The sequence below is a fragment of the Terrapene carolina genome, unplaced genomic scaffold (assembly GCF_002925995.2).
Source record: "Terrapene carolina triunguis isolate 2854851 unplaced genomic scaffold, T_m_triunguis-2.0 Scaffold234, whole genome shotgun sequence".
Taxonomy (NCBI): Eukaryota; Metazoa; Chordata; order Testudines; family Emydidae; genus Terrapene; species Terrapene triunguis.
Genome location: NW_020664585.1, coordinates 18558462 through 18629672, shown reverse-complemented (window position 1 = coordinate 18629672; position 71211 = coordinate 18558462). Strand labels below are relative to the sequence as shown.

General features: G+C 50.3%; 2 protein-coding genes across 3 annotated transcripts in view; both read right to left on the bottom strand.

The window, feature by feature from the left end:
* Positions 1 to 14742: 14742 nt before the first annotated feature.
* Positions 14743 to 51908, bottom strand: LOC112120401 (carbonic anhydrase 15-like). Its single transcript, XM_029912623.1, has 8 exons — positions 51851 to 51908; positions 27488 to 27523; positions 23076 to 23246; positions 22419 to 22579; positions 21374 to 21466; positions 17832 to 17898; positions 16988 to 17154; positions 14743 to 14964 (listed from the first exon to the last, which is right to left on the bottom strand). The coding sequence occupies exons 1-8, from the start codon at positions 51906 to 51908 to the stop codon at positions 14743 to 14745; spliced, it is 975 nt and encodes a 324-aa protein (XP_029768483.1).
* A 14939-nt stretch (positions 51909 to 66847) lies between these two features.
* The window catches only part of DGCR2 (DiGeorge syndrome critical region gene 2), a 71944-nt gene continuing 67580 nt past the window's right edge, over positions 66848 to 71211 (bottom strand). For both annotated transcript variants that reach the window (XM_024219458.3, XM_024219459.3), the window contains 2 exons: positions 70113 to 70349; positions 66848 to 68375 (listed from right to left, as the gene is read on the bottom strand). In XM_024219458.3, the coding sequence (XP_024075226.1) occupies positions 68134 to 68375; positions 70113 to 70349 (479 nt within the window). In that variant the 3' untranslated portion in view covers positions 66848 to 68133. The remainder of the gene's footprint in view (positions 68376 to 70112; positions 70350 to 71211) is intronic.

Below are 71211 nucleotides of genomic sequence, written 5' to 3'. Positions count from 1 at the left end.
GTGGGCAGCACAGCGACCCTGCTGGCTACGCCGGGGAGCTCCCTGCAGAGGTGGAGAAGCTGCAGAAGCAGCTAGCGGCACTGAGAGGGGAGGTGACCGCCAGCATCAAGGCCATGAGGAAGGATGTGACCGAGGAGCTGAACAGCCTGCGTGAGACCCTGCAAGCTTACGGCGAGCATCACGCGCCGCTGCCCTCAGAGCTGAGCCCACTGGGAGAGGAGGACGAGGCCACGTTTGGCCAGCTGAAAGGCACTTACCACAGGGCTGGACAGAGAGAAAAGCCGGGGGGGCAGATCCCATCAACCTTGGAGGAGCAGTTCAAGGCTCGCTCCGTGCCCTCCCTCTGCCCACTGCCAGGCCCCACCAGAAACCAAGTCCTGCTCCGAGCCATGACCCTGGTCACAGCCCAAAAAGCCCTGACTGGTAAACTAGGGCCCCGATCCAACTCAGACCCTGTGGAGCCGTTGCAGGGGAAAAGCACCTTTCTACCCCCTGCAAACCTGAAACCCGCTGGCAAGAAGCAGCCTAAAAAGATCATAGCACCTCCAACTGCCAGGGGCCACCAGGAGACAGGAAAGTGTGGCCACAAAATGGCCAGCAGAATGGTGATGCCTCACCCACCATATGACAGCACCGTATGACAGCCCACTGAGCGAGCCAGGCATGGGAGAGGACGCTCAATGGGCTTTTGTTCTGCTAACAGAGCAGCCCCCGCCTCCAATCCTATCTGAATGGAGATGTTAGGAGAGGGAACTAGCCAAGCACCGTGTAAAATACTGAGGCACCAGCATCGAATTCGTGGGCAGCAGAGATCACTGCAGAGCACGGATCCTGTAGCCGGCACAATCGCCAGGAAATGAGCACACCATGGTGCCCTGCAGGGAAGGAGCGCACAGAGCCTGGCCACAGCTGCACTCTCCGCACGGAAGCCTAGGTGTCCTCCAGATGGGTATACTGCAGCCAGCACAGAAATGCTGTCTTTGATTCCTTCCAGGGCTACTCTCCGTGGAGCGGCAGTGAGCAATGACTGGCCATACTGTTGTTCCAAGCCAGAGCAGTGGCTTTTAAGCTCCTTTTTATGGGCAGTCTGATGCATAATCTGTATAGTCTTTAATTTTTTTAATTAGCACCTGGTTGTTAAAGCGATAGACACTTAAAAAAAACCCAACAACCTTGCAGTAAAGAAAGGCTGATGCTATGACAGGTATTTAATGCTAAGTAACAATATGCCGCATTGCTAGGAGATGTTCTGGGGACAGCACAGAGTTGGAACAGCTGCAAATTGCTAAATTACAACAGTAGCTTTCAGTCTTCTCCTTGGGTGGAGATTCCTGAAAGGTGAGGGCTCCCATGTGTCATTTACGATCTACAGAGCAGACTGCACTATGTAATGCAACCAAAAGGCTGCGTAAATGATCTGTAACTTACCTAGTAACTGCTCAAGGCAGCGGCAGTTGAAGGGGAAATGTTATGCTGAAACGAGAGATGGTAAACGTAGAAGTATAATGCTTAAATCACAATGCTTATGGTTCACTGGGGATGTGCTGTTACCACCAAGTGAAAGGTTTGGGGCGAGGGTTGAGATAACCGAACTGGAGGAATATAGAGTACAGGTGGGCTCAGACCAAAACTCTGGAACCTTAACGTATGTTTGAAATCCAGGGCAGGATCCAGAGCCGAACGGGTCATCTTTATAGCTGGCCAAACCAAAACCCTAGATTGGTCAAACTCAATAATGAGCCAAACCAAACCGGTGCTTAGATACTAAGATGACAGGCACCTGAGCAACAGCTAGAAAGACAGCTCTGAATACTCCCCAACTTTGGAATGTTTGAAATCCAGATCTGGATTCAAATCTCGTGGCCTAGCCCATCCCTAGTATATATTGTTATCCGTAGGCATGTGGTGAGGGGGTGGGCAGCTCTGCAGTGCTGCTCATGCATTAATAACCTGCCCAAGGGATAGCTTGATTTAAGAGGTGTTGAGTAAGAGCACCATAGAGTACAAGGTATTTTGGTAGCTACAGATCAGGCTGCAGATGCACCGAGCGCAGAGTTAGAGAGGAGCTCAGTAGATTGCTTTATGTCTCTAGTAACATGCCTGAAAATGAAATGGGGGCACGGACACGTCCATTTCAATTATAGTAGGGGAATCAAACCTTCCTCCTTCCTTAATTCTAAACCACTCCATATGTCCCTTTTGCCCAGACCCTCCAAGGTATGTAAGTGCCCAACTCCCATTGATTCAATGGGAGATAAGCGCCTAAATACCTTTGAGGTTCTGGGCCTTTCGGACCAGCATGTACATCATGCCCTGAAACAATATCACTAAGGGGTTTGCATTGGGTGTGATCTGAGCCTACACACAGGCCTTTCTCTGTACTTATAGCGCGAATTGTGAGTGTAACACACAACTGAGCTGGGTATTTTCCTCTCATTGCAGACGTCATTTTAAACCTACTCCCCTCTGCTATTTTAATGAAATGCTGGGATGATTTTTTTTAATTACTGGACAAAGGGAGCCCTCGTTTGATGCCATTTACAGCTATTGCCCCATAACATGAGATAAACCCCCGGCTTGCCTCAGCAGCTGAGGGTTACCAGCAAGGATCCTAGTTTTCCATGATAAAAAAAAATTCTCGGATTACAAAAATATAAAAATCTGTTTTTCCGCAATTGAAATGAAATGCTGAACTTTACTGTCCCTAGCCATAATATATATATATATAGGGTATCGGTTGAACACAATGTTTTATTGATATACAGTGGAACCCCGTTTATCCAATCTAATTGGGACCAGGACCATATCAGATCATGAAAAATGTGGATAATCTGGAGAATGGGCAAAGGGCAGCAGGCCTCGGGCTGCCAGCCCCGGTTTGGTTAATATGGAGAGCTGGATAATGGAGGCTCTGATAAACAGGGGTCTACTGCAGTTAATATACGGTTTTATTTTTTCCACAAAATGTAAAAAGTAAAGATTCTCTGTAAAAACGCAAACTCTGCATTTTTCTGCCTCTTCCCCTGGCAAACGGATTTCTGGGATCCCTGGGTATCAGTCCAAGTGCAGGGCAGGGAGAGGTAGCAGCTGCCGGAACATTTCACGTTTTTGTTGGGTCTCTCAGATGCTTTAGCACTGGGCAGTGTAGGTGGAGACCAAGCCACCCCGCTGGCTTAGTAGAGGGGGCATGGTCATGAAGTCATCATTGGGCAGGACCAATCTATGTCCAACCCAGATCTAAGGCAGCGGTTCTCAAACACCATTGCACCATGACCAGGGGCGGCTCCAGGCACCAGCGTACCAAGCGCATGCCTGGGGCGGCAAGCCGCGGGGGACGGCCTGCTGGTCGCTGTGGGAGCGGCAGTCAGGGAGCCTTCGGCGGCGTGCCTGCGGGAGGTCCGCCAGTCCCGCGGCTTCGGCGGCGGGTACACCGAAGCCGTGGGACCGGCAGACCTCCCACGGGCATGCCGCCGAATCCGCGTTACCAGCGGACCTCCCGCAGGCACGCCGCCGAAAGCCGCCTGACTGCCGTGCTTGGGGCGGCAAAATACATAGAGCCGCCCCTGACCATGACCCCTTCTGACAAGAAAAATTACAACCCAACCCCACGAGGGGGCCCCAAAGCCTGAACCCACCTGAGCCCTGCTGCCCCAGGTGGGGGGGGGGGGCCAAAGCCCAAGGTCTTCAACCCTTGGCAGGGGGCCTGTAACCCGATACAGGCCACCCAGGGCTGAAGCCAAAGCCTAAGCCCTGCTACCTAGGGCTGAGGCGGCTCAGGCTTCAGCCCCGGGCCCCAGCCTATCTAACACCAGTCCTGGTGACCCCCTTAAAACAGGGTCGGGACCCACTTTGGGGTCCCTACCCACATTTTGAGAACCGCTGATCTACGGGATCCGGACACCAGCTACTCAAATAGAAAGGCAGGGAAACTGTATTCAAAGCCCTGAGTGAGACAGAGGCGTGGAGCATCCGCAGCTCCCAGTGCTTTCATTAGGAATAATGGGTACTCGGCATCTCTGACAGCCAGGTGCCCAGTCCCCACTGTCTCTTATAGCTACCGTCTGTGAACGCGCGAAAGGAAGATAAACGCTGAGATGCTCAGTAGCGATTCTAAGCAATTTAGAAAAGCTCTATTCGGGCCTGACCTGTCCAGGCACCCTGCAGGGCGCTGAGCCTGCCAGCTCCAGCAGCCACAGGTGATGGCTGTTTTTCTACACGCCCGCTGGCACTGTTGTCACGTGCAGATTAGCCTTTCCCTGCTGGGCCTGCTACAGAAACAGGGTTTGACCCAAAGCTCACTGAAATCAGGGGGAGGCTGTTCCAGTGGCTTCAATCCGCTTTGGATCAGGCCCACAGCAAGGAAATCCTGCTGGTGTGCTCTGATTGCAAAACCCTTTCTCTTGAGTCCAGGGAACGTCAGTGTAACTGCTTGAGGAGGACGACCCTACTCAGGTGAAGTAGGGAGGCCAGAATCTGGACCCGGGGAATGGCTCTCTTTTCCAGGCGCAGTTCATACATCTAGCGTGTGGCATGAGCCAGGGAATCGACAAGTTGTTTAAACTCTGCAGTCCTTGTACAAAGCATTTAATTATTTTTCTCTGCCAGCGTCAATATGTTACTATTACATCGGTGAGCGCATATGAGCGCTGTCTGGTGAATAATTGATCACGGGGGAATTTCTGCCGTCCTTGATGGAGCACCTTGTGCAGCCCAGTAAATCAGGCCGGCTGTCTGACCATGGAATCCTGTTGGTTCAAACTCTCTTCGTGCTGCACTTCCATTAAGTGAACTAATATTTCTATCCGTTCTCTCGCTCACTGGGCTCTGGATCTGGGATGCGTCAGTATCTTGATGCAATATCCCTCAGTCTCCCCACTCCATTATTTCCTAAACAAAGCAGTGATATTTGAACCAAAATGCTTACTGCTCCTTTCATTCTCGCTTCCCCTGAGAGGAAGAAGTGCAGCCAGACAAAGGAGAACTGGTTTCAGCTTTTTCACTGAAGTCGGGGGGAGGAGAGAGGGGGAGTTGTATGCGCATCACAAAGATCAGAAATTGGACTTTCATTGGGGCACCCAGTTTAAAAACCCAGACCAAGGTTTTCACAAGTGACCAATGAATTTGGGCCTCTCCCTCTGCTGGTGTCCAGTTTGAGACCCCATAAAGGGGCCTAACTTCCAGAAAGTGCTCAGCCTGGGAAAATCAGGGTCCTTTGAGGTGTCTCAAGTTAGACACCCAAAATTACTAGTCACTTTTGAAAGGCTTAGGCCCACTGTCCTGCTCAGTTACCTATTTGTCTCCCGTCCCCTTTCTACCCCTTTCCCTGGGGAGGATGGACATTCATACGATTGAATCATACGTGTTAGCCTTGACTGGATGCAACAGCCACGTAAGTAATGACTTCAATGGGATTCGGATCAGCCCCCTAGAGAGCTGCCACCATCCTCTGCCAGGTTGAGCAGTGAGAGCCCAAATCTGGAACCTGAACCTGAGACCAGCAGAGCTGAGCAAATCCAGCAAAAATTGCTCTTTAATGTTCATTCAAATAAAGGTGTTGAATTCTCAGTTACTATATTTACGCTTGTGTGTGTTTTCCCGTTACACTGCTGTTCTACTGCACACTTTCAATGGCAGACATGCTTGCCGAAAGACACAAGTGTTAGGTGAATACTAGAGAATATTTCCAGAAAGCAAATTTCTAGCTCAGACTTGGGGCATTTGCACTGGAATCCTAAACCTAAGTGTTAAACTCATCCAATCAGGGTAGAGAAATAATATCATGTGGCCCACACATCCAATCAAAATGAGCCAATGCCCCTTGAATTTTGGATATTTGCAATGAATGACTCAAAAACAATCTATGGACCAGAATTCAATGGTTCAGTCCAAAAACTGAACACCACAAGCTGTTTGTGGACACTTTCCAGGAAAAAGGCATGAGCTCTCCAGTAGATTAGTCATTGTGGATTGATTGCTCTGCTCCAGTAGAATCCAGACTACCGCATAAAATGCTACCTCTAGACACCTAGGCTGGGCCTATGCATCTGTGTTGCAGTGATGATTTCAAAGCTGTAACTAACTCTGAAGAGATGCCCTTAACAGCACACACTAGATATTTTTATGGCATCGTTTGTGGCCAGAAATAAATGATAAAATTCAAAATTGTAACAAGAAATACTGAAATACAGTCACAGCAACTTTTATGGCAACAACTGCATGAAACTAACCCAGGTTTGGCCCTGATTCAGCAGGGCACAGACGCATATGCGTAACTTTAAGCATACGAATAAGTATGAGCTTGATTGAATGGGACTACTTACATGTTTAAAGTTAGGTATGTGCTTCAGTTCCTTGCTGAATCAGGGCCTACAAAATTAATCTTTATATTTACTACGATAAACCAGTGGTTCTCAAGCAGGGGTACATATACCCCTGGGGTACACAGAGGTCTTCCACAGGGTACAGCAACTCATCTAGATATTTGCCTAGTTTTACAACAGGCTACACAAAAAGCACTAGCGAAGTCAGTATAAACTAAAATTGCATACAGACAATGACTTGTTTATACTGCTCTATATACTACAAACTGAAATGTAAGTACAATATTTATATTCCAATCAATTAATTTTATAATTACATGGTAAAATGAGAAAGTCCGCAATTTTTCAGCACTAGTGTTCTGTGGCACTTTTGTCTTTTCATGTCTGATTTTGTAAGCAACTAGTTTTAAAGTGAGGTGAAACTTGGGGATACGCAAGACAAATCAGACTCCTGAAAGGGTACAGTAGTCTGGAAAGGTTGAGAGCCACTGCCCTAATCCATTGACTGTTGTCTGATGGCTATTTATTTTGAAGTTATTAAATTATAGTTATTGATTTAGCATAGTGCCATAAGTCATATGTCCTACATATTAGAAGAAGAGTATTTTGCCTTACAGGCTATTGAAATCAGAGTTCTGCTAGAGCATTTATTTACTTTAAATATTATTTCAATTTTTTAAAAATGGGAGAAAAAGAGAAGGTAGAATTTGCTGATGTGCTCATGTCACAGAAGATTTTCCTGATGCCCTTTAACAAATACTATTTTAAAAAATAACCTTTTCTTTTACAATAAAAATCCTGTAGTTATGAGCTAATGGCAGAAGACCAGAGAGCCACAAAGCAAAGGCTCCTGGTGCCACACAAAAGTCTGTGATCACAACGTTCAGTGCCCTCGGACCGAAAGATTTACGATGTGGGTGGAATGGTTTTCACAGCTGGACTCTGGGGAGGGCAGTTGCTCAGTGTTCTCTGCCATTATTGACCTGCTGTGTTTCCCTCATTTACTTATGGAAGAGACTCATTCTGAGTTTTAAACAATCCGAATGTAGGTCCTGTGGGGGTAGAACCAAGCCCGTACCCAGAATACGTCCTGCAGTTCCCAACACAAACTGGACATTGGTGCAGACACCTTATAGGTTTAATCCATCTCTGCCCTCACTAACTAAGGCCCTGCTCCTGCAAGATGTCTGTCCCATGCAGAAGAACCCCAGCGCACAGGGTCCTGCAGCACTCAGCGGTTCCCATACACGGAGCCACTTGAAGGAGTAGGGCCTGGGTTGTCTCACTGTTCAATAGATGTAATTGTGACATTCTATACCTCAGGGGAGCACCCTGTAACCCTCGTATTCCACATCTATATATAATTGTGATATTGCATATAAAGCAGGCCGTGTGAGTATCAGGGGAAAGGTTATGTCTGCTGAAAGCCATTGTTCCATCTCATCAATGCATATGAAGGTATAAGAATTGTGTTGTATAGTTTTCACTAAAATATGCTGTGGGTTTGGGACACGCCCAGATCCTAGCTCTCCAGAGACCATGACAAGGGAAGAGGTAACCAATGCCCAGGTGGGTACTGAACAGACATCACCAGCCATTGTCCAGCAAGGGAGTTAAAAGTCAAGGACTCACCTGCATGAGGTCAGCCCAGGGGAATTGCTTAACCTTGCCTGGGGACTCAGCAATGCCCCCCAGACATGCCTGGACTTGTGTTCTCCAAGCACATGGACTAAAGGTATAAAACAGAACACAGGGGCCACCTGCCGGGCCTTTCTCCTTCCCCCACCTACGCTGCAAGCAACAAGGACACTCAGAAGACTGAAGACTCCAACAGAGGAGACTGGCTCAGGTTTCAAGGGTGAAACCTGTGTACTCTGAACTACAATATCTAGTGGGGTGAGAAAAACTGCTTAATCTAGATGTTGCCCAGTCTGATCGGGTTGAGAGTGTAGATGGCGTGCTTACATTTTATTTTATTTTGGTAACTACCTCTGACTTTTTGCCTATCACTTATAATCACTTAAAATCTACCTTTTGGTGTCAATAAATTTGTTTAACTGTTTATCTTTACCAGTGAGTTTGCCTGAAGTGTTTGGTAAGGGTGTTTGCTCAGGTTTACAAAGGCTGGAGTATATCCACTTTCCATCGATGAAGTGGTGAAGCAATTAATACATTTGCACTGCTCGTCTTCATATTCCTGAGGTACAAGGCTGGGAGCTGTGGGGTTTGGCTGGTGCCTTTATTTGTGTGATTCATGAGTGGCTCTGGGAGCATTCCATGCAATCTAGCTGGGTGTGAAGCTCCACACACAGTTGTGCTGATTACAGCACCTGGAGGGGCTTGCTGCTTGTCACTAGCAAAGCATTGTGAGAGACAGCCCAGGTTGGGGAGTTAAGGGGGCACAGCAGTCCTAGGCTGCACCCCAGGGATCCCATCACAGTAATCACTAAGAAGAACTTCCTGGAATGTTGTAGGCAATAGTGAATTTCTCCCACTGTCGCACAATGACTGCTCTTTGAAATGTCACAGCACTCTCATTAAATGTAATCTATGTTTTTCCTAAAACAGCTGACACCTTCAGTGACAAAGGCAGGTAGGGGTGCTCAGAAAAACTTCCTTGGCTATGGCATTTTTATAATTCTCAGTAAACTTCATGTATGTCACAGGAATGTTCAGATACATTTATCAGTCTTTGCACACATGAAACTGGGGGGGAAAAAACACCTACTGCAAAATATTCCACTATCAGCCAAATACAGGGCTCTGTCCTTGGTCCCCTTCTCTTATGTCTCTGGGCTTATTTCTGGGTAATTCCATCCTCAAACACACATTAACCTGCCATCTGTATGCTGAAGACTTATGGATCGACCTCTCTACTCCAGACCTGTCACCTCCTGTCCAAACTAAAATCTTGGCCGGTCTCTGACATCTCCAGCCATCAACTCAAGCTCGATATGGCTAAATAGAACTCTCCATCTCCCTCCTCTTCTAAGTCCTCCCTGCTACCTCCTTTCTGAATTGCTAAAGACAACACCACCATCCTGCTTCTCACTCAGGTCTGTAACCTGGGTGTCATCTTTGACTTGGACCTCTCTCTAGGTCCAGGCTATGTCCAAACCTTGCTGATTCTTTCTGAACAACATTTATAAGATACAGTCTTTCTTATCCATCCAGTCAAAATTCTCATCCAAGCTCTCATCTCAACTCCTGCAACGTTCTTCCCTCTGCCCTTGACAAATACAATCTTGTCTTCAAAACAGCACGGGAAAGATCATTTTCATAGCCTGTCACTGTGATTGTGTCATCCCTCTCTTTGCATCCCTCCCTGGGCTCCCCCTTATCTAGCACATGAAACATAAGCTACTTGGCTTCCCCCCTACTTTCAAGCCCTTCCCAGTCCCCACCCTCCCCATCAGCTTTCATTCCTTGTCAAGATGTCCCTCACCTCTGATCGGCCCCGGTGCCATCCTCGATTAGCTACTTGTTACGTTTTCAAACAAGCACCTTTGTGCTTTCTCCCATGCTGCTCCTCACAGTAGGAAGGGGCTCCCCATAAACATCCACAAAGCTGCCTCATTATCTTCCATCAACTCCTTCCGCAAAACTCTCCTTTGCCGGGATGCCTACAAAAAACTTGATAAGCGTTAGGCCACTGGTGTTCAGCGACCACTGCCTATCATGAATATTGTCTCATCATTTCCATGTACCCCCACGTCTATTTGTCTGTCTCTCTTACTCTTAGATCAAGGATAAGCAGCCATGCCCAAATGAATTCCTATCTTCCCCTACTTTTACCAAAGTTCTGCCTAGGGGAGGGGATCTTTGAAGGGGCAGCCCTCTCATTCTTCTGGATAATCTGCTTTTTAACCAATGTATAACCAGTGGTCCCCATTTTGAAAGTTGGGCAACTAAAGTTAGGTGCAGAAATCCATATTTAAGCCCCTCAAGAAGGGGCCTGATTTTCAGAAGGACCCGGCAGCTGCTACTGAAATCCCTGGTGCCGTGGGTGCTCAGCACCAATGAAAAATCAAGCAATTTATTACGTGTCTTAATCTGGATGTAGCTGCCTAACTTTAGTCATCCAATTTAGGAAATCTTGCCCTTTTGATTGTTAATATGTTGCACTTCTCTAGCACCACCTTCCTTTGGAAGAGCTCCAAGCACTGCATGTATATTCGTTAGTTAATAACCCCACACGGCGCCGTTGTGACTTTTTTGCAGCTAGTGGATGAGTGTCCACTAAGCTCGGACGAGACCTCTAGACTCATTCTATCTGGGACCTAAGCCAGGTTTGGAACTCAGACCTTAAAATGCAAAGAAAGGAAGCTTACCTGGGCTGGACCTACCAGCCTCAGCCCTAGAGGTCTCTAATTCATGCATTCAAGCTAGGAAGCATCTCTCTGAAAACGGGCATTTTTAGAGCCGACTGCTGCCCCTCCATAAATAACGGAGCTCTCTCAACAGGGAAAACCAGCGATGGGCAGGGAGTGAAAGAGAAAGCCCTTCCCCGGGGAAAAGGCTCAATTGAAAGGCCTGTGTGGGTGCAGGGGACTGGGTTATAGGCACTAAAATTGACTGACCTTTTCCAGAGCTAACTTTAGACTCCATTCATTTTTCTCCAGTTCTAAATTTAAACCTGCAATTACTGAGAATAAAAGGAAAAGTTCAGGCTCCTGAGATCAGGTTCGCTCTTTGCAAAAGAGCCAGGTACCTCAGCCCTCTGCGTGTTAACCCCAGGAGGTCAGGCGATTTTTATCTCAATAGGCTTTTCCTGCTCTAACCATCTCTGACATTTACATTACGGGGAGTGCACAGGAAAGGGGCTATTAGAGAGACCCAGGGATGCAGATAATCTTATGTTTATTAGCTGGGGATTTAGTTGCCCAAATCCCATTGAAAGTCAGTGGGCTCCCTTAGGCTGCTAGGGAAATCCCAGCCATTGTACCTGTCACTCTGAAGGATCCCCCAAACATGTTTGCAAATCTGACATACGAACTATACTCCGGGTTTCCTTCACCACTAAAATGCAGCCAGCTCTGGGGTGAAAGCAGCAGCTGCTACGGCATGACAGTGCTAGTTAGGACAGGAAATTAAAAAATAAACAGAATTTCTATTCATTCCTTCCCACCCATTCTTTCCTCTCTTAGAAGATGATCCGAGTTATTATTTCCAGAATTCAGGAAGGGACAAGACTAAAGTCTGAAATTTCAGCACATAAATGATGAACATCCCAATTCCCTTCCCCATGGCACCCCCAGTCCCTGTCCTCAGCGATGAAGGGCAGCGGGGAACAGAAGAGCAGGTCTGGCAGGTACACTTTCATTGCATTTCAGTCATTTTAGCCTTAACAGTTTCCTCTAGCGGGCGACCAATTGCGTTCCCCTGCCAGACCAGAGGATTCACCATGTGGAGATGTCGCTCTTGACAGAAATAAAAAACAAGGTGAAGGCTGGTATGACCAATTTGTGTTATACTCTCGGCAGTGCCTTAAGAGGAGACTGAAAGGCTGGATTCCCCGCTCACTGACACAGTGTGAATCAGGAGTGACTCCAATTAAGTCAATAGATTTGGTGTAAACAAGAGGAGGAATCGGGCCCTTCAACTCAAAGTCCCATGCCTCATCACCCGTAGGAAACACTTAGCCCATGAGGAACACCCTGCGGGAGTGACCAGAAGCTACAAACCATCCGTGGATGGTGTCCCCCGTGCTTCCTCCCTGACGCGTGGGTCTACACCTGAACTCAGCTGCTTGCAGTTCCATGTCTCCGAGGAGAGAATACTCAGGTATCATCTAACCCTCTGGCCTGTGCTTTGAAACGCAGGCTAAAAAATCCAGCCCTGTTTATGGCAAGGCTGGGGGATGACAAATTCCTAGTGCTCTAGGTGCCAGGGGCCTAGATAAGGCCACCAAGCCTTCCAGGAAGGGAACCTGAATTTTCATGGGGAAAAAACAAAACAAAAAACCGAAACAAAAAAACATTTTGATAAAAATCTTCCAGGCTTTTTTATCCATCAAAGTAAGGGGGCGGGGGGAGGCACAAGCCCCTGTTCGGTTGAAAGATACTAAAGGGTGAGTCTTTGATCCAAAGATTATCCCAGGCCCACGTAAAGTTAACGGATGTGCCATGCACTCTTACAGACTCAAAGGAGGGGGGCAATTAAGCCTGTTTATGTAGAAGAGACACCTACAAAAAATGGAGGGACCGCCCAAGGCACATGTCAGGACGGAGCTAAACCGTGTGGGCTGAGGGGTTTCCCTGGTTGCAAACACAGAGAATAGAATCTTGGTTTTGCTGCCTGTGTATGGTAGAGACGGGAAGCCTGGAGAAGCAATTTGGAGCCTGACCCTGGGCAGAGACAGGGCTTCTTGAGCACAGAGGTCACTGTGGGGAGGGCGGAGGGGGAGAGCAGACTTGGGGATTTCTGAGTAAGAATTTCTGCTGCTGTTTGTTTCTACTGTGTTCAGGGGGAAAGGACTTTGTGCACATTTTTTGTCACTAAACAAGATCACGCCCAAGAATAAACCTGACTCATATAATTGATTTCGTCTCCTAACGGAAACATCCCCTGCAAGACCTCGAACACTGATTATCCACTAGAGCCAAATGGGGCAACCCCCCTGTGCAGGATGCTGTGGAGACGCACAAAGTATCAAATGGAAACAAACAAAAAGCCAGGTGATTCTGACCAGAGATGCAAGAACTCTAGATTTATTACAAGTGCATTCTGACATCAGTTACAAATTTCTTCTCATTCAGCGAAAGCACTGTGTGTGCCATATCATCAGTCACTCCAGTATAGCGCAGCTGGCAAAACCAAAGGGGTCACATTTGTCAATATGCCATTACTGGATGTGAGGCTCCAGTCCTGCAACGTCAGTGCTTAACTTTAAGCAGGTGAGGAATGGGAGAGCTCAATGGGAGTTCTCATGTGCTTAAAGTTACGTGAAAGTCTTGGCAGAATCAAGGTCTTAGTTATTATTTTTTAAACTAGCAATGAACATTCCTTTTCCTTTGATCCCTCACCATTGGCTCTTAAGCAATGTAGGCAGTCATGGGATAAGAGAGAAGGTCCTCTCATGGATCAGGAACTGGTTAAAAGATAGGAAACAAAGGGTAGGAATAAACGGTCAGTTTTCACAGTGGAGAAAGGTAAATAGCAGGGTCCTCCCAAGAATCTGTGCCGGGACCTGTGCTGTTCAACATATTCATAAATGATCTGGAAAAAGAGGTAAACGGTGACGTGGCAAAGTTTGCAGACAATACAAAAATATTCAAGATAGTTAAGCCCAAAGCAGACTGTGACGAGCTGTAAAAGGAATCTCACAAAACCCAGTGACTGGGCAACAAAATGGCAGATGACATTCAATGTTGAGAAATGCAAAGTAATGCACATTGGAAAACATAATCCCAACTATACATACAAAACAATGGGGTGTAAATTAGCTGTTACCCCTCAAGAAAGAGATCTTGGAGTCATCGTAGATAGTTCTCTGAACATATTTGCTCAATGTACAGCAGCAGTCAAAAAAAAGCTAACAGAATGTTAGGAATCATTAGGAAAGGGATAGATAATAACACAGAAAATATCATAATGCCACTTTATAAATCCATGGTATGCCCATACCTGGAATACTGCATGCAGATCTGGTCACCCCACCTCAAAAATGATTGATTAGAATTGGAAAAGGTACAGATAATGGTAACAAAAATAATCAGGGGTATGGAACAGCTTCCATATGAGGAGGTATAAAAAGACTGGGACTGTTCAGCTTAGAAAAGAGACAACTAAGGTGGGATAGGCTAGAGGTCTATAAAATCATGACTGGCGTGGAGAAAGTGAATAAGAAATTGTTATTTGCCCCTTCACAATACAAGAACCAGGGGTCACCCAATCAAATTAATAGGCAGCTGGTTTAAAACAAACATTAGGAAGTTCTTCTTCACACAGCGCAGTCAACCTGTGAAATTCATTGCCAGGGAATGTTGTGAAGGCCAAAAGGTTCACTGGGCTCAAAAAAGAATTAGAGACTTTCACGGAGAATAGGTCCATCAATGGTTATAAGCCAAGATGGTCAGGGATGCAACCCCCTGCTCTGCGTGTCCCTAAGCCTCTGACTACCAGAGCCTGGGACTGGATGACAGGGGATGGATCACGCGAGAATTGCATGTTCTGTTCATTCCCTCCGAGGCACCTGGCATTGGCCACTGTCAGAAGACAGGATACTGGGCTAGATGGACCTTTGGTCTGGCCCAATATGGCCGTTCTTATGTACCCCCCGCCAATCTGCTTTCATTTCATTCATCGTTTTCAGTCCTGTGGCTAGAAAATGATCACAGTGTGGAATCACGGATATGAAGACATCATAAAATAATCACGAATCATTCATGACAAAGAAGGGAGGGAGTCGGGGGAGGGGCCTTTAGGAGGGGCCTGAGAAGTGGACAATCTGGAAAGCCAAGAGCAGAGGAAGGAGCGGGAGGCTGACGCCGGGCATGGCACTGCGGCTGATCGTGGCATCTCTGGACGCAGAGACTTTTCGGTTCTTGAGAGGCTGTGGCGGTCGAAAGTTGTTGGTCATTTTCACTAGAGAGGTACCGGTGCCATTGGCCGGGAAGTGAACAGTGTTGACAAATGCGTTCAGCTGCAAATGTGAGAGACAGAGAGATTTCAAGCCACTTCATTATGTTCAGTCAAAATACTTTTCAGGCCCCCGATTCAGCAAAGATTTTAAGCACATGCTCATCTTTAAATACACGTTTAAGTACTTTCTTGAACTGGGATGGACTTAAACACATGGTTCAGGTTAAGCACGTGCTTAACTGCTTTGCTAAACTGGGGCCTAGGCAGACATCGAAATCCATCCCCGTGCTTCCCTGCGACTCAGGGTTGCTCACTCTTGGACAAGGCTCCTGATACTTGGCATTTTTCTTAAAGACCCAGCTCTTGGAGTCAAGTGATCCCACGAGAATCTCGGCTTCCAGTAAAGTAAAAAAAAAAAAAAAAAGTTTAATCTAGTTCTCACACCTGTGGAGAAACCCTTGAAAACAGGACTTGAGTGCACTCAGCAGGTCAAACACAATGAACCCCAGATTGTAATTTTTGTAAAATCTCATGATTTTTAAGCCAATCTCATTATTTTTGAGGCCCAACGGATGGCTTTGCAACACACATGGCTGGCCAGGCGGCACCTGCCTCAGGGAAGCTAGGTTTGCAGAGCAGCACTGAGCCAGGAAAAGAGGACTTTCCACCAGTCTGCCTGTTCCTCTTGGAATCAGGAAAGGGAACCAGCATGTTATCTTGGGGCACCGCTGCCCATACAGCCTTTGCCCAGTGGTCCTAAGAGGGAACATGCCAGTGCAGCGAGGCAGTGCACCCGGAGCACAGTTGCCTGAGCTATTTGTTCTGAACAACCTTTGTGGCCAATGTAGCTCACTTTTGGGAATTGCCAGCAACTGATCCCCAATGTATTCGGCAGGGTTTTGGTGGGGAGGTGGCAAGGATGTTTCTGGAGAGTCTGGGGGTGGAGAGCAGCTTTTCTGTTGCTTTGATTTACTGTCTGGCTTAGTTAATTTGTTCCTGTTCCTGGTTGCTGATTGCTGCTGGCAGGCAACGTGCACTATCCATATGTGATTTTTTAATGTTGCCTAGTGGTCATGATTGATTAAATTGCTAGAAAACTAGTTAGTTGTCAGGGCCCTAGAGCTTCTTGTGCAAGTGATTTATTATTGTTTCAATCTAAGAAATAAAACAAAAAGTGGCTACATAACGCACATGATATTGCTGCAGTCATCCAATCAAGGAGAAGAAACAACTGTATTCACTTTCCGGCACAAAACAGTGAAAATGACCTAGGGCCTCCAGAGCTCGAAGCATGAACCAAACAACCGAGGGTATGTCTACACTACTAGACACGATAAATCGACCCCCGAGCGCTCTCCCATTGACTCCTGTACTCCAGCGCCGCGAGAGGCGCAGGCAGAGTCGACGGGGGAGCGGCAGCAGTCGACTCACCGTAGTGACGACACTGCAGTGAGTAAGTCTAAGTACGTCGACTTCAGCTACGTTATTCACGTAGCTGAAGTTGCATAACTTAAATCGACCCCCCCCCAGTGTAGACCAAGCCTGAGAGCTGTAACAGGCTGCCATCTTCTGTGGACACAACCCGCACACTGACAATTTGGTACACTGGCAACTGCCCAGTACTCACTGAAGAGCAAATAATATTACACTACTAATCACAGCAGCAGGAACTCCATGCTCTTATTTTCAAAGATAATGAGAGTGCGCGGGGGGGGGGGGGGTGACTCCCCACTGTTTGCCCAGCTCTGACACAGAATAGTGCAGAGTACCGTCCCCAGGAGGAGATGCACCAGGTCAGAACTGCAAAGCCCGTCTTGTTTGGATGCTATTTCCCTTGGGAGCACATGTACTTGAAATTGCTATTTGTGCCCATCTGGAATGGGTTTCAAGTCCAGCACCTGCAGCAGATGGTCCTGTGTGGTATTTCAGTGGGCACGGATGGTAAGAGGAGACAAACGGAGCAGGATCTCTGCTCCCTGAACTGCTGCCCACGAGCTGGGATTGGGAAGGACCTCTGCATACTGAAGACCCTCTGCTGGATTCACCCGAGCAGTAGTTACAGCAGAGCTGTGCTGTGCTTTTACCTGAGACTGGCTGATAGGGATGGGCTCCTCAAACAGCGTCCAGACGACAACCTCCGCGCAGTCCGGGGTGGTCAAGGAGCCCTGATAGCGGTAGTACTTGGACAGCTTGGCCATGCTGGGAAGAAGGTTGTTCAAGCAAAATGTGGATGCTAAATCCACAAAATCCCCTTGAGAGAGAGAGAGAATGAAAAGCCATCATCATAAAAGCTCATCCGGGGGATGAACGGCTTGGAAGAGCTGACATTTCTAAAGCTACAGCGGGCACCATTCAACCCTGCCTCACACCTTGCATCCTTTGCCACCACAGATGCTGCTAGACCGCCAGGTGCAACAGCAGCATCTTGGCTCTGCTTGGCAGACCCTGTGGAGGCTGCCCTCACTGCACCTCCACAAGTCAGTCAACAGGTTACAGTGTGAGCATGGGCAGGAGGGCGTCAGGCATGGCTCCTCCCCCTAGCACAGAATGAGAACCCAACACGGCATCAGCGGGTCATTGGCTCAGACAGCCCCAAACTGGCCCTGGGTTCCAGACTTTCCACACCATGCGTGGACCCCAGGAAGCTCAGTGCCACTGATTCTCAAAAGGGGCTGTTCACAGCAGAGCATCCTTGAATTAGACAATAGGCAGGACATGTAGATTGATGGCAGTAACACACCTGTGCCCACGTTGTGTTAACCCACCGGGAACAACCCAGTTACACTGTGGCATGGAAATGAGTCAAGGGGTCCTTGAAACCACTGACTGGTGCCCCTGCCTATCCCCTTCCCTCCTGCTTCCGGGTTCCTCTCCTCCTCTATTCTGCCTGCCCTGGAGTGGAGATGACAGAGGAGCAGGAGGACTCACCTTGACGGGAAATGTTCTTCAGGCCAGCTACAATCGTGTTGTAATTGGAGTTATCAGCATCCGACACCTGCCAAGCATTACAGGGGGAGAATGAACGACCAGCCCAGGGCAGATCTCAAGGATTCTATTTACCAGGGGAGTCCAAATGGTTCCAGACAAAAACTGGGTCCCCCGGAACCCGAGTGCGTTTGCAGCTCTTGTGGACAGTGATGAGTGTCTGGACACCTATGCTCGTGCTGTGCTTCCCCCCCCTTGGACAATGATGGAGATTTTTATTTCGACAGCACCTGCTAATCTCAAAGGATCCAAAGTGCTTACAAACTAACGTGTGAACTGAAACTCACCTTCACTGAAGCTCAGCCACCTGCAAGGTGCGTGCAATCATTGCTCAGCAACACGCAGCGACGCTACCCAGCAGCGAATAACGGTGTCCTACAGACCCCGCAGGAGTTCTCAGAAGACTGATGTCAATACCAAGGGGGAATTGGGCCCCGGCACTGGAGTTACCACCCACCTCTTATGAAACATGCCGGAGGATCTTTAGTGACATTTCCCACATGAGGATGCTTTGAAACTTCCTTTACACGCCTAGTGTAGATTTCACTGCTGCTCTCCAAGCCATGCCCACAGTGAGCTGCTATTCTGCAAGGGGAAGCAGTGCAATAGAAAGCTGGGATGTCAACTTCCATTCTTAAACCGTAGTTTAACGCTGTCTGCTCGAGCTGTCAGTCAAAACTGCCCTTTCTTTGCCCTGATCAACAGCAGAATGGGGGCGGGGGCGTATTTTTAAATCTCCAAGATTCGGTATGTTTTTGAGTGACAGCTTAATGGGGGAACACTCCAGCAGCCATGCATTGCAGACAAAACTGCAGACGACGGCTATGATGGGATAAGGATCCCATTCTGATCACAAGACAAAACCAATCTCAGTTGCTAGATCGTAAGCTCCTCTGCGGGGCGGGCGAGATCACTGAACCAGACAACATCCTGATTACAATCCTATCCCAGCAAACAGCAAAGTAGGTGACTAGGGAGGCCCCCAGGAGACATGAAGCTCCCACCCCGGTGTGCTGCCTGGATAGCTGGTGGGTTAAGCGTCTTTGTGAGACATGATGCTGGTTTTCACCTCACCGGTACACGACTGGGTCACAGCTACCAGCAAAAAGGCACAGAGAGAGCAGTAGGAGACCAAAACACTTCTCTTCCTATGCAAATGCCGTGGGCTGAGAACGAAGCCAAGAAGGCTGAGAGAAAGGGTGGTCTCCTGGTTATAGCAGAGGACTGCAAGTCAAAAGCCGTGGGTTCAATTTCTATACTGCTACCTCTGATTCACAAGGTGACCTTGGGCAAATCACATTGCTACTCAGGGCCTCGGTTTCCCTGCCTATAAACAAGGAATAATAATCCCCCTTCATCACTAGTGTTTCAAAGCACTTTGAGATCCATGGACAGAAAGCACTATAGAAACGCAAGGTTTATTATTATTAAGACTTTTTTCCATGCTTTGCGTTCTCCCCGTGGAGAGAACAGAGGCAGCTTTCTAAGTCAGTCACTGTATGTAAACATTTGCGCTCCTTTCCTCTTCCCTTATGTCTCACACACACTCTTAGCTCCAGAGAAATGGCGCTGCACTGATATAAACCACACAGGTTCACTCCCACCTCAGTTAATTGAAGTTTTCCCAGAACCCTTAAGCCATTGCATTTGGCTTTCTTTCATAAGCAGCATAATGGGCAGTCAGGAAAGCTATTTTCAATGGTGTTGGCAGGCGTCTGGAGCCCCGGCTGCTAACACCATTGTCGGGAGGGGGATATCATGTAACTGATTGAAACAAGTCTGATTCAGCTCTCACCATTCACCTGTACTTTGGAGAGCTGGTTACAGTGCGACCCGGACTCCAATCACCCTGGCTTTGCACAGTTCATATCCAGGGGAGCAGGGGGAGAGCACTGCCCCAGCTGCGACAATGGTCTCTCAAACCTATAAACTCCCAGCTGACCTCCCACTACCTATCTGCTTAACCTTTATTTTTAGCCTTTCAATAGGATTCTTTAAGGTTTATAAAATGTTTTGGACAGAGAGAGCAACCCAACTGGCTGATGATCTCGGTTACGGCACATGTGGCAATGTAGGTTTTGTCTTCTGTGCATTGCACCTTTACATTTCTAGAAATCTACTGGGCTCCATTAGCTGCAGAAGAGACACCCACACTGTGCTCTCTCCTGGAGACTTTGGTTTTGTTCTTTCTTGTTTTATTGCTGCTTCTTAATCACAAATCAGAAGTAATTTAGACTATACGTGTGTGGTTACTCGGTGTATGGAAAACATAACTTACGTGATTAATGGACCAAAACCTGCAATGATCAAAACTCAGATACAGAAATGCACCTGCAACGTTCAAGTGCTTTACTGAGCCTGGAACATTACTTGCAACCCAGAAAAGGCTAAGTGTGTGCTCCAGCCTATTCTTTCCAGAAGGAAATGATTGATAGGGTCCATCTAACACCACGACCCTCTTTATGCATTCCAGGTCATTTTTCACTCTTGGGAACGTCAAACTGCAGCAAAAAGCACATGGTTCTTAGGAGCTGCAATGACAGCCAGAAGGGGAATGTTTTCAGAAATGGAAATGTGCGACTTTCCGCACGCTAAGTGGCCTGGCGCTGGAATGAGCAATGGGGCAGCTCTCGGGACGGAACAGCCTTTGAACGAAATGAGAACTTGGCTACATTCTAGGCAGCTCCCAACAGCAGCACAGAGTTGGTGGGAGAGCAGGGTGAACCAGGCTGTGTCAAAATACACATTTGTCCATTTGCTTTACAAAAACAGGGAACCCCCGTGACCGCCTCAAGATGCCACATTCGGTTTAGCGGCAGTTCAACTCAGTGGTGATTTCTACTCTGTCCAGAGGGTTCGTGTTCTTGGGTTATTCTTCCGTTGGGGTGAATTTCAAACCTTTCCCTGCTGCATTCCATCGGATGCACCAGGCACAGAGGCTGCATTTTGCCCTGTTCCCCAGCACTCGATGCAGCAGTTACATGGTGAATTAAAATCTCAAATCAGAGATTAAACCAATAGTTACCGCTAGGGTACAGTGAACGCAGTGACTTTGAAGCGAGCCACAGACGTGTTTCTCAGGCCTGGCAGCACACAGCCTGCGACCTGAGGATTCGCAGCACACCTGAGCTGTGGCAATCAGACCCCAGGGCACCGCGGCTGTGCTGCGGGAGTGTTTCCATCCGCATTGGAGGCAAAGTGCCATTTCTGGTGCTGGTTAAAGGGGCTGACTTGGCAGGGTCAAGGGTCTTTAGACCCAGAGCGGGTACTCTCCGGGCAATGTCCCACCTGCGTGCCCCAGCCTGAGGTTCTCTCTCTGGATTGATGCCAGTGGTGCCATGTGGCGGCTCAGTTCAACACAATCAAGGGGATTTTTGTTTATTAAAGGGCCTAGAACGCAGGCTACTCTCTGCCACCTCCTCAGGGTCACTTGGAGGAATCTGGCCGTGAACGTGCAAGCCAGGGGCAGGGTGTTTTTGACGTACCTTGTACAAGAAGCCCAGGACAGCCAGCCCATTCGGATGCCCTTTGGCCTCGTTGAAGGTTTTGTACTTGGTGTTCATGTGAACAAGGTGCAGCTAAAGAGGAAGAGGCACAGAAGGAGGGTGAGACCTGTTCCAGGCCATTGTGGTATTTCATAGGCGCCAACTTTCTCCAGCGCCGGAGGGTGCTCGCGCCACCTCCACCCTGGCCCCGCCCTGACTCCACCCTTTCCCCACCCCTGGCCCCGCCCCCACTCCAACCCCTTCCCCAAAGTCCCTGCCGCAACTCCACACCCCCCGCCCCTATTGGATCCCTTCCGCAAATCCCCGCCCCAGCCCTGCCTCTTCCCCCAGCGCGCCCCGTTCCCCCTCCTCCCCCCTCTCTCCCTGCCCCGCGAAACAGCTGGAGGCGGAGGCGAGCTGGAGCAGGGGGTGGGGCCACAGGGAGCTGCAGGCACTAATTTTTCTCCGTGGGTGCTCTAGCCCCGGAGTACCCACGGAGTCGGCGCCTATGCAGTATTTTACCCCATCAGTCCCAGGGACGGCGAACGGATACTCAGCTCGCCACTTCCAGCGCCCTTTGTAGCCAACGGCGCACACAGCTCCTCAACACTAGTGGGCATCCATATCCCTGACACTAGGGGCCCTTCACACCACTCTGGAAGTGCAAGAGGGCCTCAGCATAGGTATCAATGACAGTCACGCTCACTCTGAGGCCTCTTTACGCTGCCAGAGTGCCATGAAGGGCCCTCAGTGCAAAGCAGAATCAGGCCCTTGGTGTTTTAAGGCTGCATTAAAATTTCATTCATTTTTTCACTGAAGTTTTCCAGGGGGACAAGGGAGGATATTTTCCAACCAGCTCTGCCAAACACAAAATCCAGAGAGATGTGGGTTCACCAGGGGTTTGCTGAACCTAAGATATACACATTTATCTGGGGTCTTGTGCACAGTCTGAATCATTATCTTTGTCAGCAACAGGTGGAGTTCTCAGTAATATGCTACTATGAACTACAACTCCCATGAGGCATGACCACCTCTCCCCACTTACCTCCATGGGGAACTGGTGTCCATCAATGGTGTGCTCCGAGCCGTTCCCCTTGAGGTTCCCCCAGTGGAAATGGAACTGCAGGGCTCGGAACTTCTCAAGAAGCACCCCAATGGTGATATTGATATGTTCGCTCACAGACACGCCTTCCAGTCTCATCACCACTGTAAACGGGCCAGAGCGAAGTTACAGAGGGGAAACACATGGCTGCAATCCCACCAGCCTCACCCAGGACAGCGGCGACCTCTCATGTACACAAAAAGCAGATGGGGTAGAGGTGGCTGGGAGCGTGGGAGTGAATGCATGTGAATGGAGGAGCACATAAAAAAGAGTCCAATCAGCCAGCTCACACCTCTGTAATTTCCATGCAGCTGGGCAAACCTCAAGGCCATTCTTCTCAGGCACAATGCATTCTCAGGTTAATAACAGAGCCAGATGCAAGACTGTGAGCTCCTCTGGGCAGGGATCATGTTCTGTGTTTGTCCAACACCTAGCACGCACCATGGGGTCCTGGGCCATGACAGGGCTCCCAGGTGCTACCACAGTAGAAATAATAAATATATCATACTGAAGGGAATCCTGCGGCGAGTCCAGCCCTGGATCAGAGAGTTTGAGGGGCCAAGGAAGGAGGGAGAGAGGGAGTCTGGCACAAATACCCACCCGTGTGCCCATTGTTCATGAGCCTCCACTTGCCCGGTGGGGCCTGGTCATAACCCTCAAAGAGGACGTCTCCTAGGTTCCTGTCCCTCTGCACTTTACGCCTGTCAATGTTAATGGGCGACTGGTTATCTCCTCCACAGCCCGTTGCCAGATCCTTCCAGTACCTGGGGCCTGGAGAGAGAGAGAGAGAGAGAGAGTGAGTGGGGGGGAGGGAAGGGGGTAAAACATGGGCCACACGGGGACAAGCTACTGTGCAGTGAAGGGTCCTGGTGTCGTCACATGAGGACGCCAGCGAGAGCAGCTTCCTGGGGCGTGTGTTAAAATGGAGCTGGGTTTGCCAAGGGCTCCTGGCTTTCCTGCTTTCAACGAGCAAGTGCTGGTAAACGCAGCACGTCCGCCCGCGAGCGCTCTCTGGCTGCAAAGGACACAGCGCACGCCAGCGCTTTCATTAGCGTCTCCCTCCATGGTCCCCCGCCCCACGAGAGACGGCCGCTCGCTTAGCCGACCTTCATGAATAGTAATGAGCCGGGTCTTAGTCAAGCCTCATTCATAATTCAGCAGGATTTCCTCGCTGGGCCAGGGCCTATATTTAGCCTGACAGGCGGCCCCTGCTCTCTGAGCTAGAGTTACAGACCCTGAAGAGCAGGCTCTGCTTCCACTAGTAGCTTCCTCGCTGGGTTTGGTTTCTTCTTCCCCCCGCTTCTCCCACGTCTCCCCTGGAGAGGTTCTCCGCGCCCAGCCGCACCCCTCTCAGCCCCACCCCTTCGCCCTGCTTCGGCCGTCTTTCCCCGCCACACACAGCCCCCTCAGACACCGAGGCCTCCTCGCCCTGTCTGGTCGGGGCTGTTCTCATGGGTCTGTGCACTAGCAACCATTTGGATTCTCCACAGCTACCACGATGGTCACCTGTAAGCCTGAGGCCTTCGCGCCAAGGCAGCACAAACTCTTGCCCCACACCTCTGATAAGCCATCGAGACGGAGCCGAAGCCGCCCCGTAAGGCCACGAACACAAACGCGTCATTGGGCTACCGCAGTCGGCACCGCCTCAGCGATGGAATGTAGCAATGGAAGGGAACCGGTGCCCAATGACTGAGGAACCATCACAACACTACCGGTGAACCCGATGGCAGCAAACGGCTGGCTCTGCTGTCTACAGCTGTAGGCTGCCAGGGAGCTGGGATTGTTTCAGTGGAAACCATGGTGAGTAACATTAATCTGCGAGGTGCGTAACCTTGTAACGAGGAAGGAAGCCAGACAGTCTCCCTGATCGGTCATGTTTTGGCTGCTGAAATCCAGCCGCTGCACTTTAGAATGAGCGGCACAATGGAACATCTGCTTTACTGAAGCGGCCCAGAGGCTGAGAGGAGAAGATGCCACAATTAAAGCAGAACACTAAGCCAACACATCAGCAGTCTGCCCACTCGCCACATCAGCTGGAGCCCAGGAACGACGTCACCGAGATTTGGCTGTCTCTGAACCGAAGGGGGGGTCAGGGCCTTACTCCTGTCACTGGACAGTCAGGAAGGCACTTGGACGCCCATGGGGCAAAGCGGCTGGGTCCTTTCCTTTTGCGCCACACCTGATCAGCGTCAGGCACTGAAACAGCATTCCAGAGGGAGTGGTGCTATTAGCCCCATTTTACAGATGGGAAACAGAGGCCAAAAGCCACTAAGTGACTTGCCCAAAGGCCTGCAAGAAATCTGCGGCAGATCAGGGAACTGAATCGTGCTCTCCCAAATCCTAAGCTGGCACCCAAACCACTGGGCCATATTACCACTCACGCATAGAAGGACTGTGAGGAGCGTGCCCATATGTCTCAATACAGATGTGTTTCATTGATACAACTAAGAGAGATAGGATGGAGGTCTATAAAATCATGAATGGTGTGGAGAAAGTGAATAAGGAAGTGTTATTAAGGTTTTTAAGGTCAGGCTTGACAAAGCCCTGGCTGGGATGATTTAGTTGGGGGATTGGTCCTGCTTTGAGCAGGGGTTTGGACTAGATGACCTCCTGAGGTCCCTTCCAACCCTGATATTCTATTATTCTATTTACCCCTTCACATAACACAAAAACCAGGGTTCACCCAATGAAATTAATAGGCAGCAGGTTTAAAACAAACCAAAGGAAGTACTTCTTCACACAATGCCAGTCAACCTGCGGAACTCATTGCCACAGGATGTTGTGAAGGCCAAAAGGATCACTGGGCTCAAAAAAGAAATAGAGAAGTTCATGGAGGATAGATCCATCAATGGCTATTAGCCAAGATGGTCAGGGATACAACCCCATGCTCCAGGTATCCCTAATCCTCTGACTGCCAGCTGCTGAGACTGGACGACAGGGGATGGATCACTCGAGAATTGCCCTATTCTGCTCATTCCCTCTGAAGCACCTATCATTGACCACTGTTGGAAGACTGGATACTGGGCTAGATGGACCATTGGTCTGACCCAGCGTGGCCGTTCTTATAACAACATGTACTAAATGGCAGGCTTCAAAAATCACACTAGTCCTTACAGGGCCACATATATGTCAGAAATAAAATACCGCACAGATACACATATAAGTCCTCAAAGAAGTCACTCTCCTGTATAAGTCCAATACTGGCATATAAAATGTACACTAGTTATATACCATTCCCATGGAAGTTACCCATTTTGGTTACACTTTATATTAAGACTCCATTTTATAAATAGTTTATAAAGAGTTAATAAATGATTCATAGATGTTATAAGTATGTTACAGACATGAACAGTACGTGTGATAGATGGTTATCAGCACATCATTCAGAGGCATTATAAATGGCTATAAGCCATGGTTATAAACAACCTGCTGAACTCTAACATTTGATTAATAATTCATTTAAACATTTATTAAGCTTTTTAACACTTTATAAACTATTTATAACCGCTCCTTTAATATCAAGTGTGACTGACATTTTAAATGTATAACTATATTTTAGTATGGGTAAAGCAACCAGTTTATTTTCCTGGTGACATAGCAAAGGGCGTTTCTGGCCTCTGAAATGTAACCGTCCACCCCACGCTGTGTTTCCCAGGCTCTTCTGAGCGCAGAGCTGGGCGGTGAGCATACACGTCAGACTGCCGGGCTGACGTTTCACATCCCATCTCTGTTTTCTCTTTAGGGTAGCAGGATATTGACTAATGTTGCTGACTTCTGGCCTCCGCTCAGAGCCTGGCACCATTCGCACTGCTCAACAGCCATTTTCTATTTACAAATCAAATCTTGTCCTCAGCAAAAATGGGGAAGCCGAGTGCAAATGGATCCTTTCCCTCAGCCTGGCCCTGCAGTCCTCTGTACAGGGGGTCCCATTCCAATGCACCCCTCTGCTGTCAGGGAAGCTCTGACCACACGCATCCACAGCACTCTGAGCATGACACTTAAAACCAAATCCCACGCCTCCGGGAAGTGAAGGACTCCCAACTGAGCGAGCGAGACATGTGACAAATGAGCGGGGCCTGGCTGGGCTGCCGGTAGCTCTCGACTCAGTGTCGGCTCAGAGCAAAGCGATGCAACAGTTGCTCTGAATTTAGTGAGACCCTGAAATCCTTTTGGGCCGGGAGCAAAGAGAGCCATGGAGTTAGGCATGACAAAGAGGAGACAGTCACTGGAAAACACACGCGGTGCTGAGCTTCTCCCGAGAGGCATGTCAGGTGTGGACATGCACAATACTTCGGTGTTAAAGTGACGGGGAAAACCTCCTGATCCCAGGGGCCAGCACAGGCCTCACCTCCACAGCAATGCAGAATATAGGCTCCCCTGCTAACTGCCTCTCAAGCTGTCCCTAAGGTCACTGACCACAGCTCGGACAGATCTGCTTATTTGATATATTAGCATGTGGGCAATTTAGGCTTCAATGTGCACTCAAATAATTCACACGTTAGCATCATATGGGTTCACTTCTCCTTCCCTTAGTCGGGTTTCCCACCGTGAATTAGATCACACGTTGTCCCAGTGCTCGCACCGCTGTTCCAGGGCTCTACCTGGCCCAGAATATTTATGCAAAAAATTAAAAAGACCCAAAATGCCTGACTCTGGGCGGATGTATTCTGCTCCTGCACGAGTGCAAAGGCCCTGACTTCAGGGGAGACAGCCCTGATTTAGCCTGGGCGGGAGAGGGAGCTGGATTAGGCTCAATGGGAATAACCACGTAGGTGCTTTGCAAAAAGTAATTTAAAAATCGCTCTGAACTCTAGGGTTGCAAGGGCAGTTTTAGGTACTGCAGCTACCATGATCTCTGCCCCTGGGGCCAGGCACGCACATTCACACCCCACGCACGTTCACATACCACGCACGTTCACACTGCCTTCAGACCCAGGCGTGCACACGGACACGCTGCCCCAGCACACTTGCCCTCCGCACACACCCCCACTTGAAACAATTTCTGTACTCACCACATTTGGGATCCTGTGAATCGTAGCACCAGGGAACTGCAAGAGAGAGAAGAATTCAGAATACAGGCTGGTAGGAATGGAAAAAGTTGGCATTAAAATCCACAGGTTTTCGCAGGGGCAAAGAGCTCGTTGCATTCTCACTTGTCCTGACCCGTCATTCTAAGCAGCCATGAAGGGTTTGCAGAAAAGCATGCGGTTAGATGCACAGGCCTTGACGTGGGCCTGATTCTACAGAGGCAACATATAGGAGTGAACAGCCATAGCCTCAAAAGCCCCAGGTAGGGTGACCAGATGTCCCGATTTTATAGGGACAGTCCCGATATTTGGGGCTTTTTCTTACATAGGCTCCTATTACCCCCACCCCCTGTCCCGATTTTTCACACTTGCTATCTGGTCACCCTAGCCCCAGGTGACTTAGCGGAGTCGCTCCTTTAGCAGCCCAGGAATTTAAATGAGAAGGATCCACATGGAGCCCTCTTGTGGTCACCCTTCAGAATACCAGTCACCACAAGCAGGAGATACGGAGATACTGCAGCTACCGTGATCTCTGCCCCCTGCGCCGAGCACCAGGCTTCCTCACCTGCCCGTGATTGATGTGTCGGGGGATGGAGGAGATCACAGGAGTTACCCAGCACTGTTTTCACAGCCGATTCTTGCCCGGTTTCAGCAAGTTCTCCATTCCTGCCTGGGCTGGGCTGTCACTGAAATGTACCCGTGGTCATTTTGGCAACAGGTTATCGTGGTTTTGGTGACATTTTCTCTTTTTTTGCAGACACTGGATTTTGCTAAAACCAGCCGTTTTAGAGGTAAATTTGGACCAATAATTAGCTGAATTATCAAAACCTCTGTCACTAACGCGGTGTGGCCCCCCCTTAAATAACGTGACCCTGGCTGTAACACTAGCATAGTGAATGTGATCATGCCTCCTTCTCACAGCGGTGCCCAGCCAGTATAAAAGCTTGCCACTTACTGAGCACAACAGGTGCTCTCCTTCCGCACCAGCAGTACAGACTAGGGCTGCAGGGTTTGAACCCTGCCAACCAGGGCCGGCTCCAGGCACCAGCGCAGCAAGCAAGCTTGGGGCGGCCAACGGAGAGGGGCGGCACGTCCGGCTCTTCGGCGGCGGGTCCCTCAGTCCCTCTCAGAGGGAAGGACCCGCCGCTGAATTGCCGCCAAAGAATGAAGCGGCGGCAGTAGAGCTGCCGCCAAAGTGCCGCCGATCGCGGCTTTTTTATTTTAATTTTTTTCGCCGCTTGGGGTGGCAAAAACGCTGGAGCCGGCCCTGCTGCCAAGGACCAGAATGTGAGTGGTCCCACTGACTTCTAGCGGACTAGTCACTGAAGTGAAACATATGCCTGTTTGCAGGACTGGACCGGTATGTGGCTACAGCTTGTTCTATGAGCACCATATTTTATTGCCGTTATTTCGGTGAATGCCTCAGTGACCTTCTGATTACAAAGGCTTTGGAAATGACCAGTGATGGTAGCCCCCGTTCTCCAGGGCATGGCCGGGCTGCGAGGAGGATTAGCTCCACCCCAAGCCCATCCCCCCACCACGTTCACACCCGAGTGCCCAAAAGCCAGCATGCAAGAACATACCTGACCCCTTTCTCCTGGGGCCTACAGCAGCGGAGCAGGAAAGTGAAGGGGAAGAGGGTTGAAAATCAGTACATGATACACCTAATCCAGTGGCACACCGATGCACTCCACGCAGTTCAAATGGAACAGGTCTGACCTACAGGTCAGCATTACTATAACTAGCATTGGAGCAGCTACACCGGTAATCTGGGGTTTACCTTTGTCCAGAAATATTTGCCCAAAGGAAAAACTGATGCTAAACCCATAGAGAAGGGGGATACGTGAAGAACAAACCTACTAGAACCCCTTATTACCGAGCATTTTAAATCTTATTCTTCCTGCATCCAGTACCAGGCCCATAGTACTGGCCTTCTGCTTGCTACCGTTCAGCATCTTCTGTCCGAGACACGGCACGAGGAAGGACTGAGCTATCCAACAGCAAACACCTCTCATGCTCACGCAGGACACCTCACGCATGCTTACGCAGGCTTTTTGAGCCTCTCGGGGCAGCACCAGAGGGTTCAGTCCAAAAGCACTTTGGGCTGTAGCCTGTCTTCCTTCCACAGGCCTAATTCCATTCACCGCCAGGGGAGTTTTGCCTCAAAACCATTGATGGGCTCGAGCCCTTCTTGTACTTCATGGGACTGTGGATCTCCTCTTCCCTGCAGCGTACAGCAACTGCCCAGGCCCTTCACACACACATATAAGGGAGACACACATTAAACTGAATCTCATTTGTATAGATCACGCTCATAGTTCTAGCCTCTCTAGATCCCTTTGTGTTAGTTCTCTGTCCTCACCAGCAATTGCGATGCCACCCAAATATCACCTGTACGTTTCAATCATGTGCTTTTCACCCCTTCTTCCAGGTGACTGTAGAAGATGCTAATTAAGACTGGATCTACCCTCTATCCCTGCAATACCCGCCCTAGAATCGCCTGCCAGGCTGATACGCTGCCATTCATCACTGCTTTGTTTATAGTGCTGCCACGGGTTTGGATCTGTGTCACTAATCCTGACCAGTCCGGTTGGAATTAATTATGAGAGCAAGATTTCATGAGACCCTATATCAACATGCTTTAGTGAACGTCAAACACAAAAGGCAGTTGCCTGCATGCCTTTCATCCACTGACACCATTGTCCTGCTATCAAAGGAACACTGTCTAGTTCATCGGGCCGGATCTGTTCTTGAATCCATCCTGCTTAGTGCTCATGAACTATGGTTCTCTTATCTCTAGGTGTTTCATGATTCAGTCCCCACTTTATAACTGTTGTGCTGTTTTACTAGGAAGATCTGCAGGTTGGCAATTGCCAGGATCACTCCTACTTCATTTTCTCTGTGCTTTTTCTCCAGTCTTCCATCAACTCTCCAGCATCATCCTCTCTGTCAGTTCTGAACACATCAGGGTTTTGTGATGCAGGGTAAGCAATCTGCATACGTTCCAATTAGTCCCCTACTTGTTCTTTAGGGACAGTTCATTTTACATGTCGCCCTAAATTAATTATTATCTAGCAATGATCCTCATCGCTATTATGACAGTAGAACCTAGGTGTCACACCTGATTTCAGGGCACCGTTGGGAGAGGTGCTGGGAAAACCCATAGTCAGAAACAATCCCTGCCCTACAGAGCTCACCATCAAAGTAGACATGACAGACAGGAGGCAGGAGACAAGAACTGAGCTCCTCATCCCTGCTCCAGCCCCTGTACGCCAGGTGAAAGGGATCTGGCAGCATCTGAGGGCTCTACATGCCCTGTTTCTAGCGAGTAAAGAATTCTCCCATCCAGACAGTGGGAGACAGCCAGAGGGCTGCGTTCAAGGGGAGGAGGAGGACAGACTATGGCAGGGGGAAGAGCGGATGAAGGGGACAGGCTAGGAGGAGAGCTGGGGAGGACACACTGGAGGGGGGAGAATAGGGGGCAACAGCTTCCTGTCCAATTACAATAAACGCCTTCCTGTCTCAGGCATTTCCCTGTCTTCTTCCCACCCCATAAAGACAGCAACAAGCTCTCATAAAATCCACCCTCTCCTTAGCACTTGTGTTCAATTCCCCATCATCATTTTTACTGGACCAATTTTCCCTTTTATCTTCTGCCTATTAATAATAGATCTAAAGAGACCTTTCTTAGGAGCTGAGATCTTCCCTGCAATCCAGCATTCAATATTAGCTTTTACTCCTCTAATTATCCCTGTAACCTGCTTTTGTTTATTTTTATAGCTCTCGCAATCCTCTCCCTGAGCAGATTGATTATATTTTTAACCTCCTTATAATTGCTTGTCCTGTTCTTTACATCTCCACTTAACCAGACTGGCCTTTGTTGCCCTTTTGTGTGTTTACTCTGGATTTAATCAAGATGAAAAACTCAGCAACAGTCCCCTCCCGGCTCATTACACATATTTCCACATTACATTTCCAGACACCCCTTTCTCCTTCCCACAACGCTTAGCACTTCTCAGCCACGGACAGCAAAGCCCCTTCCATGGCAGCACAGGGTTTTAATGGACTTGCTCAAGGTCATACAGAAAGTCAGTGGCAGAGATGTGAACAAGGCTCAGGAGGGCTGTTTCCCATGCTGGTGCCATGCCAGCTGGGCCATGGGGTCTCTCTAACTTCCCATTACTGTTGTTACTCATATATTACAGTAGTCCCCAGAGGCCTCAGTCAGAGCCCCATTGCACAAAGTACTGTGCGTACGCACACTAGATTGTGAGCTCTTTGGGGCAGGGACTAAGTACAAAATGAGAGAAGAGATGGGGCAGCACAAGGTAACAAGGACATGATTAAAGCTCAGTAAGGAGCAATCACAGCACGCCAGCCTTCATAGTTCAAATCCAGCAATGATGGGCTCACACGACCCTCAAGGTTCTACAACTTACCCCACCCATCACTCATCCATGGCTCGATGGCTAACGAGGTGACCACCTTGGCTGCTGCAGCGAATCGTGTCCCCCCAGGAGAAAGCTCTCTTGCTGAGTTCTCACAATCCGTAACTGAGTCATTAGAACCTACAGTCCTCGTTTCTAACCCTGGCACTGGTGAATAAACCTCCTGGTCCATTGGCCTGGGGCTCCTACAGCAATAGATAAGTGTCACCCAACCTACCACACTGTCCTTTTCTGATGCCGTGTTAAAGCGAACTGTTTCCTTCCTTTCTCGCTGCATGGCCCTTCGCAGGTTTCGTTAGTCTTCTCTCCGAAAATGAAAGCCACCCGTAGCCACTTTCTCTAGTCCTGGGGTCTTTGTCCCAAAACTACCCATGGAATTTGTGATTCTGTTTCTTACTTTGCCCTGGTTATTGGTAGCTTGGCTGTTTTTCTTTACCACCACCCCCTCTCACCCCCCCGCCTTAACCTCCCACACACACACACCCGACTGTCTCCAAGGAAATCCACTGGTTATTTGTTTGTTCTCTTTTCAGAAACTGCCGAGCTGGCAGGCAGGCAGCATGCAGCATGCAGCCCCGTATTCATCATTTTCTAATTTACTGCAGCTAAACGATCACTCAGTCCCCAAGGCTGTAATGGATCCTGCCCCAGCTTCGTCACGTTGGCTGATTTGTTTCTCTCCAAATCTCTGGGACAACACATTGAAACTTCTTGGCACTCAGTCATTCTCCTGCTCCCTGGACCTCTGTCCCCCGAGCCAGAGGTGGGGATGAATTTCAGTTTGGGCGCAAGGAACTGTCCAGGTGGTTTGGGGAAATGTTGATCTCCTGCCTTTGGGACCTCTGCATCTGTCCGTGTGAGCTTTGAGTCTGATCCGTCTCAAAACCAAATATCTGCCAAGCCCTGCTTCCTCCCACCCCTCCCAGACACAGCTGCCCTTACCCCCCAGTGACTTGCCATCTCCTCCCACACACACAGCAGTGGAGTGGCAGCCTGAGCCATCACCATTAGCTTAGGCCTAGGTGATAAGCGACCTGCATAGCACAGTGAAAGAGGCCATGCTGGCTAGTTGTTAGCACATGGTGCGGGGAGTCAGGACTCCTGTGTTCTACTCCCATCTCTGATGCTGCCTTGCTGTGCAATCACTCAGGGACAAATCTGACCTCAGCTGTCTCCAAAAGCCCAACATCATGAACACAGAGCTAGGTCCTCTGTGGCCCTTCCCTGCTGTGTGCCTCAGTTTGCCCATTTGTCAAGCAAGGATAACAATCCTTCCCTACCTCCACAGAGGGTTGTGAGGCTAAACCCATTAGTCACTTTGATCTCTGCCGAGAGAAGGCATTGTGCTGCAGAACTGCAAAGGTAATTACTTACTAGTACTCTCTCTCTGCCTCCATAACTCTGTATGGCCAGAGCCCATCAGAGCTACAGGCTAGCCTGCAGCAGAGGGTGCATGATGTTAATCCCCCTGTGCTCTGGGTTATGTTCACAGCGTACACACAGAGAAGTTTGCAAAAACAGAAATACACTTGCCAGAAGGTGCACCATAACACTGCTTTAATCGCTTAGAATTCGGTACACCACCACACAGGAACCCCAAAACAGAGGAAGCTAGAACAGGCTGCTCCCTGAAAACAGAGTCACAACTCACCCTACCTTGCTCTAGAACTGACTCTGATTGCACGCTTCCCTACAGAGCCCCCTAGCCTGTAAGCAGGACCAGGAAGACTGAGAATTTCAAAGACGGACCATAATTTTAACCTAAATTGCAAAACATCATGCACTGGGACACTGAGGAAACCTCTTCAATGCACCCTGAGGCTCACACACACCTTCTGGAGCAGTCTGTACATCACCCTGCCCCATCGAAGTATCACCATCCAGACCCAGCAAAGGCAAATTACCAGGGAAAGCAACAGCTCCTCCAGCTTCTCCCTGCAGAACAGGATGGAGCAGGCTTGTTGCTAATAAGTGTGCAGGATGTGATTGCCAGGGCCCACAGGGGTCACTCGCCTCCTGCTGCACACAGCTGGCTGTCACCTCCCTCGCCCTGGCTGCAGCCAGAGCTGTCCCGTCCATAGGACAGATCAGGGCAACCGCCCTGGGCCCCACGCTTCGGGTTCCAGGGCAGCCTGAGGGGTTAGCAGGGGGCCTGGCACCAGCAGCAATGAGCAACCCGGCCCCAGCCCACCCCACCCCTCCGGTTCTTGGCGTCGCTCGGAGGAGGGGGCGGAAGCCGGAAAAAGGCAGGGCAGGGGCTTGACAAGTGGTGTGGAGTGGGGGCGGGTCCCGGGCCCCCTAGGGACGACCCTGCCTGCAGCTGATGTTTCCAGGTAAGATTTGTGCTGAGCCCCCAACCCATTCATTTCTCCAAACTCCGCTCTGCCTACGCTACCACCCCTCCCAAAGATTAAAACAGCTGTTGGATGCAAGAGCTGTCAAAACCCCCCTCCGTCACAGCTCGTATTGTATTTCCACGCCTGAGCACGCAGGGCCGAGACGTGCTCTGAGCCCCGCAAAATAGTTGTTTCTAGGTGCGCCTGAGCAGAGGGCATTCAGCTGGTGGGCACCAGGGCATGCAGCACCCGCCTCGCCAACAGTGTGGCCCCTGCCCGTAAGCCCGGAGCCGACTGCCTTGACAAGGCCTTGACATCATTCACGTAACCTAGTCTGGCACATTCTTCATTGCTCAGGTCTCCAGCGAGACACACCAGAGCAATTAACAAGGGTCAGTGCCCCGCTGACCCCAATCTCTGCGCCGACAGCGCTGGCTTCATTTGCAGCATGGCCTCAGCGCGGCAGGGAAGTGCAGCACTGCACACTGCAGGAATGCAAAATAAGGCAAGTGACTGGAGCCAGCACTTCCCCTCCCTCCCTCCCACCCCCACCAGCAGCCCGGCCGAGCACTGTCCGGTCTGCATCCTCCCCTTCCAGGCCATCAATGCTTAGGCAGGGGACTAGGTGGGTTCATAGTGTCTAGGTAGGTGTTCAGGATGGGAGGCGTGTGGGGAGAGACTGTACGGGGTGGCAGTTGGAGGGGAGGTGTCCCAGGCTGGGGGGCATACAAGGAAGGGTGCATGGGGAGGCGGATGTGGAGGATGGGCAGGGAGCGGCTCCACGGGGTGGTGAGTACACACAGATGGGACGTGCATGGAAAGGGGCACCCAGGGAGCCGGGGTTGCGGGGGGGCGAGGCACGGGGAAGGGCACACGGCGACACGGTCACCAGGGTGCATGCGGGAGAAGTTTCTCTCCTCTGAGCTCTGATGGCCAAACTCAGCCCTGGCAGACGCTGCGTTAACTCAGCCCAAGTCAAGGGCAGCGTGAGGCCCACTTACGCCGGGGCTGAATTGGCTGCTGAAGGTTCCGCAAACACCCTGAGCAGGGAACTCTGCTCCCCGTTCTCCCTTTCCCTGTGCTGTGCGCTATCCCACCCTAAGCACAGCCGCTGAGCCCCGCCCCGGGGCTTTCCCACCGCAGGAGCAAAGGGGCCGGCCCAGCTTTCACGAGGGCGACACGGACAGTGCTGCTGCATGGCTGGTTGCTCACAGACAGACCCAGTGCGGGCTCTGCTCCCTCCCCCCCTTTGCCATTGGTTCTGCTCCCCGCTCTCCCCATCAAGAAAAGCTAAAGACCCTTCATGTTTTTTTCAGGGCCCATTTCCTCAGACAGGCAAAAGTCCCACTGACACACCCAGTGATACATCCAGAGTCACCAATCATCTCAAAGGATGCTCCGCACCCTGTCCTGACACCCCCTCAGCATGGGCCCGAAAGCACAGCAAACTCAGGGTGTGTCGGACCAAAGGGGAGTGAACCCCGCCATTTATCTCGTCGTTTTATCCTGCGTCCCCCAGCGTGGTATTGGAGAGCTTTGCATGTTTACTCCAGGGTGCACATGAAGTTTTCTGTATCTCTCTGCCTAGCTGTGTGGGGGGGTATAAGAAAGCCAGGAGAGAACACCCTTCCTCAGCCCCCAGCCATTGCTTAGGTTGTGAGCTCCTTGGGACAGGGACTGTCTCTTTGTTCTGGGTTTGTACAGCACCTAGCGCAACAAGGTCCTGGCCATGACTAGGCTCCTGGCACTACGATAAATATAAATAATACGTGATATCCTCCAAGGGCTGTGAGCTTGAAATGCTGCATCCCGCTATGGGGCTGACTGTGCCTCTCTCTTCCAGCTGTGCTCAGGTAGAGCAAAGAGTCATAGCTACAGGCCAACTAAACTACTCCTGAGTTATCTAAAAATATCAGTCCTGCCCCTACCGCCCAATGCACTCTGAGGGGACATGCCAACCACACGTCAAGCACACTGACATCCGGGAGGATGAGAAGCCCAGGTGAGCCCTGTAGGGAATCTGTCCCAGATCTAGATGTGATATTTGGAAAGAACACTCTTGTTTTAAGGACAGCCTTTGGCTTTTATTCCTGTCCATCAGCTCAACAGTGACAATGGGGCCAAATGAAGTCTTTCCACCACATTCTGTCTTGTACCAGCTTCACAGTTCTGTTCATCTTTAAACCTTTTTGTTCTGTGTCATTTTTCACCATGTCTATCCAATGCATCCTCAGTCTTCCCCTGTATCTAGCTTTTTGCACTCTAGTATGTATCACCATGTATAGTATGCTTTCTGGGTCAATTCAGGTCGTGTGTCCGAACCACCCACAGTCATCTTTCTTCGGTAACAGGGTTATTACTTGCTTAGCTGTTTTCTTCTCACTTCATCTTTTGTTTCGTGTTCAAGATCTCACAATCAGTAACTGAGTCATTAGAACCTACAGTCCTTGTTTCCTCATTACAAGGACATGCCTTGAAACTCTCAGTGTTCCCCTCAGCGAGTCCATTTCTTCAGTCAACACCTTTCGTTCATTGGCTTTCCTCACACTCCAACCCATAGAACAGCATTGGCAGGACAACTGTCTCACATATGCTGATTTTTGCTTTGATTGAAATATCTTTGGCCTTCCAGATGTTACAGAGTTTTATGAATGCAGTAGCAGCTAGTTCAATCCTTCTTTTTATGCCATCTTCACGGTTTCCATTCTTCAGTACCTCCAAGGTACACACATTTTTTCTAGTTCTTTGTCTCTGGGTTTTATCTTTACCTCTCTTTCGTGTCTTCCAGCTGCCAACATTTTTGTCTTCTCTGTGCTGATTTTCAGTCTGACTTTTTCTGATCCACCTTGTCAGCTATTCTCTGTAAATCCTTCTTGGTCAATACCATCTGCAAAAATAAAGTTGTTCACTGTCCTCCCACACAACATGACGCCTCCCATTGCATCTCTCAGTGCAACAGCCACTACTGCTTCCAGTACCAAGTTGAACAAATCTGGTGTTAATGTGCATCCTTGCTCCTAGCTCATCCTGACCCATTCCACCAGATTCTTGTCTATTCCCACCACACTCATCACCTTGCTGTAGATGTTTTTCATCAGCTTGATCTGTTTCTTGGGGATGCCAGACATTCTCAAGACTAGCCATAACCTTCTCTGCCAAATGCTATCAAAAGATAAAGTCCTTCCGATTTAGGGGCAGTAGACAGGTTGTGATACCTTCAATTAGCAAAGTAAGTTCATCACAGTGGTTGGTCTAGTCAGGAATTCAAAGCACTGAACAATACACACTCCTGCCATTGCTACAAACTCCCATGTTTGTGCTGTTACTCACAATTTCTTAAGAATTCATTCATTCCGCCCAAGCACCCACCCCACATACACACACACACACTCTCTCTATGGACATGATCCAAAACCCATTGAAGTCAATGGAAAGATTCCCATTGACTTTGGCTTTGGATCAGGCCCTCTAACCCCACCTGTCCTAGCCCAAGCTAGTCTATAATTCCACCAGTTCTCAATTTCCAGCAGATCCTAGAACAGTGGGATCACAAATTCCAGTCGGGTCCTCTACGCACTGCACTCAGATGACCCGGACCTGAAACAACCTCCAGTAATGCACTCAGAGCATTCCCAGGCATCTCCATTTGCATGTGGTGAAATCTGCATGAAAATGTTCCTTTGCATTTGCAGACCAAGTAATCAGAAGCCTAACTAGCCAAACAATTCACCTGAGGATTTAGCTGGCACATTAATGGGAGGCCATTGTGTTCCTTCTGCTGCCCACTGTGGCAGAGCATCCATCGCCCTTGCAGGTTCTTCTGTGAACTCCTGCAATAGTGACTTCAATTCTCCAGCATGATCCCGACAGCCCAACAGGGAAACCTCCTGTGCTTTGGAGGGGCTTGAGTTTGCTCTGACAGGAGCAGAGCTGTGCTGCAGGCCAACTTCCCTGTTTGTAGATATCCTGTGACACTGGACATCTGCTGATCCCCTCGGCAAGGAACAATGACCTGGTAGGGGTACTGTGCAAAGAGCCACCGATCCAGACAGACCGAGGACACATCTGGGTGCTGAATGCACAATTTCAAGGGGCTCTGAAGTTGTCTAATTAGGTGCAAGTCAGGCAAAGCCAGAGCAGCAGCAGTGTTACATCTCACACACACCATTCCCCACCAGTAAGGGCCTGTACCTAGGGGAAGTTCAGTCTTTACACCCAGTTCAGTTCTTGGCTCTTCTACCGGAAGTGCCAAATGCAACAGACAGACACTTGCCTGGACTGGAGCAAGTGTCAGCCAGGGAGCTAGACTGGAGCTGTCAATCATACATTGCCACAAGCCTCCAGAGCAGTTTCCTGACTCCGGTCACTCACGGACCTCCTGGGATGGCTTGGAACCAGTCACTTGGCAGTGAGAGCCAAGAAATCTCAGTGCCGACCCCTTGAGTCCCCCACCCTGCACTAGGCAGCCTTCCCAGTGCACAGCGATGTGCTGCAAGGTCCCTCATCTTGCAGTCTAAGTGGCTGAGCAAAGGCTCTACAAACTTTTTGGCCCAAGGGCCACATCTGGGTATGGAAATTGTATGGCGGGCCATGAATGCTCACGAAATTGGGGGTTGAGGTGCGGCAGGGGGTGAGGGCTTCAGCTGGGGGTGTGGATTCGGGGGTGGGGCTGGGGATGAGGGGTTGGGGGTGCAGGAGGGTGCTCCGGGCTGGGACCAAGGGGTTCGGAGGGCAGGAGGGGGATCAGAGCTGGGGCAGGGGGTTGGGCGCAGGAGGGATGAGGGGGGCAGGCTCTGGGCTGCGTTTACCTCAAGCAGCTCCCGGAAGCAGCAGCATGTCCCCCCTCCTGCCCCTACGCATAGGAGGGACATGCTGCTGCTTCCGGGAGCTGCGCGGAGACCTGGCATGCATGGAGCCGGGCAAGCCCCGGACCCCGCTCCCCAGCTGGAGATTGAGGGCCAGATTAAAACGTCTGAAGGGCCAGATGTGGACCTCAGGCTGTAGTTTGCCCACCCCTGCTCTACATCCAGGTTTGTGGGTTTTCAGGCTAGTCTGGCCAACCGCAGCTGCTGCACCATTTAAAGTGTCCACGTGTGATGAAGAGCAGTAGGAGCGGACGTTGAACCAAATGGCTCAGAGGCTCGGCAATCAGATACGGCTCTTCTCGCCTGGAGCGCACTGGTCCCACGGGTCAGTAGTTCCATAAACAAAAAGTATTAGCAGCTGGGGTCTGATCAGTGCCTTCAGTGAAAGGAGTTGGGAGCCTGGCTGTTCCTGTGTAACCTCAGCACTGACCTACACATTTATTGGCATCTCCGGCTGAGAAGCCAAAGCTTGGCTGGGCTGTGGAGGCAGCTCTCCCCCGTCACACCAGACATGGTCCCTGCAGATCAGATGTGAGGTTCATTGATGGGACGGGGCAAAAGGCTCACACGGCCTCTGCCTACGTGGTACTTGGGCACAGCAAACCAGCCTGCAGAGCTGTGAAGCCAGCACCTCTCACAAGGACGCCTCAGAGAGCTTCAGGCTCAACCCCAGGAGCTGCTGGCAGGACATAGTCCACGCCGGAAGCCTCCTCACCTGGTGGGGCAGGAGTCCTGGTCTCTAGCGACTTGAGAGCCAGAAAACTCAGTTCTGGATGCATCTTGTGGTGTCTAAATGGAAGCAGAGCTCTTTAGAAGATCTGCCCCTAGCAACTCCCCCAAGGTCACCCGTAGCAGAGACGCGCATTAAACCCAGAACTCCTGCATCCCGGGCCAGCACCTTAACCACTCTTACTGCCAGGCACCTGCTGAGTGTTGTTATTGCCAGTAGCAGAGCTGGGCAGCAAATGGAAAATATCACAAATATTTCCATGAGATTCAGTTGGTCTTTCATTGAAATTTCATTTGCTGACATTTTCCAGCCAGCTCTAATTAATAACGAGAATGAGCCAAACCCCTGAACTCCATCACTGGCCTGGATCCGCACTGACATCAGTGGAGTTACCGTGAATTTACACCAACGGCAGGGAGAGCAGAATCTGGCCACTGGCTGTGCACTTGATCCAGTCACAGTAAATCCCTAGACACAGCTGCGGCTTCTCCACAGCTTGGCAGGAAACAACCGGGTACGCCGCTTTATGGAAATGAGCCCCCCTCTCCCACTGAAATGATCCTGCTGCCACCAGTCTGCTGGCAGCTCAGCACTGCCTGGGGGAGCCAGCAATTCCATGGCCAGCCTCTGAGCCGGTTGGGGATCAGCACCAAAGCGAGGGCCAGCCACTCGCCCCAGCTGCTACGTCTCTGTCCTGCCCGGCCCAGGGGGGTTTACGAATGGCAGGGGATGCTGGGGCACTCGGGCCCTGCCAGAGGGGCAGGGGCTGTTTGTAGCCCGCAGAGAAGCTGGGAATGCCAGGGGCTGAGAGCAGCAGGTGGAAGGCTCCTGAGCCGCCAGTGCTGTTCGCAGGCAGGTCCTAGGACAGGTGATGCCAGTGTCTGTGTGCCACCCTGCCTGCAAAGACAGAGGGGAGACGAGAGCCCTGCTCCCCGGGTCCGTCTCTAAACCCTCCCAGCCACCTGCCCCCTTCCACACACAGCCAGAGGGGAGACGGAGCCAGCCCTGCTCCCCGGGTCCGTCTCTAAACCCTCCCAGCCACCTGCCCCCTTCCACACACAGCCAGAGGGGAGACGGAGCCAGCCCTGCTTCCCGGGTCCATCTCCAAACTCTCCCACCCACCTGCCCCCTTCCACACACAGCCAGAGGGGAAACGAGAGCCAGCCCTGCTCCCCGGTCCGTTTCTAAACCCTCCCAGCCACACACAGCCAGAGGGGCGGAAAGGGGACGAGCCCCAGGCTCTGGCCCCTGGCCCCAGCTGGAGAAGAGCAGGAAAAGCAGCGGCAGCAGGCGAGGACCGAGGCCAGGTAGCTGCAGAGTCTGGAAGAAGCGAGCTGGGCAGGGGCACCAGGCAGAGTCCCGCTCCCCCCGCGGGGCCATGCCTGGGGCGCTGGGGGGCAGAGCGCCGCAGTCACCAGACAACAGGGCCCGATCCCGAGGGGGTCGCTCGGTCCCGACCCAGGCAAGTCCCCCCGTCCTGTCCCTGGCTGCAGCCGGGGCCGGTCCCTGGAGCCCCGGGGCGCAGGCGGGGGCTGCCCGGGCCGGGGGCTGCCCTGGGCGGGGCGGGGGCTGCTCACCTCCCGGAGCGGCGCGGAGCACCAGCGGCAAAGCGAGGAAAGTTAGCGCCAGGCGCTGCATCCTCCGGCCGGCTGCTGTCCCCGGGGCCACCCCGCGCTCTGCGGCTCGCGCCCAGCCTCGGCCGTCCGGGGCGCGAGGGGATCCCGGGGCTGCGCCGCCGCCTGCGCGCGGCTCTTAAATATTCAGCGCCGGGAGCCGGGCTGAGCTTAACCCCTCGCGCGCCGGCCCGGCCCACCTGCCCCCGCCGCGGGGGGTGACCAGCTCCGCGGGGCGGGGCGGGACGGGCGCATGGCACAGGGGAGCCCGGCAAGCCCCGGCCTCCCCTCAGGGGCCACTGGAGCGTCGGGCTACTGCAGAGAGACATGGGGGAAGCCGGGAGCCCAGGCCAGGGCCCCTCCTCCCAGAGCCCGGCTCCTCGCTAGCCACAGGCTATGGTGCCCAGTGGTTAGATCTGCAGCCTGGCCACCAGGACTCCTGGGTCCCACCTGCCTGCTCTGCCCGCACCAGGGCTGCAGGGCTCTGGCAAAGCCAGTCACTGCTGCAGCTGAGCGGGGGCCTGTGCCCATCAGCACGACCCTTGACCTGCGGTGCTCCTAGGGGCTTACGCCCTTCCTGAGCCCCTGCAGCCAGACCCGGAGACATGCCAAGGATCAGCCTTATTTTGAACAGGGGCATGGCCAGGGCCTCTCTAGCTGCGTGTCCCCCACACTAGTGACCACACCTTTGCGCAAAGCAACGACTCCCTTCTTAGTAAACGGGGGCACCGCAGGATATCCTAGAGTGCCACCCCCTCCCCACCCAGCAAGTGCCTGGAGGCCAGGCCAGAGCTAAGATAGCCGCTCCTAGGGTCAGCACATTTCCATGAGCTCACTGGACTGACACCCCACTTCTCTGTCCCTTGGATGGGCAAGCTAGACACAACAAATTTGCCCAAGGAGCAGGGGTCTGCCGGAGAGGAGAGCGAAAGCCAGTTCCTTCCCCAAGGCAGTGTTAGCCCATTGGGGGCCTAACAGGAAGGAAGAGTTTGTGTGTGTGCGCGCGCACACACCCCCCCCCAAAGCAAATAAGTGGCCCCCTTAAGCAGGGCTACCCAAAAAGGACGGCAAGTGGGGCAATTTGCCCCAGGAGCCCTGTGAGCCCTGGCCCGATGGTGGTCCGGGTCTTCAGCGGCATTTCGGCAGCCGGTTCTTCAGTGCTGCTGAAAACACGGAGCAACTGAAGGGCCCCTCGCCGCCGAAATGCCACCGAAGACCCGGACCGCCACCGGGTGAGTACAAGCGCCACAGCTCCCCCACTTTGCCCCAGGCCCCCTGAATCCTCTGAGTGGCCCTGCCCTTAAGCTGTTCAGGGCTCTAAGCAACTGCTTAGTCTGCCTGTGTCTAGCGCCGACTCTGGCCCTCTAGAAACATCTAACACAGGAGCTATAGCCCCATGTGGACGCCCTGGAGCTCTGACTGGATGGTGCAAGTACAGCCATATAAATAAAACTCTCCCACCCTGGCTCACACCCCATTGATGGGCTGCAGGGGTTAGGCCCTGGCCAGGCCTAGCCAGTGTGCTAAGGAGGGCTGGGGGCAAGGGGGACAGGGCACCATCCCTACAGGGAAGTTGCAGGGGGAGAGGGGAGGTTGTTTTTTAGCGTGTGTTGATTTTAGTGCTAAAGGAACAACCAAGCTGTGCTCATTCCAGTAAACTTGCAGGGGGCGGGGGTTCCTAGGAGAGGTCCAGGCACAAGTGGAGCCAAAAATAAAGGAAAAGGAGGAAAACAAGAGCAATGAAACAGCAAAGACGCTCACTGGGCCTTAGATCAGGGGTGGGCAAACTTTTTGGCCCAAGGGCCACACCGGGGAATAGAAATTGTATGGTGGGTCATGAATGCTCACAAAATTGGAGTTAGGGTGCAGGAAGGGGTGCAGGCTCTGGGGTGGAGCTGGGATGAGAGGTTTGGGGTGTAGGAAGGTGCTCTGGGCTGGGATCGAGGGGTTTGGAGGGCGGGGGGGGGGATCAGGGCTGGGGCGCAGGTTCCAGCTGGGGGTGCAGGCTCTGGGGTGGAGCTGGGATGAGAGGTTTGGGGTGCAGGAGGGTGCTCCAGGCTGGGATCGAGGGGTTTGGAGAGCCGGAGGGGGATCAGGGCTGGGGCAGGGGGTTGCAGCGTGGGGAGCCAAGAGTGAAGCCAAGAGTCTCGGGGGTGCAGGTTCCGGGCAGCACTTACCTCAAGCGGCTCCTGGAAGCAGCAGCATGTCCCTTCTCCAGCTCCTACACAAAGGCACAGCCAGGTGGCTCTGCATGCTGCCCCGCCTGCAGCTCCCATTGGAGCACGTAGAAGCCAGAGTGGGGCTATGCTGCAGCTTCCGGGAGCCGTGTGGTGCGGCCCCCGACCCAGTGCCCCAGCCAAAGCGCCGGAGCAGGGCCAAGCCACATGGTGCAGCTCACAGGCCACAGTTTGCCCACCCCTGTCTTAGTGTGTGCTGGCATGTGACAGCATCACTCTATCTGACCTACAGGCCTCCGCCTCAAAGGAAACTTGCCCAATACTTGGACTGGACAGAGATGCTGGATTCATGGCTCATTACAACAACCTGTAACTCACTAACTCCCCTTTTTGTCCTGTGACTGCAGAGGGGTTAAGGGGCCACTCCGCTGTGAATGGGCCCTTAGAACATGTGCTAGCTACTTATGCTAAATAATCTGTTCCACCTTGCATTGTGCTATGATGCTCTGAAGAACAGCTCTGCATCGCCTGAAAACTTGTCTGTCTCCCCAATGGAAGTTGGTCCAATAAAAGATATTACCTCACTCCCCCCCTCCCCCCATCTCTCTAATATACTGGGACTGACATGGCTACAATTACCCCGCATAACAGACCTGGAAGCCAATGAAGCAAGCCCAAGAAAAATCACTGCTCAGGCTGGTGCTTCCCCAGTCTTCTTCAGTTGCTCCAAAAATCTGGTCAGGAACCTGGAGGGGGACCGGCCTGGCATGAGAAAAACCTGATCATTGATTGTCTTGTCTCAGCATCTGTCTGCAGCTGAGACACACGTGAGGTAATTGCACAAGTGAGTGGTGAGTTAGAGGCTGCCCTCTGCTAACCCACCTAACAAACCACACTAGAAATGGAGTAGCCCATCCCTACTCCCGCCAAGCGCTAATCAGCTGATGGATTTATGTTGCCAACACCCACACTGACAATCTGCTCCCCCCCTCTCTGAGTCATCGGGAGACATACCTGGAATTGTATTTCTATCCCTAGCCCATGGACAACGCCCCTCGTAGGGGCTGAAACTAGGGGTGCTGCTCTGGGTGGGCAAGAAATGAGGCTTCACATCTCAAGAACTGGCGCTCTCAGCTGGAGCTGAGATTCTAAAGGCAGGGAAGCGACCGCACTGCTGGGGAAGCTCTCTGGGGCAGAAGCAAATGAGCCACTGATGGCTACTTAGCGTGACAAGGCGGGTGAGGTAATAGCTTTTATTGGACCAACTTCTATTGATGAGAGAGAGAGAAGCTGTCAAGTGAAGAGCTCAGTGTGGTTCGAAAGCTGGTCTCTTTCGCAAGCAGAAGCTGGTCCAATAAAAGATATTCCCTCACCCACCTTGTCTCTCTCCTATCCTGGGACTGACACAGCTACCACACCACCGCAGGCAACTCACGGCCACAGCCACTTATGAAATAAACATTCCAGGCTTTGCAGGGAGAGAGAGGTGTGTGTGCCTGCAGATGCCATCAAAGCCTGTGAAATTACCCCTCCAGAGAGCCCTTCGCACACTTGTTCTTGCTGCTGGATTCTTGGCACTCCTGGGTCGGCTCAGCCTGCAGTGACCAGACAATTCTGTTTGGGGCTGGGGACCCAAAGCTGCAATCCATACAATCCAGCTCAGTGGATTCAGCCAGACTCATTTAGCCCCACTCGTTCACTGCCCCGGGGAGTGCACCCGGCCTGCCTGGCACACGGCTGGACAGTGCCTAACTTTCAGTGAGTGTCTATGGGGGTTGGGTGCCTAAATTCCCATTAGAGTTTTTTTTAAAAATCTCCCCCTTTGTCAGCTGCATGCAGCAGGTCCCTTCTGAGCAGGTGGCTAACAGCAGCTGCCTCTCAGACCCCCTCAGAGCTAACCGCGTGTTTCTTTAGCATCCTGCTTCGGGGCCCAACCCCCACATCTCCAGCTGACTTTACCTGGCATTGGGGATACTCAGCGCCTCTGAAAGTCTGGCCCTCGGGATTCCTGATGCTCCAAGCAGGGCGTGAAGCTGGCTGCTGACGGGGATTGGCAGCGCACTACCTGCCGCATGTCAGCCCGCAGCCATGATCCAGGGGGAGTTAAACCAACGGGGCTCCCCTCGGAGTCGCCTGTTTGTCAGGGAAAAGAGGCAGGTTTTTTCCTATAAAGCTGGTTTATTTGGTTGGAGCTGGAACAACCCACCTGTTTGAGAGAGAGAGAGACAGACTGACCCCTTTCATCAGCATTCAGCCTCCTCTTTGCATCAGCCCCATGCCTGGCCCTCCGGGACTGGGCCACTCCAACGCTCAGCCGGCCTCCGCAGAGGGCAAATGAGATGATTGACATTCATCAGCAGCTCACCTCGCCCCTGTCGATGCCCCAGTGTCCTCCCACGTTCATCATCAGTTCAGGAAGCATTTGTGTGGGTTACGCTGACACCAGCTCCCTGTTGGGCTGATGAGAAGCGATGCCAGCATGGGAGGACCTGGGAATGGCGGGCGCTGCAGCTGACTTTACAGGGAGGGGTTTATCAGCTCACCAAGGGCTGCTGGCTGTCAAAAAATAAAAGAGAGAGAGAGAGAGAGAGAGAGGAGAAAGGGTTTTATTGTCTCAGCAGCAAGAGATCGTGCAATTGTCTCTTCCATCCCAAATGGGGGATTTTCCCCCTCTGCCACTCACCAGCCAGAGAATTAGCCTCCGGCAAATGCCATTTTTACAGCCACTTTCCCAAGTCCCAGCACACTTAAGCCTGCAATTTGGACTCTCTGATGCTGCAGTAACATCAGGCAGTTAGCCAACAACTGAGGCTGGTGTGACGGAGTGGGCATTTTCTGTAATATTTTGTATGAATATACGGTGTGTGCCTCAGTTTCCCCCTATGTGCTACCTGGTTAATTAGGTGGTGGGAAAAGGTCTTTGCAGAGACCCAGAGATCCAGGAGTGACTGACGCCTAGCTATCTAGGGCCTGGGCCCCCAATCCATGGAGAATCCGAGAAGACAATGGCCACTTCAATTGCCTGGACATTTGGCACCTAGCAACTAACGACCCTGGGTGGCCGACCCTCCATGGGAAGCCAGCTGGTTTGACCAGTTGGAGAACAGGGCAGAGGAGGGGCCAGGTACCGGTGTTAAGTGTGGGCTGCTGGAAGCTGGAGACTCTTGTGAACTAGGACAAGGGAGGGGTCAGAGGGCTCTGAGCTCTGGGCTGACCAAGACGGCCATGCTGTAACTTTCTGTTCTCTGTGCTAACCGAGGACTTTCTCTGCTGTGTTCCAGACATCTAATAAACCCCCACCACCCACCTCCCACTTCTACAATGCTGGCTGAGAGTCACTCCCGCTTAAGGGAAGTGGGGGTACATTGCTCCCTTTGGGGTACAAGCCTCTCTCAGGTGTCCATCTCAGGTGGACTCGCTGAAGGGAGCTCCCAGCATAGAGCAGGGTGCTGAAGACTGTGGTTCAGTCCAAGGAGGCAGTGAAGCCAAGCGGCCTACCCTCGTGGGAGCGGGCGGGCCCACGGAGACTGTTCCAGAGCCCTGGACCTATGGATCCGCGTCAGCGGGCTGTTCTCTCGTAGCCTCGTTCCAGGTCAGCCTGCCAGCAGGACGCACCCGCGCTGCACCCACAACAGGGAAGAGGTTTTCGGTCTCTGGTTCTAAACAGATGTTTCACTGGGCAGCTGCTTCTCCAGCAGCTGTTCAGGAGACACAGACACACACAAGCCTGCATTCAGCCTTCTCTCAACAGCCCCAGCCCTTCCTCCCCACCAACCCCACCCCACAACCCTCCCCCCAGAATGGGGCACTTTGCAGCTAAGCTGCTGCTACATTACTCCACCGCTGGTGTCCTGGGGAGCCCCAGAAAAAGGCCCCCCTGCTCCTCAGCTGTTTGCTGGGGTTGGGTTGGTAGGCCCAGGTCCTTGGTGCACCCCAACGGGCTGAGGTGCAGTCTGAGAGCTGCATTCATTCGTGCTCAGGCATAACTGAGTCTTGTGCTCGGTGATGCAGCAGAGGAGGTCCTAGGCTGGCCTGGAGCTTTCTCTAGTTAGCCAGGGTAGCCGCCCACTGCGGCAGGGGTCAATACCCAGGGATTTCCTTATGGGCACGTGAGCACCAGTGCACGTGCCACACAAGACATAGGTGCGGTCGCTTTAGTTCGCCGCCGCCAGTGGGTATCTGCGCATCATCTGAAAGTGGCAGGGCCCTGGAATCAGGGGCCTGTCAGCTAATTCAGTTATTCAATCAGAAACACCCTCCAGTCTTGACACCATCCCAGTGGAGGTGACATGGGCTGACACACGGCTGCTGTAACTCCACTGAAGTGACTGGGCAGATGTGGTCCCTGGAGTTGGCTTCATGATCTGCAGAGAGATCACCAGGACGGCCTGGGCACCGGGGGCAGACACAGCTTCATGCATGGCATGTGCTGGAGCTGTCACAGCACAGTCGGATTGCTCTCTGGAGTGAAGCCAGAGAGGTTGTTTTGTGGCCCTCTTAGCAGAGGGCTTCCCCGTTCTGCTCCCATGGTTGCATCACGGCATTCTCCCTTGGCCAAGGCCCCTTGCTGCTGCCGCTCAGTGCTGTCCCTTGCCTGACCACAGCGGTCACTGGAGAGCAAGACAAAACATTCTCTCCATGGGGGCTGGACCAGATTCTGAGCCTAGTTACCCCCGTGCAAACCTACAGTCATTCCGCTGAGCTGAACGGGGTCACTCTGCTCGTACAGCTTTGAGATCCCAAACGGGCTCACTGCTTCTTGAGCATTTCAGCCTAACCCAGCATAGCTAGAACGTACCCAGCAGCGTGGTGTCTCAAGGTATTCACCTTCCTTCATACTTCCATCTCTCAGGTACTGTCGTCCCCCCCCCCCCCCCCGCTCATGTCCTTATACCCATGCCAGACGGCTGACAGCCACTGTCCACTTACCATCCCCCTAATGCTGATCCCCCTTTGCAGCTAGAGTTAGAACAGTGGTTCCCAAACGGGTTCATGAAGCCCTGGGGGTTTGCAAAATGTTACAGGGGGTTCTTGGGGTAAAAATTCCCTAATGGCGGACCGAGCTGTCCCTAGGGACCCCTGGCAGCACGGGGCCAGCAGCTCAGAGCCCCTGGACTTCCAAGAGCTAAGCAGATCAAAGCAAGCATATCTATCACACTGAGGAGATTTAAACTTCAAGACACCTTATAAGAAATGGAAAGGGAGGTAGATATTTTTGGCTGTTTTTAAAATTAAATAGGCAGCTAGTATTGTTTTTAAATTATTATGAAGAACAAGTTTAAGCTTTGTTGTAACGCGAGTTATTTGCCTGGACTGCTCAAGACCTGAATGCTTGTATAGGAGGAACTCTGAGTTGGCTTCTTAAATACCTTCCTGCTGTTTCAGATCGGATACTCCCTGATGAAACATAGGAGCCTTGTCTTGTAACAGGCTTATTCAAAGTGATACAAGCTACGAAAGTGAGATCTTGGAAGAGTGTTGCCGTTTTCATAATGTAATAAAAATACTGTAATGATTAATAATAAATAGCGTGTAATAAGTATGTCATAAAAACAAACTTTATATTTCCAAGCTCACTGCTTTATAATTTATACTCCGGTAAAGGAGAAAATCCCTGGAAATATTCATTTTTAGGAGGGGGTTCGCGAGACTGGACATTTTAGTGAAAGGGATTCACAGGTTAACAACTCAGTTAGAACAAGCTCTCCACTGCAGAGAATCCAAGAGGGGCAGAAGAGAGAAGGAAAAGCCGGGCAGCACCCCTGCCCCCACCTCCCACTACCTTGCTAATTACAGAACGTCTCTCTCTTTAGGTAGAAAAAGCTTTTACTGGCAAAGGACGCTTCCTCTGAGCACTCAGCTGGCATGAATCATGCACGGGACGGGCCTGGAGTGGCAGGTGCACACAAGGGGAGGGGGACGGCTGGGTGCCACCCCGGCTTTGAACTCCGTCCTCCAATGCCACACAATGAAAATCAATGAGCCCAGGGAGCAGCCTCCCCCCCCCGCCAGGTTGGGAATGGAGAATGGGAGCCAAAAAGAATGGACCCGTTCAGTCTAAATGTCCCAGTTGTGGGTGGGGAGGGCTGGATGTAGCGACCTCCTGTTTAGCTTGGCTCCTGTGGCGTGGGATAGCTGGTCCGAGCCTCTTCTGTGCGTTTCCAGAGCCCAGGGTGGGAAGAGAGAAAGGAGCCAAGAACAATTTCCCCTGCAGCGCGGCTCTGCAGTCCTGCTGCGATCGATTGGGAAGCTGGGGTTTTCTGCCTGGTTATTCTTAGTGTCTAAACTAACACGCCCCTCCGTGCTCCTTCAGCAGTGCACGCGGGCAGGCCCCGTCCCTCTCACACCAAGGGCAGCGAACGCGCCTCGCAGCCTGTCAATAATTCATAGCCGATGTAGAGCGGCATAAAGCTAAGAGGGAGTTATGAGCCCTGTCTCCTTGCAGGCGGACACAAGGCGCTGGGTCCAGACAAACCTCCCCAGCCACGCGAGAGGACGACAGTCGGGCGAGGCCAGAGACAGCCGCCCTCGGGAGGGAGAGGGCGCTGATGTGGCATCAAGATCCAAAGCGCGGGCGGGGAGATGATCACGTCTGCACTGGCTGTCCAGACGCCTTCCTGCCAGGAACGGCCTCTGGCAGGTGTTCGGAAGGGAGCCCCAGAGGAGAGCCCCCCAGCAGGAAATCCCGGCCTGTGCCCTGTGCGTGACACGTTAGTCAAGATCCACTGATCAGGACTCTGTGTCTTCAGGGGAGAGAAAGGGGCAGCCAGCCTTTAACACCCACTGAACCTCCCTCCAGCCTTGTCCACATACCCCAGGGAGGGACTAACGCAGCCAGCGTGGCTGGCCAAGGGCTGCTGATGGGACTGTGCAAACCCAAGCCTGGAAAAGCCTGCGCCACCCGAGTGCAGGGTAGGAATGGTCTCCAACGATGGAGTAGATCAACGGGCTCAAATCCAGCCCATGCCACCAAAAGCTGCTCAGGTGATGGCTGTTCAGGGCACAGTCTGGCTAACCAGCAGGCAGGCGTCTGGTTCACAAAAATTCCCACCCCCCTTCGTTCACTTGTACTCTCTGAGTGCCAACGGGACATGGCAGGTGAACTCCTTGGGGACTTCTACAGCTGGGTCCTCCAGGCTAGGAGTGAGGTCCAGTAGAGGGGCAGGCTCGGGTGTGCTTTAGCCCGCGGTTACCCACACTGTGCCTGTTCTGGGGCTAGAAGACTCCCATCTCCATGGCTGTCCCAGCATTACTGTCCTGTGGGAAAGGACGGTGCTTTAAAAGCACGGATGGGAAAGGAAGTTCACAAGAGGTGTCCTTCTTGCCTTCCTACCCTGCATTGCTGTACAGCACCAGGCAGCTACTATGTTCCACCCCAGAGCTGGCTGCATTTGCAGGGCAGGCTGATATTTCCTCTCCATGCCCTCTGCAAGGCTCTTCCAGAGTGCAAGGTGCTGCGTAAATGGGAAGCAGGGATCACAGACCCAGCCTCACTAGGCCGGAGCCCAAACCATCTCATCAAATCGCTTGGTTCCCAATCTGGGAGCTTCGCTGCCATCTGCAGCCCATCTCCCCCGTGTCCTGGGAGGAGGGCTGGGCTGGCCGCAGTGGGGAGGGGCCAGCTGAGCTGCTGGGAAGGGGGAAGCACCAGGACAGCCATAAGCTCTGATAACTTAATCACAGACAGGAGCACTGCACACGTACACACGTGCACACCTACCTCTCCAGAGGGAGTCCAGCTAGGGCCCTGCTCCCCTTCAGCCACACCCCCTGCAAAAATGGGGGGGGGCAGTTTGCAACCCCCAGCAAAGCACTAGCCGAGACAGCTGCCCCATCAGCTCCAGCATGAGAGAGAAGAGGTGGGCAAGGGTTAATTGCCCTCCACAGCAGCCCTTTTGTGCTGCCCTGCAGCTGCGGGCGGCTCTCTTCCAAGGGCAGGGCTGAGTACAAAGGGCCTGGGGGGGAGGAGGGGGAGAATCCAAGAGCAGCTGAGGGCCCTGGCAGCAAATTCCCAGCCTAGGATGGTAACAGGGCATTCATGGCCAGTGACTTCTGGTGGCCCTTTTCCACCCCAGCTAGCCACCGTAAGGCCAGGGCGGCCCCCACGTTCATTAGCAGGGCAGCAGGCCGAAGGATGAGCATGACTAGACCTAAGGGGCCGCTGGCTCAGCCAGCTCACCTGGGGGGATCACCACGCTGTCAGGCGGGACGCCGGCCATGCCCTTGAACAAGGGCATTTTGCTCCTCAGCAGGAACGGCTACGTGGGCCTTCAACACCCTAACGAGCAGCCTTCCAAGGCAATGCAAGCGTCCCATGCCAGCCTCGCATCCCATACATCAGCCCGGCATCACAGGGCCTCACGGAGGGAGCAATTACTGCCAAAGAACGGCCCTTTCCCTGCACTGCGCAGGTCGGAACGCACGATTGGCTGCCTGTCTCGTTGCCCTAAAATATCTCCAGCCTGCTGACACTCTCAGCGGCCAGGAAAACAGAGAACGGGGCCCATTACTCTTCTCCAAGTGCTAATATTTTGTGCTTACAACCCTTGGCTTAGATGCCTTTGCAGAGCTATTGCTGGGATAAATATCCCCCGTCTCTGAGCTCAGGGATCCAGCCTGATGGAAGCTTGGCTGCAAACAAACAGCTCTTTGGCGTCAATTTGATCCCTAGGAAAAAGGAAGAGTTGGATTTCCCTTGATAAATACACAGTGATATTCTCCCCCGAGCGCTTTGGGACGAGTCACTGCTGGGGACCAATCCGAACCGGCAGGCCTGCACTTGGCCGCCGCCCTCTCTTAGTGGCGTAAAGCAGGGGCAACTGCACAGATTTCTGCTGAGTTCATCTGGATTTACTCTAGTTAACCTGAGCAGCATTCGGCCCCTTGTTCTCTAGCCCTGAGACAGGTGCACGTCTACAAACAGGAGAACGCCCAATAACTGCACAAGCCATGGAGAGCAGAGGCCATGCTAAGGCAGAGAGCCTGGGGCCTCCACAGCAGTGGTTCTCAACCTGTATGGCCCAATCAGCACACAGCTGCGGCCCATGTGACATGCTGAGGGCCATACGGGGAGTGTATCTATTGTGTGGATGTGGCCCACTGTAACAAGTCGAGCACTCACTGTCGCGGCGCCGCCTGCTGGTCGTCTGGGAATTGGTGCATCCCAACCTCAAAGCGCCTCCTGTTGGCCGGTGTCTCTCCTGCTGTCGCTACTTGTCTTTTCATTATCAATCTCCACCACTTTACTTCAGGCCCCGCGTCCCTCCTGGCCCGTGGCGCCCCCTTCTCCTGGGTACTGCCCTGCAGCAGTACCCCCTCACTCGGGGTCCTCCCCTCCCCAGGGAACCCCAATCCCCTAATCCCACCTCGCCTCAGTGACCCACTGCCAGTCTTCATCTAGCCCCTTCCCTCAGGGGCAAAGAGCAGTCTGAAGTGGCCACTCATCGGCCAGGGTGGTGGACCTTCCCTGGCTGCCTCCCCACAGCCCTGGTACCTCCTCCGGCCCTTAAAGCAAGGCCTCTGCCTGGGGGTTTGCCCGGCTGGAGCTCCTCCTGCCCTTCCCCAGCACTGCGCTGTCTAAAGTACCCTTTTCTCTTTCAGGCAGCCAGGTCCATCTCTCGCCAAGGCTGGAGAGACACTGAGTGCCTTGTGGCCCCGCAGAAGGCAGTCAGTCTAATTTGTTTAAAAAAAAAAAAAAAAAAGAATGGGAGGGGGGAACCCTCTGGTGCCTTCTGTGTACGGCAACAAACCCCCCAAGAGCCCTTTGTCTTTAACAAAGGGAGGAGGTGGGGAGCCAACACCCCAGCTGTGAGCCGTGCAGAGGTGGAAGCTGCCATTTCCTGCTCGGTGGCATGAGGTTCGGTAACGGCTTTCTGGAGGGCTGGAAAAGTCTTGTACAGCGACAGGCGCTAGTCTTCTAAAAAGGCAAAGCCCCTCAGCTCCCTTTGCAGCCTGGCGGGTGTAAATGGGCCTTCGTGAGGCCCACAGGGAACTGAGGAGAGGCTGTTTGTGTAGTGCAGACACCTTGCAGCCACGTTCACGCTCTTCTCAGAAACGGCAGCATCGCTGCTTTGACACCAACGCCCTGCGCTGCACCACAGAACAGGATGGAATGTGGCTTTGGACACTCGCCCCCCTGATGTTTTTGGTGCTGCAGCACTGACAAAACCCCAACTGCGTGAAGCAGGTCAGCTGTACAACTGCAGCAGAATCCCGGATTTATGGGCTTTAATAGAGAAACAATTTGAAGAGCAAATATATGGGGACAATAAGCAACATGACGTTTAGACACAGTCTGCCAGGGGCTGAGAGTATTCGATTGTCAAAGAACACTTGGATACTAGCAGAGCTCACTGCCTGGGATTGCTGGTGGCTGCAGGCTGGGCAGCAGCTAACGTAAGAGCAATAGAGCTGGACGGCCCTCCAGCTCCAAGCAGAGATAGTGCCTCTGACATCAGAGAGGAAAGATGGGCTTCTCTATGCACCATGAAAGATGCCAGGCCAAAGGGGAATGTACCCTTCCCTAGATCACCTTCCAGCCCAGAATCCTCATGTGACAAGTGTTACCCCAGCTTCCATGGGTGCGGGGGGGGGGGGCACAGATGTCACATCAGAGTCAGCAGTGGCAGAAACAGAAGCCATTTGTGCCCATGGAGCAGCCCTGGAGCAAGGAATGCTGAGATCCGGATGAAAACTGGAGGATCTGCTCCTGGGCCCAAGAATGGGACTTGAGCCACGTTTGCAAAGTGCCCTGCAAGTTTACAGTGGTAGAAAAACAAGTGTCAACACCACACAAAGCCCCGACCCAGGGGAGTCTACCCAGGGGAAGGCAGAAGTACATTGGAAGAACAACTAAAGGCAAGGATGGGCGACCGGAGTGCTGGGAATCCCTGCTGAGGTCTGACCGGCTGCTTTAGATGGATGTGAGGAGGAGCCAGTTCTCAGGGTGCTGGAATAAAACACACAGGAAGAGCCAGTGCTCTTGGAGAGAGGGATCGAGTTCCCTCCAGACACCTGGCCTCTGAGTCTTGCGGAGGGCACAACTGCAGCCCCCTGACTGGACAGGGTAGAGAAGTGAAAAGCAAGCTCTGGAGGGCATCGGGCTTTCCCTCTGGGCAGGTGGGACCACACCGGGCTGGGGAAGCAGCTTGCCTCAGGGCTTGTCTACACTGACATTTTACAGTGCTGCAACTTTCTCGCTCAGGGGTGTGGAAAAACACCCCCCTGAGTGCAGCAAGTTGCAGCGCTGTAAAGCACCAGTGTAGACAGTGCACCAGCCCCGCCCCTTGTGGAAAGCGCTGCCACGGCAGCAGTGTAGACAAGCCCTCAGTCTTCTCCCCAGCAGCACAGAGTGGTGACAGCCTGTGAAACGTGCCTCTTCCAGGCTGCCAAAGCAATTAAGAAAAGGCCTGAGGGCAGCTGAACAGCTGCTAAACGGTGACAGGCGGCGGGATGAGGAAATAGAGGGAGGCAGAGCCTCGGAGAGACTTTACAGGGATCCAGTGAAATCTGGGCAGAACTTTCCTTTTACCGTTCACCAGTTATACTGGTAGCCCAGTGGCACCGAGATGTCCCGAGCGAGACCAAGGCCTCTCACGCTAGGCACTGTCCAAACAGAGCCACCCAGCCTGCTGCAAAGAGCCGCCAATTGAAATCAGCCAGAAATAGGAGAAAGGGAGCGTTCTTGTCCCCATTTTACAGATCAGGCTGTTCCATTTAAAGAGCGACTTAATATGGACCTTTTGGGAGGGGCCACCCAGCAGAGTCTCAAAATCCAGAGCTTCTGCCTTCTTGGGATAATCACGAAGCCCCCAGCACCCACGGGAGAGGTCACGTGGTGGACAAATCGCACAATTGAATTGTCTCTCCCTGGGCACAGATACTGCACACAGCACCATGGAGGGTGAGCCGCTGTCGTTCTCCCGCTGGTTTCATTTGGATACGGCAATAGGCTATTGCTAGCAGCACTATGTGCTCTCAAGGCCCAGGCCCGGTCCCTCTGACTTCAATGGGAGTTGGATCAGACCCTCAAACAGCTGCTGCGCTCTCCCCCAGAGAAACCTGCATTTTAGTGGCAGCTGAGGTGATCCCTCTGTGCATTTCCTCAGGCATGGGTGAGTTGCAGCTCAAATTGCCAAAGCTTTCCCAACTTCTCCAAAGAGAAGCAGCCCTTTCTCTCCCAGGGTTTCAGACCAAGAAGGCAGCCCCCTGGGCTCCCCCAGCCACCGGTGCATGGCAGAGGATTCCCACAACACAATCAATGCGGACGGACGTCAAGGGCAAGACCAGAAAACGTTGCTGAAGGGCAAAACCCGTGGTTTCAGTTGTGAGATATTGATCGCAGCCTTTGGGCAACATGCCGCACACCCAGGAGTTCCCTTCTGCCTGCACCATCTGCAAACATTTAGGTGTGCAAGTCTTAGTAACATGAGCCCTGGCACAGAGGGTGGGAGGCGCACAGGTACCTTACTCCTGGAAAGCAAATCTTCCTCCTCTTTTCTGGGAGCATTCCTACGAGAACCCCAACGAGAGAGCTGGGAGCAGGTACATTCCATTGGGACTTGACCAATCAGTGCTAAGCCCCACAATTCACATGGTCAAGGGTAATTGGAATTTTTAACAAAAAAAGTTGAATAATTTCAATAGCTACAAAAAAGGACATTCTGTGAACAGAAAGAGAAGCCAATTCCATCAAACTAAGTGGCCTGTTGCAGATTTGCCGAGATCTAAAGCCCCTGCAGAACACCCGGGGTGATGGAACAAGACACTTATCACGGGGGATGATCAGTGACCTTGAAAGCAGTGCAGTGCCAGATCCATGTGCTAGAAAGTGTTAAAACAGCCCCTCTCCCAAGCCCCTGATCACTTTTAACAGGGGGTGGAGCTGGGAGGTAAAGACCGTCCGTACACATACACTCGTATGCGAACCAGAACAGATGACAATGGAGACAGTGTCGAGAGCAGATGTATGTGAGCTGAAGGCTGACTTCACAACCCACTCATTCACGGCGCCGCTTCCCTCCACCAGTCGTGAGCAGTGACGTCTTTCAATCTCCGCAAACAAATCCAGGCTCAACCCTGCACCCGGCCTGTGTGCCGGAGAAAGGGGGAGCTCGCTCGCCAAGGCCTCCTGTGACCCAGGCGCTCAGCCAGGAGGTTTGCTGTCAACGTTCTGCTCCTCAGCTCTGCTACCATCATCCCTCTTCAACCCACAACGCCACCACAGGCGCCAGCAGCGATAAGGTGCTCTGGAGCGAGTGCCCAAACCCCCTGGTGTTCTCCTCCACCCTGGAACGTTCTAAGCAGGTAACAACGTGAAATAAAGACACGACAGGAGATGCATTTCCTGGAGCAGCACCTGATTGCAAAGCTGAAGAGCTGCTCTCCTGTGTGAACCTTGCCCTCCCCCCACACACACCACAAAGAAAAGTAAGTTTTCTTACTGACCTGCCCTGAAGGAGCCTGGGCAGTAGCCGTTGTGATATGAACTAGTTATATGTGCACTTGATCCCTTCGTTTAGGCGGAGATCCTGGTCACGGTGTAATGTGGCGGTAGTGACATCCCCGCCAGTGAGGCAGCCAGTCCTTACGGCTTTAGCTTTTAACGTGCTCAGTTATCAGACAGAGATGCTCTGAATCCCTGAATAAAAGAACTACGACAAGGTGCCCCAGGAGTCTATATCTGCACAGCAGCTCCTCGGATGGGGATTACATTTCCACTTGGGTTTAAGCCCATCTCCAACTAGTCCAGACCAGGATGAGATCTGTTGGGGCGGCAGGGGCAGATTATTCTACAGATCAACCCTTCCTCTGAAACCTCTGTGCTAGCCACTGTCAGACACAGGACGCTGGACCAGACAGGCCTTGGTTCTGATCCAATCTGACAATTCCTGTACCTTGCACCAGACCACACACAACAGCTTCGTACAGCAGGATTTCCCTTTGTCAGGTGGCTGCCATAAAGAAAGGGCATTTGTACTATAGCAAGTTGCTGAGCCACTAACCAAGTCCTGTGCATGGTCCAATTTTAGCAGGACGAATTTGCTGTTGTCCAGAGCCATATTGTTTTAGGCTGGAAGAAACCAAGGCTGAAGTAGCAACATTATAAAGTGCTAAGAGCCCCTCAGTGCCGACTAGCAGAGGGCCTACAGTTCTGTAACTCCTCTCAGGCCTGACAACTCGCCACACCTAGCACACTGCCGCCCTGATATTTATCTGTAAAGAACATTGTGTAAGGTGTCAAATGAAAACTTACCTCGGCCTGGTCACCGCAGGTCATCCGCGTACGGGCGTTAATTAAAAAATATGCATCTCCCCACCGGACAGGGGGATGTTGATGGACGGGTCTGCCTTGGAATCCGTTGTGAATCAAGTACTATGAAACCAAAACAAAGGACGCTTCATCTGCATTTTAAGTCAACAAAAGAGCAAGTTATCAGACAGAGAACACAGCACGGCACCGGCTCTTGGAGCACAAACCGCAGGGGAGAAGCACTTCATGTGGGGATACTTCTAAAGAACACAGTTCAAAGGGTTAGTGGACTGTAAGAGGAAGGGGAGAGAATCCCTTTGTTATCCATGACTTCAGGGTCACAAAGAAACCAACATGCTCTCTTTGAACAGTGGATCCCTAACCCTGTGGGTTGAGGATGCTGAGAAGTAGCTGTAGGCGAGAAAAGTGCCTTAGAGAAAGTTTGGAGCCTGCTAAGTTCACATGTAATCGCTCAGAACCGCGTTCTACTTTTGTTTTCTTTGTAACCATTTTCTGTTTCTATTATCTCAGCTTGGTATCCGTCAATCTGTGATCTCAAGTAATAGACTTATCCTTGTTTTAGTATAAACTCCTCTGGAGGCTATGTTAAAGCCAGGCGTCCATCCTCAGTGGAGCCAGCTGGCTGGCGGGTGTTCCGGGTCTTTGGAGACCGCAGGGTTGGTAACTGCAGTGCACGGACCATGACGGGCTGGATACTGCAGAGGAATGCTCATCCAGGTGGTTCGGGATGGGGGGGGCAGGGGCCCATCTGGTCCAACGTCCTGTGTGACAGTGGCTAGCACCAGAGGTTTCAGAGGAAGGGATGATCTGTGGAATAATCTGCCCCTGCCCCCCCCCTCCCCAACAGGTCTTGGGCAGAGTTCCCTGCCAGGCAAGGCTAGACTAGACTGGCAGTGGCCTGAGAAGTTTTCTGGCCTGGCTAACAGACCGGAGCAGCAGGGAGCTGACACAGCTTAGCAGCAGCAAATCTCTCTCTCACTAAGGCAGAGGGGCAACATGATCACCCATAAATTCTGGACGCCTGCAGAAAGCGTCACAGTAACTTGATTTAACAGCAAGCCTGATTCAGAGACTGCAGCCAGAACACATTGTGCCTGCTGCTGCTGCTGCCCTCTGGAGGCAGACAGCGGCATGGCAGGCGCTTTCCATGGTACTCAAATTGACGGATGGAAGAAATGAAGGCGCTGGGTGACGCTATTAGACACTGGATGATTCCCCGCAGTTATGAGCACAGCTCGGTGGGAGTGGGGGACCTGGTTCTGGAAAGGCCCCTGCAAATTAGAGAACAGTGCAGGGATGCGGATGCCTGAAAGATAAATTAATTTCATAGCAGGTGGCTTCCAATGGGTCCGTGAAGCGGGCGCAGCATAGTCCAGATACTCCGCTGCTGTAAAGCTTTACACTAGCGGAGAATCTGGCCCATCACGCCAAGTCTGAAATCTGGAGCACATTTGAACTCTGCATTGTTCAGCCCCTACGATGTAAACGAAACGGGAAAGGGAAATTGAAAGCAGGAGTAGTGTGTGTTCACACTGGACACACTAGTGTAACCGTGATTAGCGAGAACTGTCCTCTGGTGGATGCTTTCAGCTCCAGTTTAACTACTAGGCCCCTTTCCCCCTTAACTTTACCCATAAATTATAACGTCTATTTATCAACTTCCAGGACGTGCTTGATCATTTTCTTGTCACTCCTCACAAATAAAAGAAGAATAGTCTGAAGGATAGAAAAACGTATCACCAGCAATAGGAGACATAGCTGCATAAATGCAGTTTTTCCATTCGGAGACAGTCTCAGGTTGGACAGGGCAAAGTTTCAGTTTGCTGCAAGGACTGCATTCTCTGGATGGATCCTGGAAAGCAAACCCCACAGCAGTGACCAATGTACAGGAATGAAGAAAGTCAAGATCTGGGGGATAAAACGGACATCTGCTAAACTGTATCCATAAAGGTGAGAAAAGCAAAATCTATCATTGGGACCCTCCCATCAGAGACCTAGAACGTCAATAAAATAAGCTTTACACACACATCAATGTACTAGACAGAGCGTTTCTCATTCAATGACACCCCAAAGGACTTCACGGGGGGCGGGGAGACATACAGGAGCACGTTAAAGTGAGAAACCCAATGAAACTGTTAAAAAATGCATCTTAAATTGAAGGTCTAGAAAGAGACCTGCTTTCTGAATTCAAGAGACTGTGAAGTGTATGGTACAATCAGATGGGCAGCTTTTCATGATGGTTTAGCCTAGATTTTCAAGGTGTAATTCACTAGCTCCTTAGGGAATCTTGCGCCGGTGTAATTCTGAGCTCTGCGTTGGAAAAGCAGGGCTGGTGTGCTCGCTCTCCCAAGGGTAACAGAAGAGAGTGGCAGCCTCCTTAAATACTCCCCAAATGTCTCCCACTTATTTCGATCATTCTAAAGAGGAAGCCCCATTACAATAAAAGAGGAATTCAGTGTGTCATAAAGGCCACAGAATAGGAAGTCTCCCCCATATGTCCAAATATAGAATCCTAGGGAGGCCAAGAGAAATGGTATGGAAGTACGGGGTCTACTGCCCAGGTGAACACTGCTGGATAGGGACAGATCTGTGTCGCCGTCTTTCTATACTGCACTATTGGGAAACTATTGATACAACAGGCCCATGCTCAGAGCTTTTCAGTAACGTGCGTGGGGAAGCAGCTGTGGCCTGACAGAGCAACAGCAAAGACTCTGATGCCACTAAAGTCTGCACTGCCACAGCACAGACACCATCTAACGCTCCTCTCAGAGCCCCATGGTACCTACCTTAGCTCTGGATTGCCTGGTTCTCCGAGGCTTAAGAACAGGTACACTCGGTGTCCTGGAAGGGCCCAGGGCTCTGCCCATCTCTGCATTAACAAAGTTTTGGGGCAGCAATTTAAGTGTTCACAGCACTGCAGGGAGTCAAAGCAAAAAAACACACTATGCCGGAAACCAACCCAGCCAATTAACTGACTTAGAAAAATCCGCCATGTGCGGGGGGCATGAACAGTGCCGCCTCTCATGGGCTATTTTCAGTCTAGTGGGCTTACAGTGAGCTGCTTTCGCAATGAACCGTATCACACCAGATCAGTGCTAGGCCCCGGCTTTTAGACATGACCTTGGAGGAACCTCTTCAGTTTGCCTGACCCCCAAAGGGTCCCACACTTCCTCAAGGGTAGGCCACGTGGCCTCAAAGCCTCCAAGACCGAGCCGGAGGGCTCCAGCACTCCTGTTTCACATAGGAAGCTCTGCTCACGAGTCCAACGGAGACAGACGCCCATTCAGAGACTTTTTGCCCTTTCAGGGATCAATGCATCGCAGCATGTATTTTCAGGGACAAAGTAGGATTTACTCATCAGCCGGATGCAGCACTGGGCAGTCCTGAGGTTAGCACAGAGAAGCAAAGGTGAAGACAGTTCATGCTGGCCAAGCCAGGGCGCTTTTGAGCCACGCTGCTGTAGGAACCATCTTGGTTTGCTGTCTCTGTGGCTCAATCCCTGATAGGAGCTCCTATGTTTCTCTGCAGGCTCAGCTCTTAACAGCTATGTGACACCCTTCCTCTTTGTTCTCCAGCTCCGGACCTTGAGGTGATGGAGGTCTCCTTCCCCTGGGCTGTCAGTCACTGGATGGGAATGCCTCTGCCCTTGGGGCTTCCACTGCCTGTTAGTCTCCACTCATAGGAGTGGGTTTCAGCCAGTCCTGAAAGACCCCATTCACACCACCCTAGACAGTTGGGTGACCCAACACCTCATGCCTCCCGCTCTGCCTCCAAAGCAGCTTTTACAATCTGTGCATAGCAATGCAAAGCACAGAGGGAAACTGAGGCAGATAGGAATCAAAAATATTACCAAAACTCCCACCCTTGTCGTACTCACGCCTGCCTCTTACAGATAAAATGGAAGCTTGGGGAGGAGCCAGGCTTCCCGACTCCACGGAGCCCCGCACACCTCAACCATTCAAGTTGTGCTGAAGCTCCGTTACCGCCCCTGCTATATAAACCAGCACCCACCCAGATGCCAGTCTTGGCTCTAGAGACAGCACAGGAGTGGGAATGAACATCAGGCCCATGCGGCATTCAGCTTCCAGCCAGAAGCTCTGGCTACCCAATCCCAGCTTGGCCTCCCACAGGGTTCTCCAGATTTTGGCAGGCTACTGAGGTGGGCATCAGGGGGAAGTGTTTTAATTTCCCAGTTTTTATTAAATTACAAAAAGGCAAAAAAAAAAAAAATCAGTAAAAACTAAAACAAAGGGCAGCAGGGTGAGGGAAGGCAGGAGATACCCACCATGCGGGTGTCAAGGAACCTTTCCACTCCCTGCAGTAGTTGGGCTGTCTTGGCGGCCCGTCCCACTCCCTCACTGCACAGAGGAAGTAGACAGGGCCACTCTGAAGGCCTGGGGTCAGGAAGGAAGTGAAAGGCGGCACCGTCTGTACTGGCCCCCTGCTGGACAGAGCCCTCTCCTGACCTTGCCAGCCCTTCAGCATGGGCCTCCTGTGCTTCCCCTGCGGAAAAAAAAATCCAGAAAAAGCTAAAATTTGGGTGAAAAACATCTTTAAAACCTAAAGAGTGGGTTTTTCAAAAGCGGAGAGGGGTTTTTTTGGGGGGGGGGGGGGGCGGGGAAGAAGAGAAAAATCAGTAAACACAGATAACAAAAGGCCTTAGGTAGGTGGAACTAGGGGCCTCCCCGTCAGCCAAACAAGTCACTCCCTGCCTTTGGTTACCCCAGTGGCACACTGAGCACTAAGCAACTGGCAAGGGGAAGAGGGAAGACCAGCTAATGGTCCAGCAGCTGCTGCTGAGTAGCCCAGAGACCTGATCCTACATAAACAGACTCGCTGAGGTATGTGGAGAAGGGAACGGAATGGATTGCGAGGTTAGCTGATCAATTCAAGGGTTATGCAGCAGGTGCCCACTTTATCCAGATACCATGCAAAAGCTTTACATATGAAGGTCTCCATATTTACTAAGCTCATGCAGGTAGGTCTGGGCAAACATATGTTAATGTGTCTAGTTTTATCTTCAGAAGTGTAGATCCAAGTGACATTTCAAATACCATTTGGCCAACAGCTGACAACAATGGGAGGGGCTAAAAACTGTTTAAATTTTAAACCTAATTCACTTTCAGTGCAATCTCTTTACTGAACACACTGTGGAAAGACTTTGTTCGCAGCACCTCTATGAGAGAGCTGACTGCCATCTATAGGACACTTGACACTGGCTCTATGAATTCTATGCCTTACCTCCTGTCCGAATGCATTGTGGGTAAATAACAGTGGCAGGATCAGGCATGTAACTGACTCAATGACTTGCTTTAACCCACAGACTGTAATGGAACAGTGTTTTACCAAGCCAGGTCAGCAACAATGGGTGGGGCTTTTGCCTCAATTGGTTAGTTGAGGGATAGAAACAAGGTCCTTTCTCCAAAGAAATGGTATCAATGGAATTTATTGTGATAGTTAACAGTATATCAATACTCATTCAAGGGGACTTCTAGGGAGCTACACGTAGTGTGTAAGTTAAGCATGTGCACAAGACTTTGCAAGATCTGGGTTTAAGACGGATTTGACCAGCTGATCCTTTACTGTTCAGAACAGAGCTGATTCAAACAACACCATAACATTAACAGTCCATTTCTCTTACAGAACACCATTTATTTGGCATTTGGATGAAATGTTTCTCACAGCATCTTGAGAGAAAAAAAAAAGATTTAGTGCCAACCCCAAAGAAGAAATTAAAACATAAAAACATAAAATGTCACACGGACAGAATTATTACAGTATCAAATTTCATTTCTACATGGTAATTTCATGGAATATCAAAATCTTTTATACACTGCCACGGTTACATTCAGTCACAAATCAACTACACAGGAGGAGTCTGCAAATGCAGCCTTGGCTGAAAGTATTTTTCAAGAGAAGGTAAAAAGCTGGGTCTCATTCTCTCTTTCTCTCTGTCTCGCAGCCTCCCAGGCATACAAAAGTCTGGCATTCAGATCACAATACAGCATGGTGATGAAAGTGGCTGAGAGTGCAGCATGTCTCTTCTAGAAACACCTCCAACATTCTGCTCTGCAAGGTGCACAATACTGAAAAAAAAATCTTATGTTGTACCTCAGCAGCTGGTTGATCCAGAATATTGATATGGGAAGCAGATCTTTGTCGTTTAATTAATCTATCCAATATTTTATCAGGAGTGGAATCAACGTCAGAACCCAAATGCATGGGCTGCTACTGATTCACCTTCACTATCTTTGCAAGCTGGAATTTAAGGGTCTAGCCTCCAAGTCATGCATAAGGGCTTTAGAGGGAAATTTCACATAAAACAAAAGTGTTGGATAACTTTTCTTTCCCCCACCTACTTAATGGGAAAGCATATTTTCTAGAGGAAAGACAAACTATGCTTTGTACAGAAAAAATTAGTGCTTTGAAACTGAGATCCACCACTAAAGGGAAGAACACTTAGTTTGCCAAACTCAGTGTGTGTGCAGAAATTCATTATTTGATAAAAATCCTCAAAACACCCTTATAGCTTTAGTGGGGAAGGAGAGCAGTTTAAAGTTCATGAAGCTGATTTTTCCAAATGAAGACTGACAACGTTTAAGAGTGCAATACTGCAATCCTTACACCGGAAAGCTCCCCTTGAACCGGGACTTCAACGAGAAGACTGCCTGAGCAAGGGCCACACGATTAGGCCTTAATGTTAAATTCGTTTCACACTTCTGTTCAATCATGCCCTGTCATGAGAGGACAGAAGTCTAATTTTGAACCTCAAACTATTCCAAGACTGAACATTATGCAAACAAAATAACTCTTGCCACACCTACATGACCATAATTTTAATCTCTGGTATAGAATTAAAACCATTTAGCTTTCTGAAATTAAAATATGCTATTAACCCACCCAATAGAACACTAGACGCTGCAGTGAGAAAACGTGGGCATGCACAGTTGATAACATTGATATAAATGGATATCTAAACAGTTCTTGGAGGAACAGCAAAAACCGTAACAATATGGCACCACATTTTGTTGTAGGGGAGGGAGATCTGAGGAAGAGTATTTTGTACAAAGCCAAAATGGAGCCCATTAGCCAACCCTAGATGGAACAGTCTTGGAACCTTGCAAAACTAACTGCAATGAACAATTATTCAAACTGGAGAGAAGTGCACATTTTTCACTCACTTGCACTGCCAGGAATGACGAAGTAACAGGAATCTTTTCAACTCGCTCCCTCATGCTTGGAGAAAGGTTCAAGATACACCACTATTATTTAATAACAGCAACCAGAGGAGTGTGGTGATAAGGAATCAATGTGTAAAATAAATGTGAATTCCAAAGAAATAATCAACCCATTGGCATTAAGAGGAAGGGTTTCCTAGGCTGAGCACCAGTGTCTTTTGAATTGGGTTCATAACAGGAGCTTCACAGCTGACATCTTTCCACTGGCTCGGAAGTTCTGATAAGGAGTCAACTGCTTTCACAGAAACTAACTCTTCCCCACAGTTGGTCCTGAAGTCTTGGTAGAAATGACATTTTCAGAGACAAAGGATCTTACTCCAAGATGGAGTATTATATATGAAAAATGCTACAGTGATCTAGTAAAAGGGAAATATGACCATTTTATTGCCAAATTAGATGCTCATGGAGAGGTAAACAAGATCTGTACTGAGTGAGCTGCTTTGTTCACAGCAGAGTTTTCCCATTTACTGTTAATCTTAACAAAAACAGGGAAAAGCTGTAGCCTTTACTCCACCACTGAAGTGGGAATAGATCAGAAGCTATGAAAAATATTACACTCAGACATCTACAGAAAAGAGTCCATATTTGGAATAATTACAACCATGAGCCATCACGAAATTGAGTTGAAACCAAGCTTATTTTCATATAAATGTACCACTGAGAAACACGTGAAAGTAAAAACTGACTGAGGTCAGATTCACGCAGTCTTGTGAGACATGTGAGGTAAGGTATCTGTTCACCTCAGCCAGGAAGCTATTAGAAGAGACAAAAACAAGCCTAAAGGCCTTTCATTATTGCGCTAGGAAGCTATATAGAATGAATATTCCACCTGGCTTTAAAGGAACAATAAGAAAGAAGTTTGCCATTGGCCGGTGCTAACAAAATCCTTTCTGGAACAGTTCGGAGTAGACACTTTGTATCCTAACCATGTGAACTGGGATACTCTGTCCTATCACATAGTGTAGCCAGCTTTATAGAAGTGTTAACTCTGCAGCCTGGGAGACAAACTCATATCCCAGAGCTTAGCTTCACCTAGTTTGTTGCAGCACAAAGGGTACCATCTACAGCATGTATTTATTAATCACCACCCAGAAACACGCACGCACTCGTACAGATAAAACTAAAGAAAAATCAGTACATACAATGTATAAAACGTATGAATGTGCTCCAAAAGTGCACAAAACCCGCTTTATTTTCATACTTCAGAAATGCTTGATATAGTCATAAGCTGTATGCATGGCTCTGACTTCTGCTATCCCCTCCACTTGACTGGACCAGGACTCGAATTAAGAGGAGGAACTGGCAATGACTCCATTGGGTGGAGAACTGTGCCACTCATTTTAAAACAGATTATAAGTTAAACAGTGAATGGTAACAGGCCATGTTTACAAGATTCCCCAAGTGGAGGGACTTTTCTAACAGTGCTTCCTAATGCACTCACACCTGCATTAGCAGCACATGTGAGAGCTGTGTTTTACACTCCAAGGGGTTTAAGATTGTTAGCAAGTGCCTGAATTTCAAGAGACACTAAATACAACCTGGGTGATGAAAATCAGGTGTTTTGTGCGAACAGGTTGAACTATCAAGCCACTCCCCAAGTACAATAGGGCAGATAGCAAGATACCAAATAGAAAGTAGCAGCATTTACAATGGGGGGGGGGGGGGGGGGGGGGGGAAGTCAGCTACGCTGGGAAAGCACATTGCTGGGGTAGGATCCCATTAATCAATCCTGTACCATTTCTCTGTAACTAGCAAAATTAACCAAAACAGCACAATACCCTTCCCATGCAGTGCTTTCTTCCTGTCCCGCTAGGCTTGCTACCTTTCATAAGGCAACAGGACAACACTCACGAGAAGTGTTCAGTACAAATTCCTTATATGACTAACTTGATCTGCTCTGACTGTGGGGACTGCTACAGTAAGTCAGGGAGAATCAGATGCAAGAAAGATGGGGTAGAAGAGAAAGGAAACCCCGTGTACATTAAAATCACTTCATTTTGAGAACACTAAAACTAAAAAAAGTATTCAATATTCATAAAATCCAAGCCAATAGAATCCATCTTTGCCTAATTTGAAAGTTAAGTTTAGTGAGTGATTGACAAAAGCCTCATGTTGTAGTACACAAGTTAGTTTTGCTAATTTAAATGAAGCTAGATTTAATGGAAAGGGATGATTTAAAGGTTTAACACAATGGAACAAATCTCAAATGACTGAAGTATCAATTAGGGAGTTAATCCCTTCCCATCTCTTCCCCAAAGCACTACCTAACATGTGCTGTGCCTCTACTAAAGAGATGCCAGTATTATAGACACATCCTTGTTTATGAATCAGAAGTTTACCTCTCAGTACAAGATTTGCAGCTACAGATAAATAAATAAGTTGTAACTGCAAATCCCAGTTTTGTTTTGCTCAATACCCATTTCCACAGAAAGCAGAAGAAATCAAACGTTATGCTGATCCTTTTCATCCTCCAGTTTTTCCATGAGTGTAGCACTGGAGCACAAGAGACAACAGATTACATGGCGACTGCCCCTTCTCCTCTTTTCTTGTCAGTGTCCACTTCCTGGGTCCCACGGTATTCAAATTCAAAACAAGCTTTTTTCTGATGTCGATTTTTTTTTTGTTTCCGCTCTGTGATTAAAAAAGAAAAAAGCTACCCATGCTTTTTCCTCTTTAGAAGAAGTCAAAGAAAATTCTCTGCACCTTCTTTCCCATAGCCAGTGGAAAAAAAGTACAGGTTCCACAATCCGTATTTACAGGACAAACTAATTAGTGAATGAATGACAGCCAAAAACAAGAGGCACAGTCCTATACTAGAACATAAAAGCAGGGTGCTCAAAATCAAAGTGGAGCTTCCTTCTGAAGTTCACCCCATGGATTAGTGTTTGCCTGTACAGCTCTGTGCAAACAGTTGCTCATATTATTTCTGCCAGCAGTAAGCATTTTATTCCTTTATACAATGGTATTAAGAGAACAGTGACTGTGGCGGCTTCCTGCAAGAGTGTCTGCCGGTGTGTTTTCGCTGAGGGGCGTGTCGGGAGGTACAAGGAAGGTGCTACTATCTGCAGAATCTTCTAGTTCCACGGAAGAAGGGCCAACTGAGGGAGGATGAGATTCCTCAGTAAGCTGTGGTGATAAATCACTGTTTCCTAGTGATGGTTGACTGCTCTGCACTGTCTGGGAGAGAACGCCATCTGCAAGGGAGAAAGGCAAGAAGAATCAGAAAGCTCTGGCCTATCAGTGTGTACTCTGGGTGGTTATTCTATGAGGAAGTTGCATTTAAGTTTGTTTGATTGTCATATGAGGTGCTCCTCACACCTAACCCCAGAAAGACCAAACAAGTAACTGGCACACATTGCAGGAGTTAAATCTAGCTAGTCGGTCCAAAGAGACAATATTTGGTATAAGCAATAACATGACAGGATGTGACTCATTAGTCAACACGTATACTTTGAGTGTGCAGCACTTCATGAATGTGCACTTTTTAAAATAAATAAGGGATTGGTTGCTTAAGTCACTTTAGAAATATAAATACCATTACTGTATCACTAACATACAAATCTATTAAAAATGAGAACATTTTGCAAAGTCTAGTTTACTCTGCTATTTTTGTAGGCTATTCATCCAAGGACATTTGAAACAGACAAGTCAGTTTCATGTTTCTAGTTAGTTTTACTTGCAACGTTCTCAAGCACTGAAAGTGCTGTAATGCTTTGGCTAGAAATTATTATAGAAAAATGTTTAAAGTTATACTAACTGCTTTCACCAAAATTATTTTTGTTTTGAAGTTTCATAAAAGCTTCTGATAGATAGCATCTGCAAAACCTAAATTTAAGGTCAGTATCTCTTAAACTATGAACCCTGAACTCCACCTTGCTCTTCCTTGATGCCAAATACTGGCATTTATAACTTCAATGGCTCAGAATTCAGGGTACAGAGACTGTTGCTGCATTTGAGTCTCCCCTATTTAGGTAGTTTTGTTTGGATGTGTTCCTCATTTGTATGCCATTAACATATGCACACTTCAAGAATTCCAGGATAGCAAAAGTATACTCAAAGGTGATGGTAACTGCATGTATATGTAGAGCTCTCAGAGCATATTACTGGTTTACATTTTAGTTACCTTTATAAACATTCAACCCAAAACAAAATAAAAAAAACATTCCTCGAAAAGCTTATAATATATTGAAGACACTTGTCAATTTTTTTTTGAACTTCGAAATACCCTAAGGTGTCCATCATCCTGGTATCAAGAGTACTGAAGTGTTAGTGACCTACCGTTTGTTTTATAAAAATTCATGCTTCATCTCAGCTCAGGATGTAATACAACAATATCAACTTTTAGTTGACCACCTACGACAACTAAAGGACTAAACCTTCAATTAAACAAAACACAACCTTCATCAGGCAAAGGCCTGTATGAATAGGTGAGCTGTGCATGGAAGGTGTGCTCTGTAAGGCATGGAGGAAACGAATTCCAGCATCAAGAACCCTCCTGTTGTGATTACTCCGCCAGCATACACCAAATTTACCTATCAAGAGACTGTTTACTCTCCTGCCTCCAGCTGCTGTAGTTTAGGTTTCCTCCATCATATTTAAGTCATAAAAAACTTTAAAGAGGTGAAGTCTAAGAGCTAAAAACAAGTTTGCAGCACTCATACAAATACTGATTTAGAGGCCCAGCGAATTTTAGTATTAAGAGTAAAATTATTATAGAACAAGATTTGTATTAAAACATTTGCCACAAAAAGTGAAAGATTCGATTCTGAAATATATCATTGCTCTTCTATCATAGAATCCCTAAAATAGGTGTACGTTCCAGTTTAGTTTAGATTATCTTCCCTTTAAGCAGAACAAAAGAGGACTGGAGTGTTCCTCGTAAGATATTTGTTACCAAGCTCGTAAAATTATCAAAACTCCTGCCCACGTACCTGGAGTAGAACAAAGGATACTGTCTGGATTGATGGAAGCCTCATACGGAGGAGGCGGGTCATCAGGATGCTGAATATCAGGATATTTGTAAGCTGTATAGGGTGGTGGGGGGTCATGGAAATGAAATGCCCCGCCTTCCCCATCATCTGAAAGATGCAGCGGAGTAAGGCCAGTTCCGAAACCATCTGGACCATAATCAAAACCAGGCATCCTGCGGCCCAAGTTAAAATGGTGCACTGTTTAAAAGAATAAAATATGAGAAAATGTGTGGCTTTATCCCATTTCCTTTCCCCCCAGACTAAGGCCCACCTCTGCGCCTTCTTCCATTCTGCCCCTTATTCACAGAATCTCTCCTAAAACCTACATAATGAAGCCATACTTTTGCCTCATTCAAATTCACCCTAAATCCCACAATGCTACTGTCATGCCTAAATGTCAGTCATCCAGAAGCATATATAAACCTTAGCAAACCACCACGAAACATCTATCATTTCTCTCTCTCCCCCCACTCATTTGTCCTCACCCATGTCATATCTAAATTCTAGACTTTAAAGCTCTTTAAGGTCGGGATCTTGTCTATTTGTTCTACAAGGTGCCCAAGCACACCTTGGGGCATGGTACAAATGTTATTACCATTGATATTCCCTCAACGAATGGATAAAGAGAAGAATGTTGGAACTCTTGATAAGGGTACCATGTCAAATGAGGACTTTATCATGTGAGCAAGTATACTAATCAGGCACATTAACTAACGTTTCTACCCATTAGCCTACCAATCAGAGAAGGAGAAACAAGACTGGTGTCAGTACAAGATCTTTAGAAAGATCAGGCGTGCCCCACAGAATTAAATTTTTTGAAAATCATGACAATTAGAGCCAGTATGCAGAGGTGTTCAGATACAGCCACTGAACAGGTCAGCTCATAGCCAGACTCCCATTTCCACTTGCTCTCTTTACATGGTAGAGACTTGTAATTCTACTACTAAGGGCTTGTCTACACAGGGAATTCATGGGGAAGTTAGTGTACAACAGCTAGGCTGTGAATGTAAGGTGCAGAAGCTATTCCACACTATTACCCCATGTGAACATTTGGATTCCA

Bases quoted from the DNA above. Each gene is read 5' to 3' on its own strand.
- LOC112120401 (XM_029912623.1), bottom strand. From the start codon at position 51,908: ATGCCCTTGTTCAAGGGCATGGCCGGCGTCCCGCCTGACAGCGTGGTG. The intron at 17,155-17,831 runs GTGAGTCCTCCT...CTCTCTCTCAAG, and splicing joins GAAGAACATTTCCCGTCAAG to GGGATTTTGTGGATTTAGCA. The intron at 14,965-16,987 runs GTAAAAGCACAG...TCACATTTGCAG, and splicing joins TCCCTATCAGCCAGTCTCAG to CTGAACGCATTTGTCAACAC.